Consider the following 63,509-nt stretch of genomic DNA (forward strand, 5'->3'; position numbering starts at 1 on the left):
GGAACATAAAGGTTACTAAGTGAAACTTTACAGCTTCCAGGTCCAAAGGGGAAGTATCCTTTATTATAAACAGTTCATTTTATAAAGGCCTAACTAATTACAATCCTAGGAAATGGTTATAAATGGATCGTTTTGAGCAATTCAGCCTGGATGTAATTACCAATAAATAGCAGAAAGTTCTAATGTGAAATTATGAACAATGGAGGCACCCTCAGTGTAAAATGGTTCATGAGGAAAGATCTTGGTCAGCTGACCCAGAAATCAACCTAGGTAATACCTCTTCACACTGCACAATAACCTGGGTTGTTGCTGGGTCTCTGTGCGGTGGGGAAGCTGAAAAGGAAAAACCCAGGTCCAGCAACCTGGCATTCCGACCTGGGTTAAAAGGAGGGTTTTATCTGGGTCGGACCCGGGTTGCTGGGCAGTGTAAACCGGTAACCCGGATAGAGCGACCCGGGTCCCATTTACACTATAGGGAGGAGGTAGCCTCAGCTCCAAGCGCTCCCTCCTCCCCTGATGCCGCCCGCACCCGTGTGACATCATCAAGTCGGTTTATTGCCTGGTCACTGAGGGGAGCTTTACCTCGCAAATCACATGTCCCTCCCAGGATGGACCCATGTCCAAATCCTAAGTGCGACCCAGCATTTGCGATGTGAAAGGGGTATAACAGGGCAATGTAAACTTGGGTTGTTCCGCTTTGGTCCCATTTACAACAGAGATCAGATTTCCCGGTGCTTTCAGATTATAACACTGAGTTAAATGTTACAACCGGTACAGTTAAATAGTTGCACTCAACAGCTAAGCAACCAATAAAATCCATGTTCTTTTCAATTATATTTTGTGTAATATCTCCAGGATTACAATAGAGGGCGACCTCTCTGTTCGGTTGGTCTTAACCACTTCTGCACAATGCAACTTAAGTTTTTTATTTGTATCCTTTTGTGAAAATACAAAATGTTTTAGGGATGAACTGTACTTGAAGGTTGATCTTGTTTTATTCTGTATCAATTCGCCCCGAGCCTGGCTGTAGTTATGGCTTGTTTCTTCTCTTTTTATATATAACAATAAAACATTTACTATGTAATTGTCTTCTCTCTGCCGCTTTCCATAATGGTGCAGAATAATACCATATATACAGTATATTAATACGGCAATGTTAACCTGAACTGTGGTTTTACGGTCGCTGAACGACAATGGGGGTTATTCTGGTTCACTCCTTCTGGCAAATGCCTTCTTAGATGGACAAAACCATGTGCACTGCAGGGAGGGGGGCAGCAGATGTAATATGTGCAGAGAGAATTAGATTTGGGTGAGTTATTTTGTTTCTGTGCAGGGTAAATACTGAGTGCTTTATTTTTACACTGTAATATAAATCTCACTTTTAAGTAAAACCCCACCCAAATCTAACTCTCTCTGCACAAGTAACATCTACCCCACCTGCAGAATAATGTGTAGAAGAGGTAGGTCTCTCCCATCAAACAATACAAATAGGTCCATATTATTATACTTTATTTATATGGTGCCATAAAGGTTCTGCTGCAACTAACAAAGTATAGAATCAGAGAAAAAAGCAAGAAAACAGTAGCTTATGGGGTCCATTCACCTGTGGTATATTGGGACAATCCCCTGACCATTGGGCGGGGGATATGAAACGTGTAAAAATCCTGAACTCGGAGTCTGGACTTTTCAATATGCTGAAAATCCCAATCCTCCAATGGATCACTTGATCAATGATGCCCAGTGATCACCCCCACAGGTGGCTCAAATGGGGCTAGGTAACCATGTAAGGGGTATATAGTAGAAGAAAAGCAAGAAAGTGATGGATATGAATATGTAGGTAGTAGTAGTAGTAGTACGTTTATTTATAAGGCGCCACAAAGTGTCCGCAGCGCCGTACATAGCAAACAAAAAAAAAACAAATTACAAGGTAACGTACAGGGTGTGTAGAAAGATACAGTATAAATAGGGGTATAGCTGGTAGAACTAAAATCAGCATCAGTTCAGAAGTAGGTGTCAAAATAGTCAAGGAGACCGAAGATGAAGTAGAGGAAGGGAAGAACAGGACAGGAGCACAGGTGAGGTAATGAGGTAGGGTGAGTACGTGAGGAAGGAGGGCCCTGCTCATAAGAGTTAACATACTAAAAATAGGTGGGTGGACGAACGAAATACAATAGGATAAGTAGGAACGGAGGGGAACGGAGGCAGGATAGGAGGATCAAAAGAGGTTAGGAGGAGGGATAGGCTAGTCGAAAAAAGTGGGTTTTGAGGGAGCGCTTGAAGGAGGTAAGGGAATCAGATAGCCTGATGGGTGGCGGGAGGTTGTTCCAGTGCAGGGGGTCAGCGCGAGAGAAATCTTGGACACGGGAGTGGGAGGAGGTGATTAGGTGAGAGGTCAGTCGGCGGTCAGCGATGGAGCGAAGAGGATGGGAGGGAGTGTGGATAGAGATCAGTGAAGAGAGGTAGGGAGCTGTGGAGGAGGAGAGAGCCTTGTAGGTGGTGGTGAGGAGTTTAAAGAGAACTCGGAAAGGAATGGGGAGCCAGTGAAGAGATAAACAGGGGGGAGGCGGAGGTAGAGCGGCGGGAGAGGAAGATGAGCCTAGCAGCAGCGTTAAGAATGGATTGGAGAGGTGCGAGGCGGGTGAGAGGTAGCCCAGAGAGAAGGATGTTGCAGTAGTCAAGGCGGGAGATGACAAGAGAGTGAATGAGAATTTTGGTCGCGTCAGTGGAGAGGAATGGTCTGATGCGTGAGATGTTGCGTAGGTGAAAGCGGCAAGACTGTGAGAGAGCACGAATGTGGGGGGTGAAAGAGAGGGAGGAGTCAATGATGACACCGAGGCAGCGCGTTTGGTCGGTGGACGTGATCTCGGTTTCACCAATGCTGATGGAGATAGTGGGAGAAGAGGGGATGTTCGGGGGATGGAAGATTAGAAGTTCAGTTTTAGGGGCGTGGCCTGACGGCACTGTGGACGGCAGCATAATCTGGGAGCTCCGATTCCCATGCCCCTGCAAACTGCTGAAAAAGCCCACAAAAGCTCTCCCAACCCTGACACCTATCATCCCCCTGCCTCCTGAGTGCTAGCGGTGCTGGAGGGAAGCGCTGCGGAGCCAGGAGTCGCTCTACAGCGTCTTTACAAGCTGCGGCCTACCTCTCCACAGAAGCCGGGGCCTAGATTTAGGCATCCGGCCGGACCTTGAGCTCCGCGGCGATACCCAGCAAAACGGAGCTGCAGACAGCTCGAAGGGACCCCTCACCTGCCAGCTATCCATCTGGGGACCTTCCCAAGACACTGAGGGTCCTCTTACAGTGCACCGCTGCAGCATAAAGTGAGGTGAGAGGCATTACTGGCACCGCTGAGCCCTCCAGGCTGACGCAGACGGCGGCCATCTTGGGGTTAACTGCACACCACCTAGTAAGCCCTGGAGAAGCCCAGACAAATGCACAGCACCCCTTACTGTTACTGAGCCACCTACCTGGGTGAAAGTTGGCACCTGCAACCATCTACTAAGTCTGCCCAATACCAGGCTTCTCACTCAGTACAAAGACTGGCACGCTATCCATAACCACTGTAAAACCTGGTCAGAAGAGCAAGAGCCCCACCTGGTGGTCATATGTTGCAGTACAAGCTTACTAAATACATGTGTAGCCCCCTTCCTGAGCTGCCCAGAAATCTAGATTTTCACATGTGTCCATAGACCCTCTGTTCTCTCCTGCCTTCCCTCTTACACAAGAGATGTCGTGAACTATTTAGCCTCAGTGGAACCACCAACACCTACAATACATTATCTGTCATAATTCTGTCTCCAGGAGTGGGGGTCCTACTATGCCTCCCAAACGCAGTAAGCAACCTAAATCGATCTCACAGATACCATTCTTTAAAGCCTCCCCTCACAATCCCCGTCCTAAGATTACAGATAATACTACCACTGCCATGGACTCTTCGCCCCCTGCGCAGAGTACAGGGACGCCACCTATAGTGGCGGCTAGCCCAGCTACAGACCCTATCGGAGATACGGACGCTCTCACCGTGGGCACCCTGAAACTCCTATTTACACGTTTCAAAGATGACGTTACAGCAGAAATCCGGGCAGCAGTGCAAAACTGCCAACGCTCTGTCGACGAGCTGGGTGGCCGCACCAACCATCTAGAGACCAAAATGGAGGAAGTAGTTGGCTCCCATAATGGTCTCATAGACTCCCACGATGCGCTTGAGGCTGAGGTGAGAATGTTGCGAGATAAGGTGGCAGATATTGAGGACAGATCCCGTCGTAGTAACCTTAAGCTGCGGGGTGTCCCGGAGACGGTGTCAAATAGCAGCCTACATGATTACGCTGTAGACCTGTTTAAAAAACTGATACCACATGCTTCGTCAGCAGATCTCCTTATAGATCGGATACATAGGTTACCCAAAGCCAGAGCAGCTCCCGATGGTGCCCCCAGAGATGTGCTGATGAAGATGCACTACTACCACATCAAGGAGGCAATTTTGAAAGCGGCCAGACCATCCGTGGAATCTTCGGCCATCCTTAGAGATCTACAGATTTTCGGTGATCTATCTACAGCTACACTACTCCGACGACGCTCATTCCAACCCGTCACTTCGGCCCTCAGGAGAGCGAGTATCCCGTACCGCTGGGGGTTCCCCACCAAGCTGTTGGTTTCTTATCAAGGCTCCACTGTTTCTATTATCAACGCAGAGGAGGGATTGAAACTCCTGTCTTCTTGGAACATACCCAATGTTCCGCCCGGCCCTTCGCCCACCCCTCGACTTCAGCAGGACTGGTCTGTGGTTGGGTGAGGACTGGTAAGATGAACTCCAACTGCATATACAAATGTTTGACTTTGTCTGGTCTTCTAACTGCCCCATGTATATCAATGGACCCTGTTAGAGTGCATTAAGTCCATAACTAACTACATGCAGATCAGAAGGTGGACAAAGAATGGTCGCTGACTAGTCCAGACAATCTTATTATTTTATTATTATATGGTTTACTGTATAGGCAGTTGCTGTTGTTGTTTTTTTTTCTCTTCTTGGGGTTTAGATTGTGTTGTTTTGAAGCACACGGAGAAACTCCCTTCAAGTTATCCAAGGTATATGACATCATCACATAGAGAGATATAGATCCCCTTTTGTGCACTTTATAGTAACTTCTACTAACTACAAACACCTTCTTAGTACAATATCATACAAATTAGTAGTAACAAGATTCACCTCGTTTATTCAGGGAGATCTATACCCTAGCTCTCCTAGGGGAAGGTAGGAGAATAGCCGCTACCCCCCTACTACAACTGTACCCAACCACCTAGTTATGATGGTTGGTTTTGGTCCCAAGCGGGATCACTCCCCTTCTTGTATTTTTATGTTGTTCTCAATTATGTCCTTTTATGTTTTTGGTTTATGCAACTTATATGTCCTTCACGTGTCAGGTAGATACTGTATTGGTTTTTCTATACACTGTGTTTATCTCCCCTCCGAGGTAGATTATGGTTAAGGTAATTTCTATTAATGCTAAGGGGTTGAACTCCCCTCAAAAACGGAAATTAGCCCTAAATTACTTTCATAAGCAGGGGGCACAGATAGTCGCAATTCAAGAAACGCACTTCCAGAATCGTAACCCCCCCCTATTCACAGACCATAGATACCCCCATTGCTATACGGCCAATGGCCCAAGTAAGAAAGCGGGAGTAGCTCTTCTTATTGCCCAACATTGTCCCTTTGTCCTAACCTCACAATACGCTGACCCTGAGGGAAGGTATCTAATTTTGACAGGCCTATTGGAGAACACTGAGATAACACTTGCCTCTTGTTATGTCCCCAATACCAAACAAGTGCCTTTCTGTAAAAAGTTTCTTAGAATTCTCCACGAACACACTAAAGGGGCCCTCCTACTACTGGGAGATTTCAATATGGTTCTAGATCCCACTATTGATAGATCGAGACCACTTAGGACTTCCTGCCCGAATAGACAGCAAGATTTTTCTTCACGATTCAGACATTTATTAGCGGAGTATGAGCTGTTTGATGTGTGGAGGTCCAAACACCCCTCGGTGCGAGACTATACATTTTATTCGCACGTCCATAGCTCATACTCAAGAATTGACATGGTTCTTGCTGATAAGTGGACACTTCCCTCCATTTGTAAAATTAATATTCTGCCAATCAGCTGGTCAGACCACTCCCCCATATCCCTGGTATGGAAAATAGAAAAACGTACAATCACGCCAGGTCAGTGGAGAATGAACACCCACATGCTAGTCAAGCCAGAGGCTCAGCAAGCCATACAAAACTCCTTGGACCTATATCTTGACACCAACAGCTCAAAGGACACATCTGTATTTGTACACTGGTGTGCATTAAAAGCAGTAGTGAGGGGAACCTCTATACAAATAGCCGCTAGGATTAAAAGAGAGTTCAAGCAGCGCTATGCTGCAGCTGAAATGGAAGCGGCCAATATAGAAACAGCCCACAAGGCGGACCCTACAAACAAATCTCTATTTAGCAAACTTCTTGCTGCTAGGGACAAGGTTAATACCTTCTCGCTGGCAGAGGTCCAGCATAATTTACATCGTCTTAATCAAAAGTACTATACCCTTGGCAACAGAGCTGGGCGTCTCTTGGCTCGAAAACTCCGTGGTCGTAGAGCTAATGAGCGTATCCATGCGATCCATACATCCAAAGGTGCAAAAGTTACAGACCCCACAGAGATTGCCAATGCGTTTGCTGAGTATTACTCCCAATTATACAATCTGAAAAATGACCCTGATACCCCACAACCGTCCCAGACGGATATTAATAATTTCTTAAATGGGCTTTCCCTTCCATCTCTAGACCCTGCAACTTGTGAAGCACTTAGTACCCCTTGGACAATTAGTGAGGTTGAAACCGCCATCGAATCCCTCCCATTAGATAAGGCACCCGGCCCAGATGGATTCCCGTCTAACTTTTATAGGAAATTTAAAAACACATTAGCCCCAACCTTGACATCAGTTTTTAATGAAGCGTCCAATTCCACCAATTTCCCCAAAGAAATGTTGGAGGCTCGTATTGTCACCATCCCCAAACCAGGTAAAGCTCCCACAGCCGTACAAAATTATCGACCCATTGCACTATTAAACGTAGATGTAAAACTATTTGCTAAGTTGATTGCCAACCGAATTTCCCCCCTCATGCCCGGCCTGGTCAATCCAGATCAGGTTGGATTCGTAATAGGCAGACAAGCGTCAGACAATACTCGCAGAGTTATAGATATTATGGAATACTGCCAGGTGCAAAAACAGGCGCTACTAGTCTTATCATTAGATGCTGAAAAAGCATTTGATAGACTACATTGGGACTACCTACAGACTACCCTGCGTCATTTTGGCTTTACGGGTAGGATACTCCAATCCATATTTGCCTTATACTCTTCCCCGTCGGCTAGGGTGTTCTCCAACGGATGTTACTCAATACAGTTCGACATAACGAATGGCACTCGGCAGGGATGCCCCCTCTCCCCCTTGATTTTTGCCCTGGCAATTGAACCTCTGGCTGAATGTATTAGAACGCAGAATACAATTCTTGGACCTGTTATAGGAGGGGCCCCCCATAAAATAAGCTTATTCGCAGATGACGTGCTGCTGTGCTTACACGACCCAGAATCATCTCTCCCTCACCTGCACAACATCCTTGACAATTACTCAAAGATATCATACTACAAGCTTAATACCTCTAAGACTGAGGCATTCCCCCTTAACTTACAAGAAACAGTAGTCAACCGTATGAAAGATAAATATAAATACACATGGAAAACTAACTCAATTAAATATCTGGGTATTAACCTGGCTAGAGATAATAACATTCTGGACCTTAACTACGGCCCACTACTGCGGGCCTTCGAAACACTCACGAAAGAATGGATGATGCACGAGGTATCCTGGGTAGGACGCATAGCTGCTGCAAAAATGGTACTTTTACCCAAGTTAATGTACCTCTTCCGTACTATCCCCCGCTCTCTCCCCACAGTGCTCTGTAATAAATTTAACAGGTTAATCTCAGCGTATGTATGGAGAGGAGCAAAACCCAAAATAGCAAAAACTACTCTATCCTTCGCTAAAAGTGAGGGTGGCCTAGCGTATCCTGATTTAGAGAAATACCACTCAGCATGCATTCTAAATCAAACAAGGGACTGGTTCACACGGGACACAGCGAAACCTTGGGTGTTGATCGAGAGAGCTATCATGATCCCATTTGACCTTGCTGACTTGCTTAGATTACCACCATCTGCTATTACATCTAATCTTAGAAAGTGTAAAGCAATTCACACTACTTTAACGACATGGCATAGATTGGTCTCCTCTAGTGGTGATATTCTATTGCCCTCTCCACAATTGTCCTTACGTTCCATTGCAGCCCTAATCCCTGACTTAAATATAGACACTTGGTCTGACTTAGGACTAATGACACTACAGGACGTTCTGTCAGATGGAATTGTGGTCCCTTTCTCACACCTCCAATTGCGATTCCACGTCCCGAAACAGGACTTCTACAAATACCTTCAAATCAGACATTGGCTCCATGACTACATTCCCAAACCCCCTGCCCAATTAGCCATACCGAAAATAATACCCTCCCTTTTAGAGTCTCGATCTACAAAAGGTGGTATCTCTCGCTGGTACCAATATTTGATCACGGAAAAGCTGGGAAATAAATTCTCTTCTCAGGTTAAATGGGAGACAGACTTACCAAATACATTCTCAGATGAAATATGGAAATCCATCTATCACTCATGTTTTAAAATCTCAAAGTGTGTAAACCACGCAGAGATGTACTATAAATTAGTACATAGAGCGTATCTTACCCCGGCACGGCTAAACAAGTTCTGGCCTGGTGTCTCCTCACAATGCTGGAGGAAATGTGGAATGGTAGGTAATATCCTACATGTTTTCTGGTCCTGCCCAGTTCTTCGACCACTATGGAAAGAGATCGCACGCCTTATCACCAAGGTAATGGGTCGCGACATACCGTTAGACCCTCTTCTTGCCCTCTTCCACTACCACCCGGGTGCGTTGTCTATTAACGAGAGATACCTTATAGGCCACATTCTGATAGCTACTAAAGCATCTATAGCCCAATTTTGGAAGTCACCCGATATTCCAAACTTACAAATGATTGAAAATAAGATCCATAAACATTTTTTATTCGAGACAGCAGATGTGAACTACTCCCCCACAGCAACATCTATACATATGAAATGGTTTGGCTGGAGCACCTACAGGGAAAAGTCAAGTTGCCCTTACACATGTACTAACACTAACGCTATTGATCTATCTGTATTGCACTCTCCAATTCCCCCGTGAGGCTTGCAAATGTTAAAGACCATACCTACTGCCTTACCTTGAATGTTTGACTTTATAATTATAAAATCTTATACCTGACATGTATATGTACATTACCTGTATCACAATTGTTCGCATAATCCTATCCCTTCTACCCCTTCCTTTTTTTTTCTTTTCTCCTTTATTCCATGTATATCAAAAACTTGAATAAAAATCGAATGTTAAAAAAAAAAGAAGTTCAGTTTTAGCCATGTTTAGTTTCAGGAAGCGTTGGGTCATCCAGGCTGAGATGGCTGAGGTAACGACGTATGTTAATAATAGGTCAATGTTATACTGGATCTCAGTGCTGGCTGGAGAAATTTAGGCTAGAAATTTACCTATAACTATTACCTTTTAATTCAATTTTTTTTTTATTCTGTGACCACACATCTGAAAGGATTTACTGTACGGTTCTTGGTGCAGATATAATAAAGATTATAATACCCATTTTCCACCCAAGTCCCTCAACCGGAAAACCGTTTCAAGTTTCATACAGTGATGTACGCCTGTGTCTCTACTGCGGAGCCAACCTGGGTTATTCCTAGATCAATGCTATTCAAGCTGCCTGCACTTGATTATGACCTCGTCACCTTGTGCTGAAATGCGCCTCTCTCCATGCTGTAAAGTGGTTCTGAGTCACACGACTGGGGTTACCCATTTATACTGCAGCTCATCCTGGGCCATGCCAGGTAAAACCCTCTATATAAATATAGAGATAAATCAATAAGGAATAAAAAATTCTTTACACTTCTACAGGAATTTTATCAGAGCCAGGAGCATTAGAGGTGGGGAGGGCGTAAACAGATGCCTGAACCTCCTCAAGTGTAAATGGGTCCTCGAGAAGCTCAATGGCTTCTTGGGATACTCTTGGTAACACAACGGTACTTGTTTCCTAGCACGGCCACAATCGCGGGTAATTTTTAATGGTCTGCGATGCGACCGACGCGATGCCCGCGATTTCCCATTGAAATGCATTGAAAAAGTCAAAATCGCGTCGGTCGCATCGCATGTGGCCAAAAAAAGCATGCGATGATACCGACGCGATGCCCGCGATTTCCCATTGGGAACAATGTAAAATGCCTCAATTTACCCAAATCAACATAGGGAACAATGTTAAATGGGCCAGAGACCCCAAAAAACCACCGTGACCAGTAAAATGGCCCCCCAAAAATAGTTAACGCCACGATCAACGTGAACCCGAAGCGTGGCGAGCACAGCGGTACACGTCCTCCGACCTTTTCATACCCCCACTATCCACGTCGGCGTGGAGTCGAGAATAGATAGTGTGGCGAGCCACCGAGCCCGAAGCGTGGGGACGCGGATACCTGTGAAGCCCGCGAAGGGACGCGTTTACCTGTGAAGGTATCCGCGTCCCCTCGCCACGCTTCGGGCTCGCTGCGCTCGCCACACTATCTATTCTCAACTCCCCGCCGACGTGGATAGTGGCGGTATGAAAAGGTCGGAGGACGCGTACTGCCGCCGCTCGCCACACTTCGGGTTCACGTTGATCGTGGGGTGGCGTTAACTATTTTTGGGGGGCCATTTCACTGGTCAGGGTTTTTTTTTTGGGGTCTCTGGCCCATTTAACATTGTTCCCTATGTTGATTTGGGTAAATTGAGGCATTTTACATTGTTCCCTATGGGAAATCGCGTCGGTCGCATCGCATGCGATTTTTTTAGCCGGTATGCGATGCGACCGTCGCGATTTTTTTACCTGCGATGCCCCAGATCAAAATCGTTGTGGCCGTGCTAGGAAACAAGTACCACACAACTTGTGCCATGTAATCATGGAGTTCCTCAGCAGACTAAGAGGATTAGATGTGTACAGAGAAGAATATTATCCATGACAAACATATTTGTAGTCCTTTGGTTCTAATGATCCAAGTAGGAACATGGAAATGTGGCAATTTAAACTAGTTATTAGTTGTTGGATGTTTTGCCTTCTGTATAGTAAAGAAAGCTTTTAAAAGCTGAGGTTCATTCCAGTAAGATGTATAAATTTAGGCCAGGTACACACTAAAGCTTCGGACATATGGAGGGATAGGTCGCTCAGTGACCAAACGGCTGAGTGTCCCGTTTACATCAGCGATGGTTGTTAATGAAAACGGGTCACACTCTGCTGGGGGAAGCTGCTCCCGCGACCAGCAGAGTGTGTCTGGTTTTCATTAACAACCATCGCTGATGTATTCCTGGCGACCGTTGCCCTGTACACACGGGGATATGGTCGCTCAGCTGAATTTGCCCCATGTACGGGGCATAAGGGCCTCATTTAGACCTGATCGCATGGCACATTTTGTTTGCGAAAGGGACAAAATGGGTATGGGTCATGGGGTCGACTCAATGAAGGTCGACAGCACACTATTATATTCTCCCACCACTCCGTAGTGGATGGTGCAGTATGAAATACCGCCTGTAGGCAGAAGTCGTCTCAGAAAAACGTGAAAAATTCAACCTTTTTATTGTTTACCTTCCCATTGTCGACGTAATGCTTGTGTCGACCTTCTGGCCCTGTCGATCTTAGCAATGATGACTTATTTCAGGTGTCGACCTTAGCCCTGTTGACCTTCAGTGGTCAACCTAATGTATGTTGACCGTCATACAATCGATTTAGTGACTTTATCCCAACAAAACAATGTTGCACTGCTGGTGGGGCAGAGAGTAAAGGTGCCCACACACGGAGCGTTTTCGGCATGTGATGCAAACATCACATCTGCACATAGGTCACATCGCATCTAGTTCAAAACACAGGCTGCTTTAGCACATCGGATGCGCTATGAACTAGATACGATGCAATCTAGTCCCAAACTCTTTCCCCATGTCGACCTGATGCTTGTCGACAAATATTTGTAGACCAAATGATCCCAACCCCTGTAAACTGGTTTGGGCATCCCTAGATCTGGGGGCACACTTCAGAACTGCTCAAGGCACACGTGTGCCATGGCACAGTGGTTGAAAAGCACTGCCATAGGAGATGGGTTTGTATTGCGCTCTACCTGGGTGGGGTATTTGGGATGGTGCAACAGATTCTGTGTTTAGTCCACAAACTCGGTTGGCTGGGCGTGATTCTTGGGGTGAATTGCGCACTCAATTGGCACGGGGTGTATCCCAATTGACATATCTATACCCTCAATGACTTTTGATACCTGACTTTATCAAGTATGTTTGCATGAACTAATAACAAGACACACCACTGCCCCACAAACAGGTCACCACCAATCACCAGGGGGAACATAGGATCCAAATGAGGACCTTATGAGAAAGGGTTCCCTAAACGAGCCCCTTACACCTCTCCTAGGTTCCTCAAGTGTGACACCGTGGTGATCCTCCTGTGAGACACAGGGTCCGGTCCCAGGAACTAAAGGCCCAATTCCATTTATATTTAAATTTCTATTTTGATTGCCATCACAAAATAAAAAATCATCTTATTTCCCCCCTATTCTTGCATACAGAGCTTTATTAACCTCTCACTACATCACACACACACACACACACACACACTTTTCTCCCCATCAAGAACACCCAACCCTTCCCCCCCATTCCAATTGAGTGCGCAATTCACCCCTAGAATCATGTAAGTTCCCATGTTAGTTTGCTAAGGAACGAGAGAATCCACGTCATGCGATACACAGCTTAAATTCTTAAATACTGGCTGCTTTATTTTTACAGTGCAATTTATATGTCAGTTTGAACACACCCCACCCAAATGTAACTGTCTCTGCACATGTTACATTTGTCCCACATGGTTTTGTCTATTTGATCCATACTGAGGGGGTTATTCTAGTCCATTCTTTGGACAAAATCCTTCTTAGATGGACAAAACCATGGGCCTTATTCTGATCGGTGCGGCCCGATCAGAATATGCGGCCGCAACCGTGCAGGCGAATCCCCGCCTTCCATACGGATCGCCACCTGCCGTCCGTACGCGGATATGTGGCGATCCGCATGAAATTGGACGGGGATACGCCTCCTCCGTCTTGGGAGCAGCCCCTGCATTCGATGGTCGCCGAACATCGAATGCAGGGCCGCACGCTCCACCAGGTCCCGCAACACAAGACCACACGGACACTTGTCCGTGTGAAATCATGTATGGGGGCGGGCAGCTGACATCCGGCGATGTCAGATGCCCGCCCCGTACCCACGCGTCACGGCCTCATTACCATGCATACGCCCCGCGTTTGCATGAGAACGCCCATGAAACGCGGGGCGTATGCATAGGGTAATGAGGCTAAGTAGCCCCTCACGCCCCTCTACGCCCCCTGTGCGGCGTATAAAGAATCCGTGCGGCGAAATCGCCTGCACATGCGCAGAGTGACCTCTGCACATGCGCAGACGATCAACATCGGCGGTCCGTCCGCATGCGGGAATATCCGCACCGATCAGAATAAGGCCCCATGTGCACTGCGGGTGGGGCAGATGTAACTTGTGCAGAGAGAATTAGATTTGGGTGGGGTTTTTCTTCAAAGTGAGATCTATATTGAAGTGTAAAATCATGCAGTCAGTATTTTCCCTGCACAGAAACAAAATAACTCACCCAAATCTAATTCTCTCTGCACATGTTACATCTGCCCCCCTGCAGTGCACATGGTTTTGTCCATCTAAGAAGGATTTTGTCAGAAAGAATGAACTAGAATAAACCCCTGAATTAGGCCATACGTTTTCAAGTATAGTCAGAGCTTGTAAATGAAGTGGTGGCAAAGGGGACATTGTACCATGGTCATAGTCATCATCCTCCCCCTCCCATCAGGGGATTCCACAGCCAGTGCACATCATTTAGTTTAAGGAGCCCATACACGCTCCGATCCCGGTGTGCGTTCTGGGCTAAAATAGCATCCATCACATCGCATTGCATGCCTTGTGCATGCGATACGATGTGATGAAAAGCAAGTACAAAAGTATGTGCAGCACATACTTTTTGTACTGTGCGATGAGGTGCCGCAGGAGCGCGCACCTCAAAGCACACATCGCACCGCCAGGATCGGAGCATGTATGGGCTCCTTTAGAGCTTTATAAGCACTATTTTGCTGCCCATACACTTGTGAGATATAGCATGCAATTATTGGATTTGACCACATCTGTTCAATAAACCACCCCTGCCCTACATTATACTATCCCACTGTCCAAAATGCTGCCCCATTGTAAGCTGCCGGCCGTGCCTTCTGCGCTATTATGCAGGCCCGTGAGCACACCATTTGCTGCCCTACTGCCCACCATTTGATCATGCGATCCCCCCCCCCCCCCCCCAATTTTTTTTATTGCAAGGGCATTCGATAAATCACAAGATTGTATGCACAATTGTACACCCTAACGATGCGATTTATCGAAAGGTGGGCTTCAAGGATATCGAACCCTATTTTGCATCGAATGTAATCACACAAGTGTATGGGTAGCATGAGTGTAAACCACATTGAGTGAAAGCCACCACTTTGTAACTATGGTATGGCCCTATGACCTCCATTCAGCTGGGGATATCATCTATATACTACCAAAAGAAAAAAAAAAGTAGCAACAAAAATGAGTCGTGTACATTGCAATATAATACAGCTGGGGATTCATAAACCATTGGCTGAATTTTTTTTTTTTTATGCTGAATGTAAAGGTGCATACACACTGTACAATTTTTTTGACCAATTTGGTTGAAAGACATTTCCATTGAACCCAGTGTCCTGGACGAAAGATGTTGACAAAAGATATTGTCAACAAACAAACGATGAATGATGATGCGCATATCCGCCAGTTGTTCATCAAGGTTGTTCGTCAACTGTGCATGCAGCTCAATTTGAATATCTTTCAAAAAGAGCCTATAAACTGTAGCTAGATCTTTCGTCTGTCGTCAATATATTTCGTCAACATCTTTAGTCCAGGACACTGGGTTCAATGAAAATGTCTTTCAACCAAATTGGTCAAAAAAATTGTACAGTGTGCATGCACCCTAACTGTCTCTGCACATGTCTCTCTCTTTCGGAGGTGTTTCAGTGTAAAGTGATAACTGTGTGACACTTATAATATAAATACTTGACTACACTTGTGATCTCTCCTCTTGGACTTCCAATGGGTGAGATAAATGTGGCAAGTGCAGGGAGTGGGGCGATGTGAATTGAGTCATTACACGCCCAATATGAGACAATGGCATTAATCACAGCATTGCATATAGAGAGCAGGGCCAATGGCCATGATATCGGGAGTGACCTGTTTTCCCAAGAGTCCAGGAATATTCCCCCTGAAATTCATGGATCTCCCCAGTACTGAGAATAGATAGGTATACCTCCATGGATTGCGCACCCTGCCAGCAGTGAGCTACGCAGCGCACCCCAGCTGTTTTCCTCTAGTGGTTCCTCTGCGGGCAGGATGTGCTTCACGTGGATGTTTCCATACACTGTATGTCATACTACTACACAAGCATTCGCTTTCCCTTATACACATTGGGTCCTTATATGGCTCACCTCCCCCAGTGTAACCTTCGTAGTGCGCCCAATATGGCTGCCTCATCTGGTACATGTATGAATGGGATGAATGATACATGGACCTGTCTGTCTTATTGGGACCCTACTCTACACAGCAATCACTTAATTTTGTGTCATTTCTTCTGGGGGTAACCTATTCCACCCAGGGCAATCCAGTGCGCCCAGGATGAATGCATCACCGGGTACCTTGTTAGGGTGGAATACACATCCCATGGAAGTTATTATCCAAAACTCCTAAACAAACACTACATTGTGCCTACTGTGCTATCTGCTTTCTTTTATGTCTGTGTGATCTAATGCTGTACTACCCAAATCCTATGTATTATGTGCATTGTTTTGATGTCTGGAAAGCTCCTTTAGTTCTGTTGGAGAAAGTGCACTATATAACTAAAACTTACATACAAATATATATATATATATATATATATATATATATATGTCTAGTGTCCGTGAGCCTCCAAAACACTGCCATCTGCTGTCAGAGAGTGAAACTACATCTCTTTCTCACACAAACACAGAAAGTAGCAGACTAGCTTTCAAAGCTTTTGCTTTGAGAAGGCTTAAGGTGCGTACACACGGATAGATTTGGCAAAAGATCTGGGCGTTCCCGACCGATTGACACAACAAATAGCTCCAATTGTTCCGTGTGTATGAACGATATAGATGACGATGCACGTACCCACCGGTCGCTGGTAGAGGTCGCTGATCTTTCCTGCATGCCGAAAGATCAGCGACCAATCGGTAGCGGTGTGTACCAATCGTTTCATGTGTATGCACGATGAACGATTTGGTAAGGCTAATTGACTGGCTCCCTCTCCCTCCACCATCGTTAAAGATCAATCGTTCATGTGTAATCGTTTGCTCAATCGTTCATCATTTGTCACCAAATCGTTTGTGCAGGAGGTTCAGAGGAAATTGTTAACGAGATTGAATCGTTGCCCAAATCTATCCGTGTGTACACACCTTTACTAGTATACATATATACAGTATGTTTAGTGTCCGTGTGTAACCGAAACATCTACTGGCAGCGAGTGAAACTACACCTCTTTCTCTTTCACGCATACAGAAACACAGATGCAATCACAAGGCAGCAGACTAGCTGTCAAAGCTTTTGCTTCAAGCAGGCTTAGCTAATATATATATATATATATACGCTCATATGTACTTGATTCCTAGTCTATGGGCTGCAAACTCATGAAAACTAGTTCATCCCATTACATGGCTGGCAGCACTGTGAGCAGGTAACCAATCATTGTATATTCGAACATGTAAAGTACAATGGGCCCATAATGCACAATAAGAGCCTCATTGTTTATTTGGCGATAGGTGATATTTCGGACATTCTTCGCTGAGTTGTTTGTGATAGGTACAAGGAATGTGAGTACGGTAAGAAGCGTCACACTTTATTTACAAAAGAGAAGAGATAACACGGAGCAGTCCAGACAGAGAAAAGGATGACCCGCTGGATAAGACAGGACAGCTATCTCGTGAGACACTCTGTGTATCCAGCTTCCTGCAGGACGGGGGATGGTGAGAGGAGGTCGGTGGAGGGGGGCTGCTCTCAGTCAGGACCAGGTCTGGTATTTGGGGGAGCTTACTTCCAGCGGCCCCCAACTTTTCCTTTGCCTCCGGCTGCCTTCTTGCTGCTGTTAAGGGGGCAGAGAAATTACAAAGGTCAGCAGACGAGACACTTAGAGAATCCAGAAAGAGAAGAGAGGAAAGCCAGATGCACAAATGATAAGATATGGAATATGAGATGGGGTAATATAAAGAAGTGGAAAATACTATATGGGTAGGATCAGAGAATCCAGAACAGATGGATAGATAGAAAGTGGAGAAAGAGGAATCTAGTACATACAGTATGAGTTCCCCTTACCCCACACACAAGCACCACACACAGGCAATGTCACTTACCATGTCTTCATGTTAGTTTGGGAGAGACTGGACTATTCTCCCACATGCTGTACTGCTGTCTGATTACCATGCATGCATATATCAGACACCTACTTCTCACAATCTGTCAGCACTGTCCTCAAAGCACAGTATTACAGTGGTTCCAGGAACGTAAGCACCCTGGTAAACATGTACTGACAGAGCTGCAGGGCATTCCTTACTTATACTATACCTTGCATACCAGGGTGAGGTCTGAGGTTAGCAGTAATCAGATTACTTACTTGTTAATGTTCAGGCTTATAATGGAGATATTATGGTAGGCTGGAGATATCAAGTGAAACAGTAGTGTCCTGTTTGGACTGTGATATCTCTCAATGCCAGCATTATCTCACTACACCTGTGATGTCACACCACACCTGATCTATCTAGGTAGGCTTGGTAAGCCTTTCCCTATAGGGCCAGGTTAGGCATACATTGTTAGCTGATACTTCAGTACAGTATAACCTGATATTACTTGGTTATAGTGTGAGATCACAGATGTAAGGTTAGGCCATTCCTTAGATAGCTGTTATGCAAAATGTTTGACTGCTTGGTTAGGATTATAGGTAGATTGTATCAATGGGGTAGTTGGGAGGTTTGGGAGAGAGATAAGGATCCAATCCGAAGACTGGAGATAAGGATCCAATCCAGATAAGGAAATTATACCAAACAATCATTTTTGATTCAAGATAATACATCGCAATGCTCAGAGATCAGAAACCTGGAAGGCACCCAGAAATCTGGAGTATGGGATGGTACAGAAGTTTGGAATGGAGTTTTAGGGATGCTTAGTTCCAATGTATCCCATTAGGGGCCTACACACAGGGAGATGTTGCTGAGCAATGTAGATCTCTCAGCTGCACAGTAAGGTGTGCTGAGTGATCTGTCAGGGCCAGTGTTCTCCTATGATAACACTGGTTCTGACCAGCAGTTAACTAAATTTATCCAGCATGCATGCTGGATCTCAATCGCTGGGAGACATCGACTCGCAGGGCTGCCCATAGCTATAGCCCCTACACATCGAGCGATGTAGGGTCATTTTCTAAATGATCTAGTGAGATTGCTTAGAAAATGGACTGAAATTGCCCCGTGTGTAGGCCCCATTAGGAAGTCTACTGTTTGCTTCTATAGCAAAACATCTCAGTAATGATCGTTAGAAATTGTGTTTATGTAAAGTTATGTTATGTTGTTGAACTATGTGTAGAAAGCTTTGATGCTTAGGATCTGTTGTAAATTAATTTATCAGCAGTTGTTCCACTGATTTTAATAGGGTAATAGCATTTTGTTTTTCCGAGTACACCTGTCACACACATACAGTTGGTGGGTTGAACCAATATTTATGAGAATGGAGCTTATGTGGGAATGTTGTATTCTCATAAGTAGTGGTTCAGACCACAAAATGGCCGCCTCTATCATGTGTAGGCATCTGGCATACTTTGATGAAATAAAGTGGAGATTCTAGAGGGATTTTGCTAAATCATTAGGTTGCATCAATCACTGTGTAACATGAAAGTACTGTGTAAATAACGAGTAATACTCGGTTAAGAAGATTGACAAAGATGATTTAATGGACAGCCATGGCAATGTCAAGTTGAATAGAGTTAAAGGTAAGTGTTCTTTCCAGGTGAGGAGGATTTATTGGCCGTTATGATCATTGCAGTTGGGGAAAGTTTATTTTGGGAATTCTCTTTCTGGAGATCTTTGGTCAGACTTGCATAAAACATGCAACATTGATATTAAGAACTTACAGGGGTGATATAAGTCTTATATCACTTTATGGAAAGTCTCTCAGTGTCTTAGAATATTTGAATTTGGAAATATTCTAAGATAGGTAGTGTTGGCTGAGGTTTAGAGGAGTGGATTGGTGCAGGCTGGGATGGGAAAAGAGTTTGGAAAGTTAGAACTACTCACTGTTTCTGGAGCTGATCGATACGGTTCCTGAGTGTTGTAACCTGTTAAAACAACATACAACCCATTTATGCTGTTCAGTCCCATAAAGCTCCTTACCTCCATTGACCTCACATCCTGATGGACCGCAGGATGCATATAGGAATCCTGTTACCTTGCTCCCTCTTACCATGGTGACGATCCACATGTGAAAGAATTGAGTGGCTGGCGTGTCTATACTGTCTCTGGTGACATACACACACACATATCCTAGGCCGGCGCCCAGGTACAAAGCTACCTACCTTTTTATAACACCCAGGCTGGAGCGTGGAGCAGAGGTATTTACCCCTTGGGTGACCAAAATAAAACCCTTATGACTTTAAGAACACCAAGAGTGCAAATCATGATTGCAATATTGCCTACATATCTATGTCTTCATACTGTTTGCTTCAATGAGCTATACTAAGTGTTAATGTGTTCATTGTATGTTTTACTATTGGCTAAAATAAAAAGTATTTGTACACTGCAGTCACTATGTAGCGTTATTGTACAGGAAATTTTACTACAGTGCACTCACTATGTAGCATTGTAGCTGTACAAAAAGTATTACTACACTGCACTGACTGTAACATTACTGTACAATAAGATTTAGTACACAGTATTCACTATGTAGGGTTACTGTAGGTTTACTATGCTGCTCTCACTATGTAGTGTTACTGTACAAGTTTTACTAGGCTGCTCTCACTATGTAGTGTTACTGTACAAGTTTTACTAGGCTGCTCTCACTATGTAGAGTTACTGTACAAGTTGTACTAGGCTGCACTCACTATGTAGTGTTACTGTACAAGTTTTACTAGGCTGCTCTCACTATGTAGAGTTACTGTACACATTTACTAGGCTGCTCTCACTATGTAGAGTTACTGTACAAGTTTTACTAGGCTGCTCTCACTATGTAGAGTTACTGTACAAGTTTTACTAGGCTGCTCTCAATATGTAGTGTTACTGTACAAGTTGTACTAGGCTGCACTCACTATGCAGTGTTACTGTACAAGTTTTACTAGGCTGCTCTCACTATGTAGAGTTACTGTAAACATTTTACTAGGCTGCTCTCACTATGTAGAGTTACTGTACAAGTTTTACTAGGCTGCTCTCACTATGTAGAGTCACTGTACAAGTTTTACTAGGCTGCTCTCACTATGTATAGTTACTGTACAAGTTTTACTAGGCTGCTCTCACTATGTAGGGTTACTGTACAAGTGTTACTAGGCTGCTCTCACTATCTAGAGTTACTGTACAAGTTTTACTAGGCTGCTCTCACTATGTAGGGTTACTGTACAAGTTTTACTAGGCTGCACTCACTATGTAGGGTTACTGTACAAGTTTTACTAGGCTGCACTCACTATGTAGAGTTACTGTACAAGTTTTACTAGGCTGCACTCACTATGTAGGGTTACTGTACAAGTTTTACTAGGCTGCACTCACTATGTAGAGTTACTGTACAAGTTTTACTAGGCTGCACTCGCTATGTAGAGTTACTGTACAAGTTTTACTAGGCTGCTCTCACTTTAGTTACTGTACAAGTTTTACTAGGCTGCTCTCACTTTAGTTACTGTACAAGTTTTACTAGGCTGCACTCGCTATGTAGAGTTACTGTACAAGTTTTACTAGGCTGCTCTCACTATGTAGAGTTACTGTACACGTTTTCCTAGGCTGCTCTCACTATGTAGAGTTACTGTACACGTTTTACTAGGCTGCTCTCATTATGTAGAGTTACTGTACACGTTTTACTAGGCTGCTCTCACTATGTAGAGTTACTGTACAAGTTTTACTAGGCTGCACTCACTATGTAGGGTCACTGTACAAGTTTTACTAGGCTGCACTCACTATTAGAGTTACTGTACAAGTTTTACTAGGCTGAACTCACTATATAGCATTGCTATTCAAGAAGTTTTAAAAGATTACACTCCTTATTCATTCTCTACAAATTGCTTTACTGTATGTGACAATTCTATTTGCAGTCCCGGTGTCCGTCATGTCTTACTGTATGACATCTTTTTACAGCTCTGCTTCAGCTCCAAGCCCAGTCGTACCAGTCCCTACCCTGACACATGCCTCAACAGACAGTCCTGACTTTGCTCCCTATAGAAGGGAGAACTCTACTTACAACTTAGAGAGCTCTTCCACTCTCCTGTGAAGAGTCGTAATCTAAGAGAGACCAAGATAATCATGTGAAAAGGAGACACTGGTGAAAGTTGTCGCTGTTCTGCATTGGAAATGATGTGAAATGATTCTATCTGCATGTATTGTTGCGATCTCCTAGATATTATGTGCACTGGGAATGCATTTGTGTACAACATACCATTCTTATGGCACTACGCGACAGTGGCACATTCTTAGTAACATACTGGGATAACATTCTGTTATGAGAGTGGACTCGTCCCATTTTGTAGACAGAGCCAATATATGAGTGTGAATTGCCATATGTCTCAGTAGCTCTTGAATTGATACAATTAATATTGTTTCAATGGACAAATGTCTTCCTCCACTGTGGGGATAGACCGTTTTAATTCTAAGGAGCGGGGGCATCCAATGACAGACGATGTTCGAAGATTCCACTGACATTGCTATTGTTTCGTAGCATCCCATAGAGGTGCATAGAAAATTAACAAAGTTGTCTTTGTGTAAATTCTCAGGGAGCGGAGCATCCAAATATCATGGCTCTACTTTGGTGAGAACTGTATTCTTGTCCTTTAATCTGAATCTTCTGGTGTTCATCCCCCACACATAATACATGTGTGCCTCCATACAGAGGTATCTTGATGTACAGGTTTCTTGGACTACTGCACTAATTCATCTGATTTATTAACTTTTTGTATATACAGTGCACAGCTGTGTATCTATCATATATCATCTCTTACCCTATGATACGTGAACTAGAAAAATCACCTAGATTAACAACCTACATTTTTAATTTAAAGAAAAGATTTGCTTGTGATCAGCGGTGGATCCTACCTTTTTGAACAAGGAATGCTGCCACTGCCTGTGCTGCTTGGCAGAAAGTAGAGCACAAGCCAGCCTGGTCCCAGCACCTGCGCAATGGATCTGGCAGGTGCCGGGGACTACACATGCGCAAAGCACAGGTTTCTTCTATGGACTACATCAGCTGCAGCACATAGAAGTTTGTTAGGACCGAGAATAAGGCAGGGAGGGGCTTCCCACAGGATGTCAACTCTCTGCTAAAAGCAGCCCATACTGGCAGTCCCAAAGGAAGAACACCTCCCAATGGTACTGCTGTCCTCTTCGTGATTGGCAGGTAGCACTTCCAATCAAAAGTCACTGCCACTCACAGTGAAGCCAGTTTAGTCTTGTGGATTGCATCTGTCTCACTGAGGTGGTGGATTTAACAGGGGTTGTTTACTTGTACATTTGTGGAATCCAGTACAGTTATATTACTGATCTATTTTTTATATAGCTGCTAGTGTAGTATATACTATGTTTGAAATAGTAAAATATATCTTTAGACAGGTCAGGTTTTTTCATACTAATTTTAATGGAATGACTATGGAGCTAAAATAACACAATGGTTGGTTTAATGAATCAAAACTGAAGACTTATTTAAGTTATTTCAATGTGGTCATGAATTAACATCACAAATGGAAGGTAAAATGAAACCAGCCTAGGTTATATTCAGGGGAGGCTCCAGAGGAGTAGCGGCATCACAGTTCAAAATTCAAATAGGAAAGCAGCGACAACTGTAATTCTAAACTGACTCACTGTCAGTTGGTGTGCATCACCTGTTTGAATTTTGAACTGTGCTTCAGCCACTCCTCTGGAGAAACGCTAGTTATTAATTTTGTATGCTAAGATCTTACAGCAAAGTCTGCCTTTTATGTTTAGCCATTTTTTGTGTGATTTTAATAAATGACCATATTTAAAATATTTAGGCTTTTTGGATAATATATTTATTGCAATACATAAACAACTATTACAAAACATATCAATATGCAGCAGAATGTAATACAGCATGCCGGACAAACCCTGATTTTTTTTTTTTTAAAGCGGCAAACATCTACAAGGCATGGTTTTGTCTTGTAAATGAACGCCGCTTTAAAAAACTGTCCAAGTTTGGCCGGCATTTTGTACCTCCGTCGAGTTTGGACTGTATTACATCTTGCCGCTAGTACAGAACACTGAAAGCAAAGTCTATGTACAATACACATAGTGTGGTTTTTGGTGTATAGTAAACAATTAATAAACTCCACATATACAATATAAAACATTCATAATAAAAAAAAGCTTTTGTTAAGAACTGGAAATGTCAAATCACTAAACTCTACATGGTCTTTGTATACTTGTACTTACTATATATACATATGGAGTACCTCTCATTTAACACTGGGAATTGCCAGATTCCCTGTGTGGCGAGAGCTGGCGGAGAGGTGCTCCATCTGATGGGGACGGGCCGATTCAGGGAGATGGTCAGGGTTAGGGGGGGTGTGCGGGGATGGGGCAGAAGGCTCAGACAGAACAGGGTGCATGAGCCCTTCCATATCGTTTGGCGATAGAATCGCCAGGACCCGCAAGAATGAGAGGTGCTCCATCTGTGTGTGTGTATATATATATATATTTATCTAAAATAAACAGACAGATCTATTTCTGCCAATATTAATGCACAGAGAATACCAATTAGATCATCGCTGATGGTATACCACTTGTGGCCACTGCAGAATAAGCAGAGATTGTTCATTGTTTATCACAATGAACTTTATTTCATTCAGCTGAGAAAAACTATTACTGATGCTCACAAGGGACAACTTATCTGCTGAATTCGCAAAGGCGTCTATTTAGATCCCTAAAGATAGTCTATGGTGTTTAGAGCATAAGTGACGGGAGATCGGCGGACACATGGTACACACGCACTACATCAACAAGAGTTTCTAAGGTTTTTTTTGGTGCGGCCCAACTTTGGTGTGGCCCTTTACCATCCAAGAGGACATAGAGTTAGATTATAATTGTGTGCCGAATGTAGTGAAGCACCATGCCCGAAGCATGGCGAGCGATGCGAGGGCACACTGTGCACACTGTGACGTTCGGAACCAAAAAAAAATGGTGTGATGACTGTCAACCTTGTGTCTGTCAATCTCCGGCTTGCGTCTAACTCTCGTCACTGTCGCTCTTGACACAGTCAACTATATTTAGGCATCTAACTAGACACCTTCGACCAAGTAGTCGATCCCGTAACTGTGGATCTAGTCAAGATTGATCGACTATCCCGTAACCCACTGTAATAGGGCAAATAATTAATCCCAATACCAATAAACTTCTTAGGATATAATCTGGAATCCTATACACCTGAAACCACTGGAGGCCTTTGTTTTGTGGACGTAACCAGTTGCCCAGGATGACTTTTATAGTGCTAGAAGGCATAGCCTGACTTATAGTCATGAGGCCTGACTAATATGCATGAGGCCTGACTAATATTCATGAGGTCTGACTAATATGCATGAGGCCTGACTAATATTCATGAGGCCTGACTAATATGCATGAGGCCTGACTTATAATCATGAGGCCTGACTAATATTCATGAGACTTGATTTATAGTCATGAGGCCTGACTAATATTCATGAGCGATTGGTTTCTAGAGCATAGGCAGATTGTTCTCTCATAAATATTAGTTCAGCCTACAAAATTGCTGCCTCCACTTATGTTTGGCTACTCCACTTTAATGGAGTTCAACCAATACTTATGTAAGTTGATAGTTCTTTCTATTAAAAAAGGTAAGTATAGTAATATACATACTAATAGTGTACAGTGCGCTCACCTCATATTTCTGTTTCTTGAGCTTCTCTGACATCTCAAACTTCTCGGACTCCAGTTGGTACAACCAGTCCCACATCTCCTTAGCCTTGTCCCTGTTACAGAATAATAACCGAGCCATAAATTTTTCTGCATGCCATACATGAGGGGAGATGTATCAAGCTTTGGACAGAGATAAAGTATCAACCAATCAAATTCTACATTGCAAACATGTCAGTTAGGAGCTAATTGGCTGTACTTTATTTTTCTTGTCGGTACTGGATCTCTCTCAGTCTCTTTGTTAGGAATACATTTTTTTGGGAGTTGCCGAGATATCTGCTGTGACGAGCCCTATTACAGACATTTGGCGGAATGTAACGCCACCTGAGTTTGGTGGCAGTGCGGGACATTTTTTTTAAAAGGTACAATCACTTAATAGGCAAAACCCTGAACTCGGGCAGCATTGCATACCGCCCGTTACTTTCACAAAATAAATTAAACCCAAAAATAAAGATAATAAATTATTTGGGTGATAAAGTCCTTTTTTCTTCTCCATGCACCACAAGATAGGAGTCTCCGTAAACACTTATATCTATGACACTATGTTTACCTGAGTTTATCCTCAGTCATGTGGTCTACATTCAGGGGCTTGCGGCGGTCTGCCAGAATCTTCTTCTTCTGCTCCCGGGCTGTCTGTTTCTTGCCTCTCTTCTGATCAGCCTATGGAAAAGGAAGCACTCTAGAGTCAGAAGGACAGAGCTTAGAACTTAAATGCATGGCACGTTCGTGACACTGGTTGGCATTGAGGATAATTAGGTAGCAAAGGGATGAGTTCCCCCACCTTTCCAGGACCACTTTAAGCCCTGATTAGACGCAAAGCTTCTCTCTGCTGTGTTCTACCATATTCAATATAATATACTTTTGCTTACACAAGGCTATTAACCCAACTGCACCATCATACATCTTTTCTCTTATCTTAAACTATCACCAACCTGACCTCTCTGCTCTGCGCAAGATCTGCACCACTCATCCACACTCATCACTCGCTCCCATTCATGATTGCAGGACTTTGTTTGAGCTGCAGCCACCCTCCAATGCACAATTAGACTCTCCTCTAGTCTCCAAACCTTCAACCTCTTCAGTAAAGCATATCAAATTCCGGAACCGCCATACATAACCATCATCATCTACTATGTTCAATCCCTTCTATACAGTCTACACTTAGGTCCTTATTCTGGTTGACTCACAAGGCTGTGAAATTCGCAGCCTTGTGAGTCCCCCGTATGCCGCCCACATGGCCGCCTGCCCCCCCCCCCCCCCCTAGCCCCCGCAGGCATGGTTGGCGACCATCGAACATCGAATGATTTCTTCAGCGCTCGCAGATCTGAGACACCTCTATGGTGTCTATGATCTGTGGGTGCCCTGTGCGAGGACAGGGCGAGCAGCTGACTCCCCCCCCCCCCCCCCGCACCTGCGTCAATGTGGGAATTGCCATGGGAACCCCCAGTAGTCAAATTCCCTGGCCCACCTCCCCATGCCCCTCTGCGCTCCCCACCCATACTTCTGTGTGCAAGCGCTGTGGGCACATGCAGAGTCGCAAACAATCGGTCCCGCGTGTGAATGCATGGGGGACAGATTGAATTAGAATAACCTCTTATTTTTTTATATTTGCTTACTATCCTTCTGGCCAACAAGCTGTGTGACTATCCCAATACGGCCCTTTGCAATCTGTTGGATCATTCTGCTACAGGTAGCATCGGTCCTTGTGTATCAATACCTATTTCCCTGTAGGCGCAGGGCCTTCCTACCTCTATGCCTGTCTGTTATTACCCAGTTTTGTTCTATTACTGCTGTTTCCAATTGTAAAGCACATTGGAATATGCTGCGTTATATAAGAAACTGTTCATATCTAACCATTTCTTTCCTGGCTTTGCTCATAACTCCAAACTCACCAAAGGTGATTGGCCAACCAGATGTTTCATTCTGTCTAATTAAACCTAATTTTGTAACCATGTAGCTCACCAAAGTGTTGTGTACTCAAAAAATACCTCTCTATATATTTGTTGAAGGTACAAGTCACTATTTAATAGAAAGCTATGTCTTTGGTGGGCTCATTCTTTAATAAATCTAACTTGTAAGTTCTGAGTTGTATATCCGCGGAGATAGCAAAGATGGTCCATGCTCCGGTATCACACAGTGACCTTTGTCTCTGTAGGCTCTCACCTTGGCCAGGTAGCTGCTGTATGTGGCCCCCATGGAGGACAGAGCCTTCTTCTTCTTCATGTCATCCTCAGCACGTCTCAGAAAATCTTGTTCCTCTCTCCTTGCCTTCTCCTCCTGCACAGAGAAAGGACAATGAGGATGCATAGTGTATAGTAGAGGTATCGGAATGAATGGTGTGTGCTGGTTTGGGGGAGATTAGTGTTCCTCTGCAGGAGATGCTGATAGAACTGTATGATATAGAACAATACAGGGAATACAGGGAAATTGCTATACGATAAGGCATCTCTGGCAGTACTCACGGCAAGTCTTGTCTGACGCTCCTTCTCCTTCTCTGCTCTGATCCTCTGTTGTTCGGATCTCTCAGCTCTACGTTTCTCCTGAGGATCACAGTAATATAGAGCGATCAGAGAAGAACGGACCAATCACAATAAAGGCATTTAGGGGCGGATTCACAATGCGGCCCTTTCCCCTGATGTTCAGGGTCTGCGGAAGCGCATGGGAGAGGGAACGGTGCAGCAGAAGGGGAACGCACGGCATTTTATGGATGTCCCTGTAATATGCTGGGCATTCCCCTGCACACGCAGGCGTGGCGATGACTGCTTGAGGCAGTCGGCAGACGTCACATGGCGCCAGCGCATGCCCCCGTTTCAGCGATCTGCGGGCATAATAAGAGTCAGTCTAGACAGAATTTTATTAGCAAATGGAAAAAAAATCATTAGATGGTGAGCGACCATCGAATGTTTTTTTCGGCCGCGCGACTGCATGTGAGGGGATTTGTTACCATATATACACAATAGAGTAATATGGAGCTCCTGAGAAAATGATTACAAAAACAAGCATACAGTATATAGTAGGTTTAGGTCAGCTTGGCATTGTATGTCAGCTCTGCCACCTAGTGGGGAAATGTAAGTACTTATACAACATTGCAATATTGGGGCTACATTTACTAATGGATATGACCCATACCAACCAATCAGATTCTGTCTATCCATTCTCTATTGCATCCTACAAAATGATAGACACAATCTGATTGGTTGCTATGGGCAACATCACCTCTTGCATTTTTAGAACCTTCAGTAAATTTACCCCTCACTGTTTTGTATGCAGACATAGGACCAGATGTTCTAAGCTTGAAAAGTGATAAAATGGAGAGTGATAAACCACCAGCCAATCAGCTCCAACCTGTCATGACACAGGCTGTGTTTGAAAAATGACAGGTAGTAGCTGATTGGTCGGTGGTTTATCACTCTCCGTTTTATCACTTTTCAAGCTTAGTACATCTGGCCCAAAATATTAAACCTGGTTCAGAATTACCAAACATAGATAAAGGTAGGGTTTTTATTTTAGGTTTCCTCTGTGCATTAATACCTCTCATAAATATTAAGAGTTGTAGTACTAGTTGTTACTTTTATATCCTATTGTACTATGATCTGTACTGTGCTGTTATACCATGTACTGTCTAATCCTCTGTCCTCTGTGTGGCACTGCAGATAATGAAGTTAGTTTTTTATTATTGTATTTATTATTATTATTATTATTATTATTATTATTATTAGAATTATTATTAATAATAATAATAATACATTTCTATAATTCTGTCTGTGTCTTCAATGCATTTTGCTTTGCCAAGTATGCTAAAGATGACTGGTTACCTCCTAGGATTTAATTACAACCATATAAATATATCATACTGTACCAGGGTTGCCGACTTTTGAAAACTCTCCAGGAAAAGCCCGAAGAGGAGACTTACAGCAGATGTTTGGGGGGCGTCATTAAGCCCCGCCCCCATGAAGAAAAATTACCCGATATGCCGATCTCCGCGGAGGGGTGGGGCTAAACGAAGACATTTATGCCACTTTAGCCCCGAAGATCGGCAAATAAGGTTATTTAACGCTGCGGTCAGGGTGGAGGAAACCACAATCGGGGAGGGGAGCGGGGGTCCCCCAGAATCCAGGAGGGTTGCCCACCTTTCCGGCGGCCGGGAGGGTGATCCGATTTTCAGGACCCTCACGGCTATTCTGGGAGGGTAGGCAACCCTGTATCATATAAATATTAAATGTGTACTCCAACAGGGGAGGCAGGGGGAGGCAGAGTGTGACAGGGAAAAACAGTGGGTGATAGGAAGAGGTTGACAGGGGCTGCTGCACTTGCTGCACCAATTGTAGTTCCACCTCTGATTACAACTACTTGTCAGACACAGAACAAGAATAACATCTTACAATTCTTTCTTTCAGTCCAATGATCTCCTCTTCCTCTTTCTTACGCCCTTCAAAGTGCTGATCGATCAAGGACTGCAACTCAATTAAGTCCTTGTTCTGTCTTTTCTTCTGAATATCCTAAAGATGAAAAATAAATCATGTGTAAGAAAAGAACCACCTACATAGCATATTGTAATACATCAATATTTAATGGCTAGGAATAGTGTAATAGCAATAATATAACCTGAAGTCAGGGTTGCCTATCCTCCCGGAAAGGCCTGGTCCCATGATCCCCCCATGTATAGTGTCATTTTAGCCGCACCCACCGTAGTGCAATGCCTGAAATAATTGCACTGTGGGGGCATGGCTCTGGTCTCCCCCCAAGCAAGATACCCCTCCTGTGGCTCTGTCCCACCCCCACCCCTTTTCAACCCCCGGCCTTACTGAGCTGGCTGCCCTCAGCCAGAAAGTAGGCAAGTATGCCTCGGTAATTTACCTGACACAAATTGACCAAATCTGAATGAAAATCATGGTAGAACATACATGTACAAATCAATACACTATTGCCAAACTCAGCAGGATTTCCATGGACATTCAACAATGTTCATTTCTGCAAAGGCTCAAAATGCACTATACAAATATACATGTTGGAGAAGCATGCATGGATGTCAGATCCGTGCAGCGCTTCTGTGTGTATCATACCCCTTTCAGATCGCAAATGCTGGGCATTTGCGCTAACTGTGGCTGTCAGCGATCCGGCTTATTGCTGGGCTGCTGACATCATCCGGGGGCAGGGCAGAGCGGTGAGGCCTCATGCGGGAGATGAGGCAGCACTGAAGCGGTGCTGCTGCTTTCTCCATAGCTGCTTACCTGTTCAGCCTGCCCAGGAACCTGGCTCCGACTAGGGCAAAACCCTGGGTCAGACCCAGGTAAATTGTGCAGTGTGAAAGGGGTATAAGTAAAAAAAAAAAAACAGTTAAAAAACATTTTAAAAATGGTGCTGGTTCTAAAAATTGTGTAATGTCCACCTGTATTCAAAGAACTGTTGGACTGGTCCTGGTTCCAATAATATGATGGAATTAGACATACAGGGTAAGGATCCAGCGTATCTTTTAAATCAGCACCACCGGATTCCACTAGTCAATAAGGTAATGCCACCGCCGCGGTACTTAATTATAGTATCTCCTGCGGCTGTAGCATTAAGCCCCCCAACTAGTCAGCCCTGGCTGGGGTACCCCTCCAGGGCACCCATGGGTCAGGGCTAAAGCCCATTGCTATGCCTGGCACCCCTCGGCCGTGAGTGCTGAGTTCATAGTGATATAGGAGGTTATTCTGATCGTAGCGGCCAAACGTGCGTACGTTCGCTATTAACGTACGCTATCCGTACGCGGCCGTTGGGGTTAAGGCCACCCACAACTCAGCCGCATTCGTACGGCCAGAAACAACGGCAAAGGGGAGTGGCGTACAATTGAGCGTACGCCAACGTACACGGACGGGCCAGCCCTTACACTCCGACAACTGGCGTACAATTGAGCGTACACCACCGTTTACGGACGTCTCTCGGCCGTCTTCCCACCGACTTCTTGCGGCTATCTGAGCGTACGCCAGCTTGCACGGACGGGTCCCGATTGTTTTCAATAGAAAAGTCAGCTTATGTCACCGCTCGTGAGAGTGAGCGTACGTCCGTGTACGCTGACATACCCTTCACATATATGGACCTGCAAATCTTGCCTTTCAACTATAATTATGAAAATTAATTAATTGATTGAATGAATTAATTAATGTGCAAAATAGTGGGCATGGGCTTAAAACATTGCTGAAACATCCTTTGTAGGTGTTAGATGTGGTTTATGTTATTGTATCATAAATACAAAACCTATGTTTGTATTAGAGTGAACACGTTGACACATGTCGACTTGTGTAGATTGAGTGTGCTACTGTGTAAAGTCTATGAAAGCACGTAGTGAATGTGTCTAACTGTTTAACAAATACCTACCTTAGCATATATAAGCAGGTCTTAAAAAGATTCTTACCTTAAATTAAACAAACCTTTAAATGTCGAGAAGTATAGAAAGATAAGCTTCCAATGTGTTTGAGTGCTGTGTGTGGCTTGCAGGTAGTGAAATCATGGTTTGGACTTAATAGACTGCAGCATTGGTTATTACATTCAGGTGTATGTGTTTGAGTAGTAATCAGCGTAAATTAGCAAACCCAGGCGCACGTTGGCATGCGGTATCTGTAGGGGTGGTCTGAGCTGGCGGTTGGCGGCCGCCTGTTTTGTGTCCGAAATGAACGGTGCTTTAGTCGATCGTGCGGTAGTAGCACCGCTCATTTTTGGTGCACACCCCCGTGTACGCCCATATTTACGCCCATTTTCCCTCATTATTTCGGCCGCTCCCCTCATCACGCCCCTATGCCGCCCCCAATGCCCGTACACTCGCGTACAGGTTTTTTCGCACGTAGAGACCCGTCCGTAAGCGTTGTGGAGTGTTCGCGCCTGCGCATTAGCGAATGTACGCATGCGCAGATCATTAAAAACCCCGGGACGTACGCGTACGGCCCGGCCGCACCAACCAGAATAAGGCCCATAGTGTCAAAAGAAAGAGTTAGTATTGTGTTTTATCTGTGAAACTACAGGTTCCAGCAAGCCTCTGCCTCATGCTGGTACTTAGAGAACCTCAAGTACCAGCATGTGGGGCATCAAAGGGCCCACTGGTACCTGTTCTTCCATCTGTAATACAGATATTGCAATAAACACAATACACACACACACCGTGGAAGTAAAGTTGTATTACACAATCATGCAGACTCACATACATACTTAACCTACACCCACCACCATAAAGGTTATTTAGGTCAAGCTGATGGTTTGATATGTTTAACCTTTGTGGTCTTCCTACATATACACTTCTAGGAGGATTTTTCCCAATAGAAGCATATGAGTTTCACTTGAGTGACAGGTCAGGTTATGACGTACCGGTGGGATGGCCTGGTCAGTAATAAGCTAATTTTAGCAAATAATGTACTTACATCAAAGTCAACTTTCTCTCCATCTGGGATTTTAGGTGCAGTAAGTCTGGAAAATAAACATAATTAATTGCAGAAGATTCCTCCTAATACCTATTGTGAATCCACTTATTAGTGACTATTGAAGTAGTGTATTGTGAATGTAGGTAGTGACTACAGTAGCAGTGTATTGTGTATGCAGGTAGTGACTACAGCAGCAGTGCATTGTGTATGCAGGTAGTGACTACAGCAGCAGTGTATTGTGTATGCAGGTAGTGACTACAGCAGCAGTGCATTGCGTATGCAGGTAGTGACTACAGCAGCAGTGCATTGTGTATGCAGGTAGTGACTACAGCAGCAGTGCATCGTGTATGCAGGTAGTGACTACAGCAGCAGTGCATTGTGTATGCAGGTAGTGACTACAGCAGCAGTGTATTGTGTATGCAGGTAGTGACTACAGCAGCAGTGCATCGTGTATGCAGGTAGTGACTACAGCAGCAGTGCATCGTGTATGCAGGTAGTGACTACAGCAGCAGTGCATCGTGTATGCAGGTAGTGACTACAGCAGCAGTGGGTACTCTTTACCTAGAACGGCGCCCATCGCGACCATCGCGACCATCGAATGCACTAAAAAACGGGTGCGATGCGATGCCCGCGATGGCCGCGATTTCCCATAGGGATCAATGTTAAAAGTGAGATTGGACGCGATTTTAGTGTTCAATGCCTCAATGCCCGCGATTTTTACATAGGAAACAATGTTAAATGGGCCACAGAGCCCAAATAGTCACCGTGAAGTCTGAAATGGCCCCCACAATTGTTAACGCCACCCCACGATCAACGTCAACCCGAAGCGTGGCGAGCGCAGCGAGCCCGCGAGGGGCGGCGGTACGCGTCCTCCGACCTTTTCATACCCCCACTATCCACGTCGGCGTGGAGTTGAGAATATAATAGTGTGGCGAGCGCAGCGAGCCACCGAGCCCGAAGCGTGGCGAGCGCACGCGGATACCTTCACAGTTATACACGTCCCCTCGCGGGCTTCCCAGGTGTCCATGGCGACGCGGGCACCTGTGAAGCCCGCGAAGGGACGCGTTTACCTGTGAAGGTATCCGCGTCCCCTCGCGGGGCTCGCTGTGCTCGCCACGCTTCGGGCTCGGTGGCTCGCTGCGCTCGCCACACTGTTCTATTCTCAACTCCACGCCGACGTGGATAGTGGGGGTATGAAAAGGTCGGAGGACGCGTACCGCCGCCCCTCGCGGGCTTGCTGCGCTCGCCACGCTTCGGGTTGACGTTCATCGTGGGGTGGCGTTAACAATTGTGGGGGCCATTTCACAGTTCAAGGGCACTATTAGGGCTCTGTGGCCCATTTAACATTGTTTCCTATGGCCAAATCGCGGGCATTGAGGCATTTAACAGTAAAATCGCGTCCAATCACAGTTTTAACATTGATCCCTATGGGAAAATCGTGGGCATCGCGTCGCACCCGTTTTTTATGTACCCGCGATGCCCGCGATTTTTTACCCCCGACGCCCGCGATGCCAATCGCGGGCGCCGTTCTAGGTAAAGAGTACCCAGCAGTGCATTGTAGATGCAGGTAGTGACTATAGCAGCAGTGCATTGTGTATGCAGATAGTTACTACAGCAGCAGTGCATTCAGAGGCAGAACTCTGGGAGGCAATGGAGTCATCTGCCGCCGGGCTCCTGCTCCCAAGGGGGCACCTCTTTTCCCCATGCAAGTATAAATCAGTTATTTAAAAGCCAACAATATGGCTTCTCTGGATGAGTTCTGAGAAATATATGTGTTATCTATCTATATTTCTATATAAATATATATTTTATATAAGGTTTTGTGTTGTGTTGTGTGTGTGTGTGCGTGCGTGCGCGTGCCCGTGTGGGTGGTGGGAGGCACCAATATAAATCTTGCCTCCAGGCAACTGGAACGAACTTACGCCACTGAGTGCATTGTGTATGTAGGTAGACAGTTGCTCTGTAGTTGCAGTGTGGTGTGATATTTCCTACTGGTTCACACATAGCAATAGACTTGGACTAATCCTACAGATTCTCCTATTAACCAGACCAAAAAGTTCTTGCATATAAAGTAGCTGCTGAAGTCAATTAACTAGGCTACATAAATATATATATATTTTGCATGTATGTATGTACAGTATCTATGTACCTATGTATGTATGTATGCATGCGTTGTTTAGCACAACATATAATAATGTACTCATAGACCCCCATGTAAAAAGAATGTACGGAGGGAAATTTAAACTAGAGAAGTCAGGTGTGATCCCCCTATGCCTATGGCTTATTCAATATAAAATCACAAGCAAAGTTTTTGTCCCATCTTCCTATCTATACCACATACCATAATACCCTCAAGTGATGGCACTGTGGAGTGTGATATGACAGACAGCCATTAGGGTGCAGGTTCATAGGGATGTGTAACATGTAAAGGCCCCATACATTAGGCCGACTTGTCCTTAGGACAAGTCCGACCCTATTCTCCTGTGAGCCACCCAGCAGCTCCCCGGGAGGCTCACATACAATTTGGCACTTGATGGGCCATTTTTTACATGTGATAAATCGCTTGCAGTGGGCGGTGAGGAGCAGGGGGCAGGCGGTGAGGAGCAGGGGGCAGGCGGACGGTCATCATAATCATCTGCAGGCTGCTGGGGCATGCGAGTGCTTTCACTAAAATCAGCCCAAAATCGCATAGTGTATGGGGGCCTTAAGTCAAGGATAATTGTGGCCTGAGTGTGATATCAGGTATGGGTATGGAGTAGAGTGCAAGCTTTGCCTGTCACTACGTTTTTTACTTACTTGGGTTTTGGCTTCTCCTCTTTATTTATAAATTGAAAAGAAAGAGAAGAGAAAAGAGAATTGTGAAGCATTTATAACATATTGAATTAGGTTGATTGATAATTGGGGAGGAAATGCATCACAGAAGAACATTGAAACTAGAGTTACATTATATATTACATGTTCTTTCATGTAACCAAATCTCAGTGTTACAGCTGTTTTATTTCTATAATAAGTATGTGCCAACATTTCCCATACTTCTTGTAGATCTTTTCCTTTGATATATATATATATATATATATATATATATATATATATATATATATATATATCCATGCTATAAGATATACACACAACAAACTAGATCCAACAAATTCATATTGTTGCCAATTATTGATGTCTGCATTGTATCAATAATCAATTCCAAGAATGCCCTCAGGAGGCTTCACTTCCCAGACAAACAATATCTTAAACCATCAGATGGGAGTGCAAAACATTAGAGGGAAAAAATCATCCAACAGACAATCAAATGATTCATTAATAGAGAAAAACAGGTCATTCCTTGAACTAGAGACAAAATGGAATGTGACAGAGGGAGATAAAGTGCAAATTGTAAAGGTGAGGAGAAATTAGGGTAGGAACAGACATTGTGAAGGAGAGGTTAAGCATTGGTTAACATTCATGACATTTCTAGGTAGTTGAAGCTCTATGTAGGGAATCTGGTCAGTGAAGCTCTAGGTAGGAGATCTGGTCAGTAAAGATCTAGGTAGGAGATCTGGTCAATGAAGCTCTAGGTAAGAGATCCAGTCAGGATAGATCTAGATAGGAGATCTGGTCAGTGAAGCTCTAGGCAGGACATCTGGTCAGTGAAGCTCTAAGGAGATCTGGTCAGTGAAGCGCTAGGCAGAAGATCTGGTCAGTGAAGCTCTAGATAGGATATCTGATCAGTGACGCTCCAGGTAGGAGATCTGAACGGTAATGTATGTGGATGAAGTTTATAGCTAGATAGTTGATAATTGTATCCTGCTGTGTCAGATGAGAAGATATGTTAAATATCATTCACTGCACGTGTGTTGTCGGGTGCTGAACATGGCAGGGGGAGAGTGATAAAATGAAGTCGTAACAATGGCGTGAATCATGCACTCTAGAACTGATGTGCGCAAATCAGCACAATGGCCTTATTTTTACCAGTCTCCAGTTTTGTAGAATAAATAAATTGGAAGTAGGTTATTTTCAAATTATCATTAGGACAGAAGAGGTGTAGGCAGATGAGGGCAAGTTCTAGATAAATGAGCGGGACACTGAATATAAGCATATAGGCAGGGATGTAGTCTCTATACATATTATTGGGATTGATGAGATATAGGCAGTTGAGAGGGTAAGTACTAGCTACTCTAGGGCCCTTATTCAGATCTAATCACAGTACAAATTTGTTCTTAAAATGGGCAAAACCAAGTGCACTGCAGGTGGGGCAGATGTAATTTCTACATATATGACAAGGACAAAGAAAACATAGGCAGATAATGGAGGAATGAAGTTCCTAGTAAAGAGAGGTGTGGCTTACATATAACTTAGTTAACATTGGCAGATAACGTTAGTGGTTTGATGAGATGGACAGTGGTAAAGCAGATAGAACGAACAGTAAGTTCTATACAGAATCACAGGGACTTTTAAAATGTATACAGATGAGACTATTAGTTCTAGAACAATTACATTTTCTGGTTTTACTTTTACTTGAGGTTCATACGGAGTCACAGCTACAATTTCAGACACACGCATGGAGAAGAACCTTGGAAATGTATTGGACGTTCCTGGCCTGAGTTTAGGAAGAGGCTGTTTGGACATCAGGAAATGGTCATCCTGATGGGTGTGTTATGAGCGTGTCATTAGCATGTTGCTGACGTGTTTGCTTGTACAGAAACTTAGGGTTATTTCAAATTAGAGATGCAATTTAATGTTGCTCACTGACGTGTCTGGAGATATCCTATTATCCCCAATGGCAGCACTCATCAGGGATTTTTTATAACTTGCCTCAGGCAATTGAAACCAAATCCCCCTAAAAAAGTCCTTTTTTCCCCAATGGCAGCCACACAAATATATGTCTGCAACTTTTCACAGATGCTATGAAAATAGTGTAGTGTGGAATCAAAATTTAGAAAAAAGTAAAAGAAATTAAGGACATTATTGAGGCATATATAATACCCCCTTGATCACTTACGTATGAGACCATACTTACATGTATAATTTGCATCTACTGCATCTATTATAGGGCAAGTTTCTATGGTGCGACCGATGCAGATGCACCAAGAGGTCTTCCATGTTCACAGACTCTGACACATCAATGTGCACCAGGGAAGGGCTCGTGGCAACATTTGCATACATGTGACCGGTAAAAGGCATTGACACATGTATCACCCAGAATCAGGCCCAAGTAACTTCTAGTAAGACAAGATGGACAGTACTACTGCTTATAAGGTAGCAAGAAGGTTATAGAAAGAAGAGATGGACAGAGAAGCTGTATAGGAAGTTTAGAGGGAAGTCAATTCTAGTTGATGTAAATGCTGGAAAAAAAGGCAGATAATTGGGTGAGTCCTGAAAAGATGAAATGGAAAGTAGACAAGAGAGGAAAGTTCTAGAGAGATGAGATAGGCAGTAAATAGAGAGAGGTAAGATGTACCTACTAAGGTGAGATAGATAATAAAGCTATAGGCAAAAGATGTATTAGTCCTAGAACGATTATATGTTCGATTATATATGTTCGATTATATGTTCAGTAGTAGCAGGGCCGTAACTAGTGGGGGGGCTAGGGGGTCACGCCCACCGGGCGCTGGAGCGCTAGTGTGGTGTCCCGGCAGCGTGGTCCCTGGGATGAGCAGTGGGGGTCCGGGGACTGGTGGGTTAAGGCCAGGTCCTAGCGGGGGTCCGGGGACTGGAGAAGGTTAACTCCGGCTCCTAGCGCTGCCGGGCGGTGGGCGGGAAGCAGGTTTTGAAAAGACTTGCCAGACGTCGATTGGCTGAATTCAGCCAATCAGCGTCCGGCGAGTCTTTTCAAAGTCATAAGCGCTTCCCGCCGCCAGGCAGATAGCGCTAGGAGACGGAGTGAGTGAAGGCTGCCGCTACACCAGTCCCTGGACCCTTGGGCGCTGCCTACCCCTGTTGGCTGCACACAGGTATGTTGGCAGCGGGGGTCCAGGGACTGGTGTAGCGGCAGCTTTCACATACACAGCCGCTCGCTATTTGCCTGGTGGCGGGAAGCGCTGATGATTTTGAAAAGACTTGCCGGACGCTGATTGGCTGAATTCAGCCAATCAGCGTCCGGCAAGTCTTTTCAAAATCTGCCCCCGCCCACTGCCCGGCAGCGCTAGGAGCCGGAGTTAACCTTCTCCAGTCCCCAGACCCCCGCTGCCTGTCCCCAAGGCAGTGATTTGTGTATTTTTTTTTGGGGGGGGGGGGGGGGGGCAAATGACTGCCGCCCCGGGCACTGAAACACCTAGTTTCGGCCCTGGTAGTAGTACAGTTGAGAGGACACTGACACTTTTAGAACAATTAGAAAATAGTAGAAGCACAGATTAAAGGTCAGGTTGATTCTAAGTAGATGGGATGGACAATTAAGCTACAGGAGTAGATGTACTAAGCATTGGAGAGTAATAAAATGGAGAGAGATACCAGCTAATCATGCAATGCTACAGACTATGTTTGAAAAGTGACAGCTACAGTATGAGCTGATTGGCCGGTAATGTATTTCTTTCCACTTTATGACTTACCAAGGCTTAGTAGTACATCCCTATAGTCAGTAGATAATATTAGTAAGTGATAAAGATAAGCTGGTCAGTAGTAGTGTAGATGATAGCTCATGTACATTCTAGATAGAGAAGATGGATTGTGGAGCCATAGTTAAATGAGAAAAAAATTGCAATGGGGCTAATTCTGGTTCATTCGTAAGGCTGCGAATTCGCAGCCTTGCGAGTCCACCAAACCCCGCCTTGCGAATGGTGGAACATCGGCCCACTGTTTGCAAGGCATGTTCCATCACACATCATGAAAATGGATGTTTCACATAAACATCCATTTGCATGCCACTGGGACCCTCCCACATCTTTTGATGGTTGCCAACCATCGAAAGATGAGGAAGGTGCACACATATGTAAGGTTGCAATGAGGTGAGCAACCTAACATATGTGTGTATACTCGTAGGGAATTGGGTGGGCAGTTGACAGCCGGTGATGTCAGCTGCCCGCCCCCTGCATGTCCATCACAGACTCATTAGCATGAGAACACCCAGTGTTCTCATGGAAACACCCATGAAATGCTAGGCGTTCCATTATGTGAATGGACCGCGCCACGCCCCCCCCCACCCAGCGGCCGCAAGAATGGGTGCGTGAGCACATGCACCCTGCATCTGCACATGCGCAGAAATGAACCTGCACATGCGCAGACGCCAAACATTGGACCCCTTGCGAATGAAGGGGTCTGAGCGAACGGACCTGAATAAGGTCCAATATGTATAGTAAAGCTACAGGAACATGATTAGTTGTTATCTAGAAAGATTAGATAGAAAGTAAAGCATCAGAACATGATGAGGTAAGTTCTAGAAAGATTAGATAGACAGTAGTACTGCATATAAGAAGTCACATCTACATTGAAAGTTTAAGCGGATGCAAGTAAATTTTAGAGATATAAAATAGGCAAAAAGTACAGTTGTGAATTCTAGATTAATGTGATTTACATTCGAGAGATAAGCACATGCAAATATGCTCTAGAAAAACAAGGTGGATGGCAAAGCTCTACACGCAGATGAGATGGAAAGTAAGATATATATAGATGATAAGTAAATACACTAAAGATGTAGACAGATGAGAGGTTATTTAAGTTCTAGAAATATTAGATTGGCAGTAGTAATGCAAAGGATAGGGCACGCTGTACCTTATTAAATGAACACTGGTTATATGCAGATAAACAAGGTTCTAAAAGGTGAGATTGATAATATTACAGATACGAGGCAATTGATACAGGCAATAGAAAATGAACATTGAAGCTATTGGCAGATGAGAAGGAAGTAGACAAGGCACTGTCATGGAGCTGATTCTGAGTTTGAAGTGAAAAAAATAGTCATATAGAAAGTGAAGCTAAGGACAGATAGAAAGCGTAGCTAAGGGCAGATAGAAAGTGAAGTTATAGTCATAAAGAAAGTGAAGTTATAGCCAGAAAGTGAAGCTTTTTAGGCAGATAGAATGTGAAGCTATAGCCAGAAAGTGAAGCAAAAGTGAAATAGAAAGTGAAGCTATAGGCAGATGGAAAGTAAAACTATAGTCATATAGAAAGTGGTTCTATAGTCAGAAAGTGAAGTTATAGTCATATACAGAGTGAAGCTATAGGCAGATAGAAAGTGAAGAAGTGAAGCTATAAGAAGATAGAATGTGAAGTTATAGTCAAGTAGAAAGTGAAGTTATAGTCATATCAAAAGTGAAGCTATAGTCAGAAAGTGAAGCTTTAGGCATAGAAAGTGAAGCTATGGTCATATAGAAAGTGAAGCTACTGTATAAGCAGATAGAAAGTGAAGTTATAGTCCTATAGAAAGTGAATCTATAGTCAGAAAGAGAAGCTTTAGGCAGATAGAAAGTGAAGCTATACTGTGATAGAAAGTAAAGTTAGAGGCAGAAAGTGAAGTCATATAAAAGTAAAGCTATACTGTGATAGAAAGTAAAGTTATAGTCATATAGAAAGTGAAGCAATAGTCAGAGAGAAAGTGAAGCTATAAATACATAGAAAGTGAAGATGGAAAGCTACAGTATAGGCACATATAAAATGAAGTTATAGTCATAGAAAATTAAGTTGTCAGCAGAAAGTGAAGCTATAGGCAGATGGAAAGTAAAACTATAGTCATATAGAAAGTGATTCTATAGTCAGAAAGTAAACTTATAGGCGGATAGAAAGTGAAGCTATAGTCAGAAAGTGAAATTATAGTGATATAGAAAGTGAAGTTATAGTCAGATAGAAAGTGAAGTTATAGTCAGAAAGTGAAGCTACTGTATATTCATAGAGAAAGTGAAGTTATAGTCAGAAAGTGAAGCTATAGTCATATAGAAAGTGAAGTTATAGTCAGAAAGTGACGCTATAGTCATATAGAAAGTGAAGCTAAGTGCAGATAGAAAGTGAAGCTAAGGGCAGATAGAAAGTGAAGTTATAGTCATAAAGAAAGTGAAGGTATAGTCATATAGAAAGTGAAGCTATTGGCAAATAGAAATTGTAGTTATAGTCATATAGAAAGTGAATCTAAAGTCAGATAGAAAGTGAAGCTATTGTCACATAGAAATTGTAGTTATAGTCATATAGAAAGTGAATCTAAAGTCAGATAGAAAGTGAAGAAGTGAAGCTATAAGCAGATAGAATGTGACGTTATTGTCATATAGAAAATGAAGTTATAGTCATATCGAAAGTGAAGCTATAGTCAGAAAGTGAAGCTTTAGGCATCGAAAGGGAAGTTATAGTCATATAGAAAGTGAAGCAATGGTCATATAGAAAGTGAAGCTACTGTATAAGCAGATAGAAAGTGATGTTATAGCCATATACAAAGTGAAGCTATAGTCAGAAAGAGAAGCTTTAGGCAAATAGAAAGTGAAGCTATAAGCAGATAGAAAGTGAAGTTATAGTCATATAAAAGTCAAGCTATGCTGTGATAGAAAGTAAAGTTATACTCAAATAGAAAGTGAAGCAATAATCAGATACAAAGTGAAGAAAAAGTACATAGAAAGTGAATAAGTAAAGCTACAGGCAGATAGAAAGTGAAGTTATAGACATAGAAAATGAAGCTGTCAGCAGAAAGTGAATATATAGGCAGAAGGAAAGTAAAACTATAGTGATATAGAATGTGATTCTATAGTCAGAAATTAAAGTTATAGGCGGATAGAAAGTGAAGCTATAGTCAGAAAGTGAAATTATAATCATATGGAAAGTGAAGTTATAGTCAGATAGAAAGTGAAGTTATAGTCAGAAAGTAAAGCCAGATTCATATAGAAAGGGAAATTATAGTCAGAAAATTAAGCTATAGTCATATAGAAAGTGAAGCTATTGGCAAATAGAAATTGTAGTTATAGTCATATAGAAAGTGAATCTAAAGTTAGATAGAAAGCGAAGCTATAGTCATATAAAAAGTGAAGCTATAGTCATATTGAAAGTGAAGCTAAATGCGGATATAAAGCGAAGCTTTAGGCAGTTAGAAAGTGAAGTTATGGTCATATAGAAAGTGAAGTTATAGTCATATAGAAAGTGAAGCTATTATCAAATAGAAATTGTAGTTATAGTCATATAGAAAGTGAATCTAAACTCAGATAGAAAGTTAAGCTATAGTCACAAAGAAAGTGAAGCTATAGTCAAATTGAAAGTGAAGCTATTGGCAAATAGAAATTGTAGTTATAGTCATATAGAAAGTGAATCTAAAGTCAGATAGAAAGTGAAGATGTGAAGCTATAAGCAGATAGAATGTGAAGTTATAGTCATATAGAAAGTGAATCAATAGTTATATAAAAAGTGAAGCTATAAGTACATAGAAAGTGAAGAAGTAAAGCTACAGGCAGATAGAAAGTGAAGTTATAGTCAAAGAAAATGAAGCTGTCAGCAGAAAGTGAAGCTATAGGCAGATGGAAAGTAAAACTATAGCCATATTGAAAGTTATTCTAAAATCAGAAAGGAAACTTATAGGTGGATAGAAAGTGAAGCTATAGTCAGAGAGTGAAATTATATTCATATAGAAAGTAAAGTTATAGTCAGATAGAAAGTGAAGCTATAGGTAGATAGAAAGTGAAGCCATAAGCAGAGATAAAGTGATGTTATAGTCATATAGAAAGTGAAGCTATAGTCACATAGAAAGTGAAGCTATTGGCAAATAGAAATTGTAGTTATAGTCATATAGAAAGTAAATCTAAAGTTAAATAGAAAGTGAAACTATAGGCAGATAGAAAGTGAAGCCATAAGCAGAGAGAAAGTGATGTTATAGTCATATAGAAAGTGAAGCTATAGTCACATAGAAAGTGAAGTTATAGGCATATAGAAAGTGAAGCTAAGAGCAGATAGAAAGTGAAGTTATAGTCAGAAAGAGAAGCTTTAGGCAGCTAGAAAGTGAAGTTATAGTCATATAGAAAGTTAAACTAAGGGAAGATAGAAAGTGAAGTTATAGTCAGAAAGAGAAGCTTTAGGCAGCTAGAAAGTGATGTTATAGTCATAGAAAGTGAAGTTATAGTCATATTGAAAGTAAAGCTAAATGCGGTTACAAAGTGAAGATTTAGGCAGATAAAAAAGTGAAGTTATAGTCATATAGAATGTGAAGCTAAGGGTAGATAGAAAGTTAAGTTATAGTCATATAGAAAGTGAAGCTATTAGCAAATAGAAATTGTAGTTATAATCATATAGAAAGTGAATCTAAAGTCAGATAGAAAGTGAAGCTCTAGTCACAAAAAAGTGAAGCTATAGTCATTGAAAGTAAAGCTATTGGCAAATAGAAATTGTAGTTTTAGTCATATAGAAAGTGAATCTAAAGTCAGATAGAAAGTGAAGAAGTAAAGCTATAAGCAGATAGAATGTGAAGTTATAGTCATATAGAAAGTGAAGTTATAGTCAGAAAGTGAAGCTTTAGGCATAGAAAGGGAAGTTATAGTCATATAGAAAGTAAAGCTATGGTCATATAGAAAGTGAAGCTACTGTATAAGAAGATAGAAAGTGAAGTTATAGTCATATAGAAAGTGAATCTATAGTCAGAAAGAGAAGCTTTAGGCAGATAGAAAGTGAAGCTGTAAGCAGATAGAAAGTGAAGTTATAGTCATATAAAATGTGAAGCTATACTGTGATAGAATGTAAAGTTATAGTCATATAGAAAGGGAAGCAATAGTTATATAGAAAGTGAAGCTATAAGTACATAGAAAGTGAAGAAGTAAAGCTACAGGCAGATAGAAAGTGAAGTTATAGTCAAAGAAAATGAAGCTGTCAGCAGAAAGTGAAGCTATAGGCAGATGGAAAGTAAAACTATAGTCATATAGAAAGTTATTCTAAAATCAGAAAGTAAATTTATAGGTGGATAGAAAGTGAAGCTATAGTCAGAAAGTGAAATTATATTCATATAGAAAGTAAAGTTATAGTCAGATAGAAAGTGAAGCTATAGGTAGATAGAAAGTGAAGCCATAAGCAGAGATAAAGTGATGTTATAGTCATATAGAAAGTGAAGCTATAGTCACATAGAAAGTGAAGCTATTGGCAAATAGAAATTGTAGTTATAGTCATATAGAAAGTGAATCTAAAGTTAAATAGAAAGTGAAGCTATAGGCAGATAGAAAGTGAAGCCATAAGCAGAGAGAAAGTGATGTTATAGTCATATAGAAAGTGAAGCTATAGTCACATAGAAAGTGAAGCTGTTGTCATATTGAAAGTGAAGCTAAGGGCAGATAGAAAGTGAAGTTATAGTTATAGAGAAAGTGAAGTTATAGTCAGAAAGAAAGTGAAGTTATAGTCAGAAAGAAAGTGAAGTTATAGTCAGAAAGAAAGTGAAGTTATAGTCATATAGAAAGTGAAGTTATAGTCAGAAAGAAAAGCTTTAAGCAGATAGAAAGTGAAGCTATAAGCAAATAGAAATGGAAGTTATAGCCATATAAAAGTGAAGCTATACTCTGATAGAAAGTGAAGTTATAGTCATATAGAAAGTGAAGCTAAGAGCAGATAGAAAGTGAAGTTATAGTCAGAAAGAGAAGCTTTAGGCAGCTAGAAAGTGAAGTTATAGTCATATAGAAAGTGAAACTAAGGGAAGATAGAAAGTGAAGTTATAGTCAGAAAGAGAAGCTAAGGGCAGATAGAAAGTGAAGTTATAGTCAGAAAGAAAAGCTTTAAGCAGATAGAAACTGAAGCTTTAGGCAGCTAGAAAGTGAAGTTATAGTCATTTAGAAAGTGAAACTAAGGGAAAATAGAAAGTGAAGTTATAGTCAGAAAGAGAAGCTATAGTCATATAGAAAGTGAAGTTATAGTCAGAAAGAAAAACTTTAAGCAGATAGAAAATGAAGCTATAAGCAGATAGACAGTGAAGCAATAGTCAGATAAAAAGTGAAGCTATAAGTACATAGAAAGTAAAGAAGTTAAGCTACAGACAGATTGAAAATAAAGTAATAGTCCTATAGAAAGTGAAGCTATAGGCAGATAGAAAATAAAATTATAGTCCTATAGAAAATGAATTTATAGTAATTTAGAAAGTGAAGTTACAATATAGTCATATGGAAAGTGCAGGAGTGAAGCTATAGTCATTAAGAAAGTGAAGTTACAGTATAGTCATATGGAAAGTGCAGGAGTGAAGCTATAGTCATACAGAAAGTGATGCAATAGTCAGAAAGTGAAGCTATAAGTACATAGAGAGTGAAGAAGTAAAGCTAGAGGAAAGCAGATAGAAAGGGAACTTATTGTCATATAAAAGTGAAGCTATACTCTTATAGAAATTGAAGTTATAGTCATATAGAAAGTGAAGTTATAGTCAGAAAGAAAAACTTTAAGCAGATAGAAAATGAAGCTATAAGCAGATAGAAAGGGAAGTTATAACCATATAGAAAGTGAAGCTATAGGCAGATAGAAAGTGGAAGTTATAGTCATATAGAAAGTGAAGCTATGGGCAGATAGAAAGTGAAGCTGTAGGCAGAAAGAAAGTGAAGTTATAGTCAGATAGAAAGTGAAGTTATAGTCAGATAGAAAGTGAAGCTATAGTGAAGCTATAGTCAGATAAAAAGTCATTTATAGTCATACAGAAAGTGATGCTATAATCAGAAATTGAAGCTTTAAGTACATAGAAAGTGAAGCTATATTCAGATTGAAAGTGAGGTTATAGTCATGTAGAAAGTGAAGTTATAGTACTATAGAAAATTAATAGTTATAGTCTTTTGGAAAGTGCAGAAGTGAAGCGATAGTCATACAGAAAGTGTAGCTAAAGGCAGATAGAAATGGAAGTTATAGTCAGATAGAAAGTGAAGAAGTGAAGCTATAGGCAGATAGAAAGTGAAAATATAGGGCCGCATTTATTAAACAATATTTGCAGGTAAATCCCAGAAAACACCCTTTTTCGGGGGTTAGCCACAAATATTAAGTATCACCCTAATCTACCAAAGTTGGACTGCAGCAGGAATCTGCGAGTCCTGCTGCGATCCCCCCTGCACTGCCGCCATTCTCATCCCCCATAGGTTTCTAAGGGGGATGCAAAGCTGCCCAATGTATCAACATCGGGCAGCAGCGCTTCGCATTCCCGGGCTATCGCCATTCTCAGATGGTGATAGCCCATTGTAGCCTATGGGCTACTGATCGCACTGCCGCTGGGGCAGTGGGGTCAGCGGGAGGTCAGCGATAACCACGCATGCGCAGACCCCCCGGCTTCCGGCTCAGCAGATCGCAGGGACATGCTCCTTTTGGAGCCCTGTCTCTGCGCTTGTGGAATTATACATCCCAGCCCTAGTATGGCATTTTACATTGCGATACTGGGCGGTAACATTCTACCCAGATAGCATTGTAAATGTGATCCATGATAAATGGGCCCCTAAGTCATATAGAAGCTAAAGTCAGATAGAAAGTGATGTTATAATCAGAAAGTGAAGCTATAGCTAGATAGAAAGTGATGTTATAGTCATATAGAAAGTAAAGAAAGTACGCTACAGTCAGATAGAATGTGATGTTATAGTTAGAAAGTGAAGCTATAGCTAGATAGAAAGTGATGTTATAGTCATATAGAAAGTGAAGAAACTAAGCTACAGTCAGATAGAAAGTGAAGGTTTAGGCAACAGAAAATCAAGTTATAGGTAGATACAGATTGAAGACTTAAAGCTATAGGTAGATACAAAGTGATGCTATTTTCAGAAAGTAAAGCTACATGACAGATAAAAAGGGAAGTTATAGGTATATAGAAAGTGAAGCTATAGGCAGAAAGTGAAGCTACTGTACATGACAGATAAAAAGGGAAGTTATAGACAGATAGAAAATGAAGATGTGAAGCTACAGTACGGTAATATAGAAGGTGAAGCTATAGGCAGATAGAAAATAATGAAGTGAAACCTTAAAGAGATAAAGAGTGAAATCATAGTCAGAAAGTAAAGCTATAGGCAGATAGAAAGTGAAAAGTGGAGCTATTGTAATATAGAAAGTGAAGCTATAGGCAGAAAGTGAAGCTACATGACAGATAAAAAGGGAAGTTATAGGCAGATAGAAAATGAAGAAGTGAAGCTACATTACGGTAATATAGAAGGTGAAGCTATAGGCAGATAGAAAATAATGAAGTGAAACCTTAAAGAGATAAAGAGTGAAATCATAGTCAGAAAGTAAAGCTATAGGCAAATAGAAAGTGAAAAGTAGCTATTTTAATATAGAAAGTGAAGCTATAGGCAGTAAGTGAAGCTATAGGCAAATACAAAGTAAAGCTCTAGTCAAAAAGAGAAGCTATAGGCAGATACAAAGTGAAGAAGTGAAACTAGAGTAATTTAGAAAGTAAAGTTATACGCAGATAGACAATAGAGAATTTAAACTTTAGGCAGATAAAAAGTGAAGTAATAGTCAGAAAGTGAAGCTATAGGCAGATAGAAGTTGAAGTTATAGTTGGAGAGAAAGTGAAGCTATAGTCAGAAAGTGAAGTTAAAATAAGATAGAAAGTGAAGCTATAGGCAGATAGAAAGTGTAGTTATAGATATAGAAAGTGAAGCTAAAGTCATAGAGAGTGAACAAGTGAAACTAAAGTCCAATAGTAAGTAAAGATATTGGCAGAAAGAAAATTAAGAAGTTAAGCTATAGGGAGATGCAAAGTGAAGACGTTAATCTTTAGTTAGCTAGAAAGTGAAGGAATTAATTCATAGGCAGATAGAAAGTGAAGTTATTGTCATATAGAAAGTAAAGCTATAGTCATATAGAAAGGGAAGTTATAGTCATATAGAAAATCAATCTATAGTCATATAGAAAGGGAAGTTATAGGCAGATAGAAAGTGAAGAAGTTAAGCTATTGTAATATAGAAAGTGAAGCTATATGCAGACAGAAAGTGAAGAAGTGAAACTACAGTACAGTAATATAGAAAGTGAAGCTATAGGCAGATAGAAAATAAAGAAGTGAAACTTAAGCAGATAAAAATTGAAATTATAGTCAGAAAGTGAAGGTATAAACATATAGAAAGTGATGAAGTTAAGCTATTTTAATATAAAAAGTGAAGCTATAGGCAGACAGAAAGTAAAGAAGTGAAACTACAGGCAGATAGAAAGTGAACCTATGGTTATATAGAAAATGAAGCTATAGTCAGAAAGTGTAGTTTTAGTTAGACAGAAAGTGAAGTTAAAGGTAGATAGAGAGTTAAGAATTAATGCTATAGCCAGATACAAAGTGATGCTATATTCAGAAAGTGAAGATACATGTCAGATAGTAAGAGAAGCTATAGGCAGATAGAAAGTGAAGAAGATAAGCTAATGTAATATAAAAAGTGAAGCTATAGGCAGACAGAAAGTGAAGAAGTGAAACTACCATATAGTAATATAGAAGGTGAAGCTATAGGCCAAAAGAAAATAAAGAAGTGAAACTTTAAGCAGATAAAAAGTTAAATCATAGTCAGAAAGTGAAGCTATAGGCCAAAAGAAAAGAAAGAAGTGAAACTTTAAGCAGATAAAAAGTGAAATCAAAGTCAGAAAGTGAAGCTATAGGCAGATAGAAAGTGAAGAAGTGAAGCTATTATAATATAAAAAGTGAAGAAATAAAACTACAGTACAGTAATATAGAAAGTGAAGCTATAGGGCGATAGAAAATAAAGAAGTGAAACTTTAAGCAGATAAAAAGTGAAATCATTGTCAGAAAGTGAAGCTATAGGCAGTTAGAAAGGGAAGAAGTGAGGCAATTGTAATATAGAAAGTGAAGCTATAAGCAGATACAAAGTGAAGATATAGTCAGAAAGAGAAGCTATAGTCAGATAGAAAGTAAAGCTATAGGCAGATAGAAAGTGGAGAAATGAAACTATAGTAATATAGAAAGTGAAGCTATAGTCAGAAATGAAGCTATAGGCAGATAGAAAGTGAAAAAGTGATACTATTGTAATACAGAAAGTGACGCTATATACAGATAGAAAGTTAAGGAGTGAAGCTATTGTAATATAGAAAGTAACGCTATAGGCCTATAGAAAGTGAAGAAGTGAACCTACAGTATAGTAATATAGAAAGTGAAGAAGTTAAACTAGAGTAATATAGAAAGTAAAGCTATAGGTAGATAGAAAATAAAGAATTGAAACTTTAGGCTGATAAACAGGTAAGTAATCATCAGATAGTGAAGCTATAGACAGATAGAAAGTGAAACTATAAGCAGATAGAAAGTAAAGCTATAGGCTGATAGAAAGTGAAGAAGTCAAGCTATTGTAATATAGAAAGTGAAGTTATAGGCAGATAAAAAGTGAAGAAGTAAAACAAGAGTAATATAGAAAGTAAAGCTATAGGCAGATAGAAAATAAAGAATTGAAACTTTAGGCAGATAAAAAGTGAAGTAATAGTCAGAAAGTGAAGTTATAGGCAGATACAAAGATAAGCTATAGTCAGATATAAGTTGAAGCTACTGTATAGTCAGAAAAAAGTAAAGCTATAGTCAGAAAGTGAAGTTAAAGTAGGATAGAAAGTGAAGCTATAGGCAAAAAGAAAGTGAAGCTAAAGTCCGATAGTTTGTAAAGATATTGGCAGAAAGAAAATTAAGAAATAAAGTTATAGGCAGATATAAAGTGAAGCTATAGTCATAACATGAAGCTATAAGAAGGTAACAAGTATATATATAGTCAGATAGAAACGGATTAAATTAATTTATAGGCAGATAGAAAGTGAAGTTATAGATATAGAAAGTGAAGGTAAAGTGCGATAGAAAGTAAAGCTTTTGGCAAAATAAAATAAAGAAGTGAAACTATAGGCAAATAGAAAATGAAGAATTGAAGCTATATGCAACTAGACAGTGAAGAAATTAATATAAAGGCAGATAGGAAAGTGAAGAAGTGAAGCTATTGTAATGTACAAAGTGACGCTATAGGCCGATAGCAAAGTGAAGAAGTGCAGCTATTGTAAATACAAAGTACAGCTATAGGCAGATAGAAAGTGAAGAAATTAAACTATAGTAATATAGTGAAGCTATTGTCAGAAAGTAAAGCTATTGGCTGATAGAAAGTGAAGAAGTGAAGCTATTGAAAATAAAGAATTGAAACTTAAGCATATAAAAAGTGAAGTCATTGTCAGAAAGTGAAGCTATGGTCAGAAAGGGGTGTGGTATGGTGGTCCGACAGGGGGGATCCTGACAGTCAGTATCCCAACATTGGAATCCCGACAGCCGGTGCTCTGACAGGGGGGTGAGCGCAAAGAAGCCCCTTGCAGGATCGCTGCACTTGCCATGCTGTGGGCTCAGTGGCTTGTTCCACAGGTTCTATTTTCCCTCTATGGGTGGTAGTCAGGATTCTGACGACAGTCATCTGGCACCCGTCACAAAGTGAAGTTATAGGCAGATAGAAAGTGAAAAAGTGAAACTATAATACTATAGAGAGTGAAGCTATAGTCAGAAAGTGAAGCTATCGTATAGGCAGATAAGAGAAGTTATAGACAGAAATTGAAGCTATAGTCAGATAGAAATTGAATCCATAGTCAGATAGAAAGTGAAGCTACATAGGCAGATAGAAAATGAAGTTATAGATATAGAAATTGAAGCTAAATTCAGATAGAAAGTAAAGCTTTTGGCAAATAGAAAATAAAGAAGTGAAGCTATAGGCAGCTAGAAAGTGAATAAATTAATATATAGGCAGATAGAAAGTGAAGAAGTGAAACTATAGTAATATAGTAAGTGAAGCTATAGACAGAAAATGAAGCTATAGGCAGATGTAAAGTGAAGAAGTTAATCTTTAGGCAGCTAGAAAGTGAAGTTATATTCTGATAGAAAGTGTAGAAGTGAAGCTAATGTAATATTCAAAGTAAAGCTATAGGTAGATAGAAAGTGGAGAAGTGAAACTATTGTAATATAGAAAGTGAAGCTATAGTCTGAAAGTGAAGCTATAGGCAGATAGAAAGTGAAGAAGTGAACCTATAGGCAGATAGAATGTGGAAAAGTGAATCTATAGTCAGATAGAAAGTGAAGCTATAGGCAGATAAAAAGTGAAGCAATAATTGGAAACAAAGTGAAGCTATAGTCGGATAGAAAGTGAAGCTATAGATAGAAAGTGAAGCTATAGGCAGTTAATAAGTGAACCTAAAGTCCAACAGAACGTAAAGCTTTTGGTAATAGAAAATGAAGAAGTGACACTATAGGCAGCTAGAAAGTGATGAAATTAATATACAGTATAGGCACAAAGTGAAGTTAGTCAGAAAGTGACGCTAAAAGCATATAAAAGTAAAGAATTGAATCAAGGCAGATAGAACGTGAAGAAGTGAATCTATAGTCAGAAAGTGAAGAAGTGAATCTATAGTCAGAGAGAAAGTGAAGAAGTGAATCTTTAGGCAGTTAGAAAGTGAAGAAGTGAATCTATAGGCAGATAGAAAGCTAAGCTATAGTCAGATAGAAACTGAAGTTATAGTCTGATATAGAAAGCAAAGCTATAGGCAGCTAGAAAGTGAAGAAGTGAATCTATAGGCAGATAGAAAGTGAAGAAGTGAAACAATAGTGCTAAAGATAGTGAAGCTATAGACAGAAAGTGAAGTTATAGGCAGATAGAAAGTGAAGAAGTGAATCTATGGGCTGCTAAAAAGTGAAGAAGTGAATCTATAGGCAGATAAAAAGTGCAGAAGTGAATCTAGTCAGATAGAAAGTGAATCTATAGGCAGATAGAAAGTGAAGAAGCAAAATTATGGTAATATAGAAAGTGAAGCTACAGTCAGAAAGTGAAGCTATAGGCAGATAGAAAGTTAGGCAGCTAGACGGTGAATACGTGAATCTATAGGCAGATAGAAAGTGATGAAGTGAATCTTTAGGTTGCTAGAAAGTGAAAAAGTGAATCTATAGGCCGATAGAAAGTGCAGAAGTGAATCTATAGGCAGCTAGAAAGTGAAGAAGTGAATCTATAGGCAGATTGAAAGTGCAGAAGTGAATCTATAGTCATATAGAAAGTGAGTCTATAGGCATATACAAAGTAAAGCTATACGCAGATAGAAAGTAAAGAAGTGAAACTATGGTAATATAGAAAGTGAAGCTATAGGCAGATAGAAAGAAATCTATAGGCAGATAGAAAGTGAATAAGCAAATCTATAGGCAGATAGAAAGTGAATAAGTGAATCTATAGCTATAGAAAATGAAGAAGTGATTGTATAGACAGAAAGAAAGTGAAGAAGTGAATCTATAGGCACACAGGAAGTGAAGAAGTGTATCTATAGGCAGATGGAAAGTGAAGACTTTAATCTATAGGCAGATAGAAAGTGAAGCTATAGTCAGATAGAAAGTAAAGAAGTGAAGCTATAGTAATATATAAAGTGAAGCTATAGACAGATAATAGTAAAGGAAAAGGGAAAGCAATGCTGTAGGTTGATAGGACAGAGACTTATAGATAAATGGGAAAGCAAAGCTGTAGGTTGATAGTGCAGTGACGTTATAGGAACATGGGAACGTGAAGCTGTGGGTATAGAACATAAAATGTATCTTTAAGCAGAAAGTAAAGTGTAGTGAAATGTATAAAATTAAGATGTTGGCAGAACAATGAGAAAATAACATGTAGACAGAGAGATAGGAATGTGAGGCTATAAGCAGGCATAAGTGTAGCTGTAAGTAGGTAAATATATCAAGCTGTGGACAAATGGGCATATGAGATGGTGAGAAGATGGTAATGCAATGCTAAGAAAGGAGAAAAATAAGGATGTTGAGTAGTTACGTAAATAAAAGCAATGTACATTAGAGAGAATGCAATAAACATAATGGGTGAAATTTATTAGGATTTAAATTTATTAGGATGAGAGATTCAGAAAGTGAGAGATTTGGTAAGAAATCTCATTTTTTTAAAGAGGCAATCATTTACACTGCAAAACCAGTTTGAAATTTTCAGTATAAATGATTGCCGCTTTAAAAAAAAATGGAGATTTCTTACCAAATCTCTCACTTTCTGAATCTCTCAATTTCACCAAAATAAGTTGGTGAATGTCTATATCTCCAGGTTTTATATAGAAAATGCTATACTGACATTTATATTGTATGTTGTCAAGAAACCCAAAGAAAGAGTAAAAGAGGGAGCTAGAGAAAGAGAGAGGCTGTATTTCTATATGTATTTATAGGAGTTACTAAATTAGGCTTCAGGTCCATGGAAGAGAGGAGATTAGGCTGTTGGTGAAAAGGAGGGAAGGGTGGAGGAAGAAGAACGTGCCAATGATCTGCAGATCTCTTCAACAAGTCACTCATCATGAGTAGGATGATAAATGGGGAAAATGTATTTAGTAAATAAGTAAAGAAAATGAAAAACAGGCTGAGCCAACACCTCAATAATTTGCTCTGGGACAGACATAAATCCTTTCCCAATCATACTGATTACTAACTATATCTAAAAAGTGGTGTTATAACTTTATAATAGATCATCTAGGGCAGGCATGTCCAACGTTGGCCCTCCAGATGTTTTGAAACTACACATCCCAGCATGCTTTGCAATAGTTTTAGCATTCTCTAATAGCACAACTGAGGCAAAGCATGCTGGGATGGGCCAACGTTGGACATGCCTGATCTAGGGGGACCGGTTCCCTTTACGTCCAATGATGTAATCGTATGTTGTATCATTGGGAACAATATCATTCAAATTTTGAAGGTGTTTGCTGTCCCAGATTGCATTAGAGCAGTGATGGGCAAGATGGATCCCAAAAGTTGTATGTGACCCTCAAAATTGTCACAAGTACAATAGTGATTTGTGGTCTTATTTCCCTAACAACAGATTAGTCCTTGAATGGATTATAATATGCCATTCCTTGACTATCTAGCTAGAGGTTAACTTCTGTTTGTGCCTCATTAACAGTTTATGGTGGTGCTGTGACCTCATCATGTTAGCTCATGTTTCACTTTAATAGTATAGTGGCGGTGGTAGGATCATGGCCCGCTTATGATAGGGGCGGAGCTAAATTTTACACTAGGGGGGGGGGGCGGGCGGGTTATGGCCGGGACGTGTATCCTACCATGGGTGCCTGCCTGAAAATAATGCCAGATAGGTGCTGATTGCAGCATCTTGGAAAATCCCTCGCCCATGGCGCTTGGCTTGTGTACCTTTTGAGACTGCACCACTGCCGCATATTCCTCTGTTGGTCTTGGGCCTGCCCTAGTTGGGGGCAGGCCGATGGCGCATGCGCTGCCATGCTTCCAACTGAAAACAGGGGCAGTCCCACACCCACAGAGAAGGAATACAATCCCGGATTGTATTTTTTAAGGACTATGTTTACCAGGGGCATTCATTCTAATCGCCCCCTATCGCCCCTCTAAATTTGCCTCCTGATAAATGATCTTTTGCCCACCACTGCTTTATGAGTCATTGGCTCAGCCTGATACATACAGGGAAAGGTAGAGACATCAAAACAAATGAGGAGGAAAAAAGTGCAATTGAAATACCATCGTATTCTTCACCGTGTTCTGTAAATGAAAAAAGATTATTAGTTGACTTTGCTCTCCTGTGTGAGAAATCAAGTTTAAGATGACATCGCCAAATCAACCTTTTATTCTGGAACAGCAGGCTCCCCATGCACAGAGCTTCTGGTTGCATCACACTGTTACCAGGGGGTAACGAGCTGGGGGGTTTTCCAATGTAAATTGCAGACACTAATTACAAACTAGTGACTAGTGAATAAAATATAATTTAGCCATCATCCATCTCATTAGATCTGTACTCACCATGATTAAAAATTAAGTCACTGCCCTTAGCATGGACTCTTCTTTCTATAGCATGTTTAATATAATCTCCTCTAGTTATATTACTGTTTATATCTGGAAATCTATATTTTCTAATGTTCCAGTGTGACAAATGCAGATGCCATGCAAAATCAGCATTCAGACAAGCAGAGGGGAGCAGCATGTTTCATGTCTTTTACATGTCATGTCTTTTAGCTCAGATCAAGAATCTTTAAAAGGTTCTTCACTCATACATCAAGTGGGAGCCAAGCCTGTTTTCTACTCTTAAAATGCTAAATGTGTAAACTTTAATGCATACAACCTATGCTCATATTTTTTCATTGAGCATATTGTACACTTGTATCTACTTGAACTAGGAGAGACCAGGGCAGTATAGAGCGTGGCTAGGCACAGGTACTTTTCAATGGGAGTGACCTAATCACAGGAGGCGTGGCCATACACCTTGGCACACATTAGCATCTGCTGGGTTGAGAAGAGCTGCTGCCAGGTAACAAGGGCCCCATCAGGCCTTAGCCCAGGTAATTAGTACCCCCTCACCCGCCTCTCTCAGTGCCATTGGGAGAGACAGGTTAGGGGTGTTCCTTTCAGTTCACCTGTAGTTTCTAATTTTAACTTTCAAATATATCTTTAATATACACCCATAAGATGCATACAATTCTGTGTCCCATAAGCTGATGATATCACTTACAGCATACCTTCCAACATTGTCATATCCCTAGTCAGGACTTCCAGGGCGGCCCACCATGTATTGGCCCGAAAAAGGGGTGTGACTTCAATGGCCAAAAACAGGTGTGGCCTCAATCAAAAGACGCAAATCCACACCACCATTTGTGCTGCTGTGGGGGCATGACCTATGCATCATGAACAGATGCTGTGCACACAGCTTCTATTCACGCTGCTCACAACTGCCCCCTCCCAACATGGGACACTGCCTGCTCCGGGGCGGGACGTTTGACGTCCCAAAGAAACGGGATGGTCCCTCAAAAATCGGGACATTTAAGAAGGTATGCTTACAGTTTTTATATTATCTATATGGATCTTAAGTCACACAGACACAGAAATATAAGTGTTCAGATGCAGTTTTTGCAGGTGCGCATAGCCGCAATTTTTAACTTTAATTCAGGACCATAGTTGCTTGGTTGGTAGATATCAGAACTGCTGACTATTTGAATCTTTTATGTCTCCTATTAGAATTTCCTTATGAAATAAATCTATTAGATAGACATATTTATCCTATAAATCTATTCTACATCCTGGATCTTCTGTGACAGAATGAACGGAGACAGGTGGAACTTTAGTAGGCCCTACCGACAACAGAGGAAGGTCAGTTAATGCTCTTACCTTCCTCCTCTGCCACCACATAACCTTCCTCCTCTTGAACTGTCTCTTCCATTACTTGTTCAGGCTCTCCTTCTTCTGAAGTAGGTGGCACAGGCAAGGCGGCATAGTTCAAGCAGTCACGCAAAACAGCCAGAATGGGGTAGGGGGTGAAGGACGTATTAAAAAAGGCAAGGCGGGGAGGAGAGAGGAATCATGAAAGCCAAGGCACAATAATAGATACTTGCAGCATAATAGGATGCAGACTGTCAATATTTTTGTAAGCTAGAGATTTTCAGGCTGCACTCACAAAAATATTTGGTATTAATATCACATACAACATCACATTTCACTGGTAGGGTTCAATTTACTAAAGCTTGTAAAAGTGAAGATTGGGAATGATGCCCACAGCAACCAATCAAAGTCAAGCTATAATTTCTCTATTGCATCCTAGAAAATAAGAGACAGGATTTGATTGGTTGCCATTTGTAAAATCCCAACTTTTCATTTTGAGAAGCTTAAGGACGGTATTCAAGACCAGCTGTATTCAATGTACCAGCTGTCGAGTGTCGGAAAGTCCGCAAATCTGCGCAAACGGCCCTGGATTGTCCAAAAGCGTCCAGGAATTCCACAATCCGTGACCTTTTGCCGACAAAACAGATCCGATTTGTTCGATCTGTTTTGCCGGAATCTGCCTTCAATGCTGTTAGAAACTGCAGCATTGACTAGACGGCGGCCGCTATTTCCCCTGGCAGAAATAGAGGCCAAGATTGAATACCCCCCATAGTGAATTTATGCCATAAAGGGGTTGCCACTGAAATCAGGAAAAATCATTAAACTATGTTACAATTCAAAATTTCTAATTTATACTTTATGATGACAGGTATATTTTTACTGGCTTTTAGTAAGCTCTGGCCGCAAGATGCAAATGTCGGGTCTGTCACATGGTCTTGGATCCAAGGCTTACCCCATGCAGCACCACCCGAATATAGACCAGCAAGCACATTTCAGCTGTCAAATGCTATAAAAGTCTCTTATCCCCTATGTACGAGTGCACAGAGCAAGCATTATCAGCACAAGCACTTAGATGACTGGATTCAAATGTTTATAGGTGAATATGCAAACAGATCATGGTATTAAGATCAAATGGGCTGCCTTGTGATGTGATTATATGGAGGTTGGGTGATAAACAGATCACATACCTTCCTCGTGGGTTTCTTCAACTGTGCAGGAAAAGCATTAAGGAGAGGAATAGCAATTAGAACATGAAGGCGATAACGAGCCAAACAAGCTAGACGAACCTCTCTTTGCTGCAAGGAAGTTTTTGTGGCACATGGACACATGGAAGCTAAGCCACACAGTCAGGTGAACTTCAACCTAGAGCATTAGGGGTGGACACATGGTGCGATTGCTTTGCTATTGGATCCCGATTTGATCGAGATCCAATCGCAAGGCAAGGCACACGCATTTGATTTGGACTATATAGTACAGATCTATACTATATAGTCCTGCCTGCACAGTCTATTTTTCTATTTGTTTTCTATGCCGCGGGGCGACACATCGGGATCGAATTGAAATCGAATGCCTTCGATTTCCATTGGATTTTGCTTACAGTATATAAGCAAAATCGAATAGGAAAATAGACAACATCGAACCATGTGTACGGGGTAATTGATTGAGAGTCTATACAATGTCTAGAACTACGTCTCACTACATAGAACCTCATTCCTGTGGAAAGTGCTGAAAAGTGAACCCATTGCATAATGGAGGCAGACATTTTGATGAATGACTTTGAAACTAGTAAGAATACAGTCAATCAGTTTGCTAGTAACTATGGACATCGGTACGGTTATAAAGGCCTATTTCTTCTGTATTGAAAAGTGATTGGATGAAAAAATGGGGTATGGGTAAAAACCGGACCCAGACAAGACCCCAGACCGCCGGACATCAAAATCTGCAGTCCGGAGCATGTAGTTTCCGGCCCGGGGGGTGACCTGTCCTTGGGACTTCACGTGACAGCTGTCACCAGGGAGAGCAGGAGGGGGAAAATAAAGCTTTCCTGTATGGTCCAACTCCAGGCGTGTAGCAAAAACTGTCTGGTCCGGTCCACACGGGAGGCTGTAATCTCCCCTTCCCCGTGTCCCTGGTGAAAGCTATCACTTGCATCCTCCAACAACCCCAGGACAGGACACCCCCAGGACCGGACACTACAAGCTCCAGACTGCAAATTTTGATGTCTGGTCCGGCTGTCCGGGTCTTGTCCGGGTCTGGTTTTTACATAGTCCCTAGAAAATGGACAACTCCGCTGTGTATGCAACACTTCATTATCTAATGCCCCTGTATGGGGTGTGAGGAAAAATGAGCAAAGATACTGGTCTCTGAGGGCCTTAGCCGGACCATTCTGGTGGTACTCTGCAGCACATTGCTCATAATATAAATCCCCACAAGTAAACTTAATTATATAATAATAGACCTCTCAATGAACATAATATTATCTTAACTCTCTACAGGGTACTTTGTAATGTGTATAAGTCTCTCTACACAGGAGTACAGAAGAAACACAATCTCTACCCACATAACCAACCAGTCCAAGGTTACCCCAGCTAATGACCTAAGTAACATACCTTCTTGGGCTTCTTCTGCAGGATATTTTGATATTGTGACAAGTGCAGGGTGGAGAAGCGAGAAAATAGACAAAGCAAAACATGTTAGCAGTCACACAGAGCTACAGTACTGCACACAGAAGTGGCGACATCTGCAGAGCACTTCAGAAAGAAAAGGTAACGACACATGTAATGGGCCATGTCATCGCAGACACCTTCATGGTAATTAAAAAAAAATATATATATATATTCCCTCAACAGGTGTTTTGAATGTCCTTAAATCAGTGGTTTACACAGGATTCCACATGACAACATATAAACAGACAATTACCGACATGCACAGTAGACCTGGACATAAAACAGGCTCAGCTCGTTAATGTAATAATGTAAAATGATCATTAATGGAACTAAGTGGCAGTGATCGTATTATATAGAATATTATCGGATTCAAATAACCATGCTATATTAATCCTCAGTCCCACTCATCCACTGACGCTGATCATATATTGTAAGTAGGGAAGAGAAAAAGCCCCCTAAAAATGACATAACAGTGGTTCGTTGTGCTAGGCCACGCCCCTCCACCATTCATTGGCTCTGACACTTTTCAGACCATATCTCAATTCTAAAAAGTCTAAAGTTGGGACTTATGCTAATAATCAGTTCTAGTTATTGCTCTGGTTCTTAAGGAGTTAATATATAGCAATGTCACTATGCTTCAACGAAATGGTTACCTCCATGTGACAAAAATATGCACTTAATTAAGCCTTTGGTTATTTGGCTTTGTGCAATCTCTAAGACCAAGGTGCTCACAGCCTGATTGATAGGCAGGGGACATGGCAGGGTGGTCCCCCAGCGTTTCATGGGTGCGTCCATAAAAACGGTGGGCGCGACCATAGAAATGATGGGCGGGCCCGAACAATCACAGGGGCTCGGAAGGTGGAGGGGTGGGGGGAAGTGCGTATCGCAGCAGCTTATCATACAGTATGTGATCCACAGCAATGCATATGCAGGAAGGGGAACATACCAGTCACTGTCTACATTTTCGATTGCATTGCAGTTCTTGTGGAACAGCTTCTCTGCGACTGCAGTCTGACCTTACTCAGGCGGCTTTCGCTTGGTAGCTTGAAAGGCCAAGAAAACTGCATTATGCAGTCCTTGACCTCGGCACTCCCTGAGACCGGGGACAATACCCCCGCATTCCCGGAAATGCTGGCTGCCCCCGCCCCGCGCCTTCCACAAACACCTCTGAGGTGATCACAAAACTAGGATGTGTGCGTAGGACCTGCACATGCATGTAATGGGTCCATGCGCACTTTCCCAAACATCAAGAAACTGCGCGACTGATCGCCTATGCAATGTGCATCATTATAATGAATGAGTGGGAATGATGGATGAGGTAAAAGATGAGGTAAAATACACTGCACACTGAAAAATGTGGCTAAATCCATGTTTTTCAGAGAGAGACCTAATAATAGTTATACGTTAATAGAAAAAATGTAAAATCAAAAATCAACAAATTCACTGCAGACATTTTTTTTTTACTACATAGTGTTCTGTGTTAATTAAAAAAAAAAATGTAATGTAAAGGAGATAGTAAACGAAACCCGGGTCATGGATCCAGGCCTAACGTGTTACAGGATTAGGTATTGATTATCAGCTACTGTATGTGCACATTAGATTGAGTACGTCTATTTACCTTCTTCGTATTCTTCTTTTGTGTGTAGATATAAAAGAAAATGAAAACATCATGTAAACAGGACAAAAGCGACAAGTAACATACACTGCGAGTCCCACAAGAGATGCTTGAATATGCTTCATAAATTCTTAAGCTTGAAACTATTGGTAGAGTGGAACAAGGCATACTGGTTCGGCCATAATAGGGTTCACCTTTCTTCATGGTAAATTTTCATACTATGCACTTGAACTTCAATATCAATAATGGTCATAAAAAAAATGCAAAATAACATGAACCGCTATTCAATATCAATAATGGTCATAAAAAAAATGCAAAATAACATGAACCGCTATTAAGTAAAGCCATTCAAGTTTAACTAGTCAACATATTTTAAATGGCACCAAAATAAAATAAAAAATATTAATATTATAAAATATGAACAATAATAATTATTTTCCCCCCAACTAACGATCCCCTGCTAATCCCATCCAGAGATGGGGAAAATATAAGAAGATTACGGCAGTACCTCTACCACCATAGTTCTTATTAGATGAGCTTTCCTATGCTTTGGGCGGTATTTAATCGTTCTCGGCCCGCTCGCCTGTTTATCGGCAGGCGGGATTCATTGTTCCGCCTGCTGATTGGTAAAAAGGGGGCGTGGCTGCGTAAACGGTCATGGATTGTCAAGATACGGCCCTGATCTCGACAATCCATAACCATTCTCGGAAAGAAAGGTCCGACAGCTTTAAATTCGGGTCCGTTCTGACAAGATGCTGCTCCAATGCTGTCAGGAAAGACAACATTAAATAGGCGCCCGCCACTATTTCACCTGTCGGAATTAGCTGTGGGGATTAAATACCATGTGTGGAAGAAGCTCTACCTCCAATGAAAACTGACTATTCATTGACAGCTACACAACTCTAGCAACAATTTCTGCTGCGGCAGTCCAACCCAAATCGAACGGGCCCTCAAACTACTCAAATTTGATAATTAGATGTTCTAATAATTCAAGCATCTCTATTTCCCGCTATTTCAGCCTCAGTCATTTAAATTGGGCATATTTAAGACATATAGGAATCCCCTGCTCTGTATTCATGCAGTACACACATCAGCTATACACAAATGCCTCCTTACAACAACATGCATCTAGTGTATAAGGATTTCCCCATTTTAGAGGCTGAATTGCTATCAGTCTGTCGGCAGCAAAACAACATGAAAACAGATGAAGTACATGAATATATTTCTAGCTGAATGAGAGGAATTAAAGAGAACGCTTTCATGATATCAATATTTCCTAGCAAATAATATGTGTGATTCAATTCCGCCCCAGAAGAAATAATTCTTTATTGTAAAGTAGCAGGTTATTAATACTCTGACAAAATAAATGTAGTATTATACCACTAAAACTGACATGAAACACATTTAGCCTATAAAATTGACAAGAAAAGTCTGCGGATGCTTTTGAAGCCCTGTAAAGAAATGTAAAAAAAAAAAAACAGTTTGGCCCGCAGGTGGCAGTGTTACAGAGTTCCAGTTTGGCCAGCAGGTGGCAGTGTTACAGAGTCCCTGTTAGTAGGATGGAGAGTTATGCATAGTTAAGATAAGAGATGCAGAAGGAGGGGAGATTAATATATTGGTTTCAAATATCCAAAAATGAATACTGCAGGTGTGTAAACTGCAATATACGTCTTTATATATGTCCTCGAGTAATCTGGTGATTTTGCTTGGAGAAAGATAAATCAGTAATAAAAACATAAAAGTGCACAGGTTAATAAGGCAAGAAGAGAAGGAATGTGTTATATCGGGTAATGGAATCAAACCGTAATCCAAGCTCACAAGAGAGGGGGGGGAGAATAGGAAAATCAGTAGAGAAAGGAAGTCTGGAATTTAGGTGCAGGAATGACTTAAAATAAGATCTGTCAGAGCAGGGTTTAGGGTTCCTTGTTGGAGCACAAATTATTTTGTCTAATCCAGGGGTCCTCAAACTATTTGCTCTGGGACCCCATCAGAAAATAAAATTAATTTCAGGACCCTAGCATGTTACTGCAAAAGGCCATCACATCACATGTGTGGTCAGCAGACAGCACATACATGGCAGCATTGTGTAGGAACAAAATGATGGGAGGAGTCCAAAATAACAGACAATTCAACAGATTTTTTTGACTCCTCGAATTACTGACTGAGTTTAGAAAAGTCATCAGCCTGATTGTCAGCAACATGGGGTCACGACCCCATTCTGAGACCCACAGTTTGAGAACCACTGGTCTAATCTATTGTTAAAAAAAAAATCACATCATTTCGGGTAATTATTGACACCTATTTGTTTTATTTCTATATTAATATAATGACTTTTAAGTCAGTTAAAAACACGAGAATTTCTTGTGTCCACATAAGGAGTAAATATTATTATGGTG

The 63,509-nt window shown here is 41.7% G+C and overlaps 2 protein-coding genes across 3 annotated transcripts in view; one reads left to right on the forward strand and one right to left on the reverse strand.

Annotated features, from left to right (window-relative positions):
* LOC146046336 (general transcription factor II-I repeat domain-containing protein 2B-like) overlaps positions 1-1,084 on the forward strand; it is an 8,374-nt gene extending 7,290 nt beyond the window's left edge. The window contains exon 2 of the mRNA XM_083165594.1: positions 1-1,084. This exon is cut by the window's left edge and continues 3,407 nt beyond it. The gene's annotated coding sequence lies outside the window, so the exon portion shown is untranslated.
* Positions 1,085-17,279: 16,195 nt separating this feature from the next.
* TNNT3 (troponin T3, fast skeletal type) lies at positions 17,280-56,912 on the reverse strand. Of its 2 annotated transcripts, none has more exons than XM_083164848.1 (10): positions 56,842-56,912; positions 35,676-35,694; positions 32,880-32,925; positions 29,871-29,987; positions 27,951-28,028; positions 27,652-27,765; positions 26,039-26,148; positions 25,454-25,544; positions 19,657-19,697; positions 17,280-17,459 (listed from the first exon to the last, which is right to left on the reverse strand). In XM_083164848.1, exons 1-10 carry the CDS (start codon positions 56,891-56,893, stop codon positions 17,408-17,410), a joined length of 720 nt encoding a protein of 239 aa, XP_083020974.1. In that variant the 5' UTR covers positions 56,894-56,912; the 3' UTR covers positions 17,280-17,407. The 2 variants fall into 2 exon arrangements, with proteins under 2 accessions (XP_083020974.1, XP_083020975.1); XM_083164849.1 differs by lacking the exon at positions 19,657-19,697 and adding an exon at positions 21,797-21,837.
* Positions 56,913-63,509: the final 6,597 nt, after the last annotated feature.

The sequence above is a fragment of the Crinia signifera genome, chromosome 11, assembly GCF_055691185.1.
Source record: "Crinia signifera chromosome 11, ASM5569118v1, whole genome shotgun sequence".
NCBI lineage: Eukaryota > Metazoa > Chordata > Amphibia > Anura > Myobatrachidae > Crinia > Crinia signifera.

Excerpts from the sequence above, each read along its gene's own strand:
- TNNT3 (XM_083164848.1), bottom strand. The coding sequence starts at position 56,893 with ATGGAAGAGACAGTTCAAGAGGAGGAAGGTTATGTGGTGGCAGAGGAG. Across the intron at positions 28,029-29,870 it reads TTGGACTGAAAGAAAGAATT|GAGAAACGTAGAGCTGAGAG; the intron begins GTAAGATGTTAT and ends TGTGATCCTCAG. Across the intron at positions 19,698-25,453 it reads TCAAGAAACAGAAATATGAG|GTTACAACACTCAGGAACCG; the intron begins GTGAGCGCACTG and ends TTGTTTTAACAG.